This window comes from Cupressus sempervirens, chromosome 7 (genome assembly GCF_028749045.1).
Source record: "Cupressus sempervirens isolate cs-2001-9-10 chromosome 7, ASM2874904v1, whole genome shotgun sequence".
NCBI lineage: Eukaryota > Viridiplantae > Streptophyta > Pinopsida > Cupressales > Cupressaceae > Cupressus > Cupressus sempervirens.
This window is the reverse complement of record NC_143124.1, coordinates 676,475,178-676,543,446: the sequence shown is the minus strand read 5'-3', so window position 1 is coordinate 676,543,446 and position 68,269 is coordinate 676,475,178. Positions and strand designations below refer to the sequence as shown.

The following is a 68,269-nucleotide window of genomic DNA, read 5'->3' as shown; positions in this document are numbered from 1 at the left end:
GACATTTGTTGTAATAAAATATGTTGAAGGGGGTCATAGGTAATCCTATGGCCCCTTTCAACTCATATAAATGATTCTAATATGTCCCTAAGAGTCCTAGGACCCCTAGAGACATATGTCATCATGGGATGTGTCGAAAGGTGTCATAGGTCATCATATGGCTCTTTTCAACCCATATAAATGATTATAATATATCCTTAGGCATCCTAGGACCTATAGCGACATATGTTGTAATAAAATATTTTGAATGAGATCATAGGTTATCTTATAGCCCTTTTCGACCCATATAAACGATTGTAATATGTCCCTAGGGGTTCTAAGACCCCTAGAGACATGTCATCATAGAATGTGTTGAAAGGTGTCATAGGTCATCCTATGGCACTTTTTGAGTCATATAAATGATTCTAAGATGTACTTAGCAGTCATTGGACCTCTAGAGGCATATGTATTCATGGAATGTATCGAAAAGGGTGATAGGTTATCTTATGGCCCCTTTCGACCCATATAAACGATTCTAATATGTACAAAAGGGTCTTAAGACCCTTAGAGACATATGTCATCATGGAATGTGTTGAAAGGGGTCATAGGTCATCCTATGGCCTCTTTTGACCCATATAAATGATTCTAATATGTCCTTAGGGGTCTTAGGACCCCTAGCGACATATGTTGTAATAAAATGTGTCGAAAGGGGTCATAGGTAATCCTATGACCATTTCATTCCATATAAACAATTGTAATATGTCCCTAGAGGTCGTAGGACCCCTAGAGACATATGTCATCATGAAACATGTCAAAAGGGGCATAGGTCATCCTATGGCCCCTTTCGACCCATATGAATGATAATAATATGTCCCTAGGGGTCCTAAGATCCCTAGAGACATATTTCATCTTGAAATGTGTTGAAAGGTGTCATAGGTCATCTTATGGCCCCTTTCGACTCATATAAATGATTCTAATATGTCCCTAGGGGTCCTAGGACCCCTAAAGACATATGTCATCATGGAATGTGTTGAAAGGGGTCATAGGTCATCTTATGGCCCCTTTCGACCTATATAAATGATTATAATATGTCTTTAAGGACATATGTTGTAATAAAATGTGTTGAAAGGGGTCATAGGTCCTCTTATGGCCCCTTTCGACCCATATAAATGATTCTCATATGTACATAAGGGTTCTAAGAGCCCTAGAGATATATGTTGTAATAAAATGTGTCAAAAGGGGTCATAGGTCATCCTATGCCTGCTTTTGACTCATATAAACAATTGTAATATGTCATAGGACCCCTAGCGACATATGTTGCAATAAAATGTGTTGAAAGGGGTCATAGCTCATCTTATGGCCCCTTTCGACCCATATAAATAATACTAATATGTCCCTGGGAGTTCTAAGACCCATAGAGACATATGTCATAATGAAATGTATCAAAAATGGGTCATAGCTCATCCTATGGTCCCTTTTGACCCATATAAATGTTAATAATATGTCCCTATAGGTCCTAGGACCCCTAGAGACATATGTTGTAATAAAATGTGTCGAAAAGAGTTATAGGTCATCCTATGGCCCCTTTCGTCCCATATAAACGATTCTAATATTTTTTTAAAGGTCCTAGGACCCCTAGAGACATATGTCGTTATGGAATGTGTCGAAAGGCGTCATAAGTCATGCTATGGCCTCTTTCGACCAATATAAATGATTCTAATATGTCCCTAGGGGTCCTAAGACCCCAGAGACATATGTAGTAATAAAATGTGTCGAAAGAGGTCATAGGTCATCCTATAGTCACTTTCAATCCATATAAACTATTGTAATATGTTCTTAAGGTTCCTAGGACCCTTAGGGACATATGTTGCAATAAAATTTTTCGAAATGGGTGATAAGTCATCCTATGACCCCTTTCAACCCATATAAACGATTGTAATACATCCTAAGGGTCCTAAGACCCCTAGAGACATATGTTGTAATAAAATGTGTCGAAAGGTGTCATAAGTAATCCTATGGCCCTTTTAAACTCATATAAATGATTCTAATATGTCCTTAGAGGTCCTAGGACCCCTAGAGATAAATGTCATCATAGAATGTGTCAAAAGGGGTCATGGGTCATTCTAAGGCCTCTTTTGACCCATATGAATAATTATAATGTCACTAGGGGTCCTAGGACCCCTAGAGACATGTCATCATGAAATGTGTCAAAAAGGGTCATAGGTCATCCTATGGCCCCTTTCGATCCATATAAATGATTATAATGTCCTTAGGGATCCTAAGACCCCTAAAGAGATATCTTGTAATAAAATGTGTCGAAAGGGGTCATAAGTCATCCTATGGACCCTTTTGACTGATATAAATTATTGTAAAATGTCCCTAGAGTTCCTAGGACCCCTAAGGACATATGTTGTAATAAAATTTGTTGAAGGGGTCATAGGTCATCCTATGGCCCATTTTGATCAATATAAATGATTGTAATACGTCTCTCTGGGTCCTAAGACCCCTAGTGACATATCTTGTAATAAAATGTGTCGAAAGGGATCATAAGTAATCCTATGGCCCCTTTCGACCCATATAAATGATTCTAATATGTCCCTAGGGGTCCTAGGACTCTTAGAGACATATGTCATCATAGAATGTGTTGAAAGAGGTCATAGGTCATCCTATGGTCCCTTTCGATCCATATGAACAATTACAATATGTCTCTAGGGGTTTTAGGACCCTAGCGACATATGTCATCATGGAATTTGTTTAAAGGGGTCATAGGTGATCCGATGGCCCCTTTCAACCCATATAAATGATTCTAATATGTCCTTAAGTGTCTTAAGACCCCTATAAACATATGTTGTAATAGAATGTTTCAAAAGGGGCCATAGGTCATCCTACGGCCCCTTTTGACCCATATAAATGATTGTAATATGTCCCTTAAGACCCTTAGGGATATATGTTGTAATTAAATGTGTCGAAAGGGGTCATAAGTAATCCCATGGCCCTTTTCGACCCATATAAATGATTCTAATATGTCCCTAGGGGTCCTAGGATCCCTATAGACATATGTCGTCATGGAATGTGTCGAAAGAGGTCATAGGTTATCTTATGGCCTCTTTCAACCCATATAAACAATTATAAAATGTCCCTCGGGGTTTTTGGACCCCTAGAGACATATGTCGTCATGGAATGTTTCAAAAGGGATCATAGGTCATCCTATGACACCTTTAGACCCATATAAATGATTATAATATGTCGTTAGTAGTACTAGGACCCCTAAAGACATATGTCATCATAGAATGTATCGAAATGGGTGAGGTTATTCTATGGCCTTTTTGGACTCATATAAATGATTCTAATATATCCCTACGGGTCTTAAGACCACTAGAAACAAATGTTGTAATAAAATGTGTCGTAAGGTGTCATAGGTCATCCTATAGCCCTTTTCGACCAATATAAATGATTCTAATATGTCCTTAGGGGACCTAGGACCCCTAGAGACATGTTGTCATGGAATATGTCAAAAAGGGTCATAGGTCATCCTATGGCCCCTTTCAACCCATATAAATGATTGTAATATGTCTCTAGGGTTTTTAAGACCCCTATGGATATGTTTTAATAAAATGTGTCAAAAGGGCTAATAACTAATTTTATGACCTCTTTCGACCTTTTTAAGGGTCTTAGGACTCCTAGCAACATATGTTGTAATAAAATGTGTCGAAAAGGGTCATAAGTAATCTTATGGTCCTTTTCAAACCATATAAATGATTTTAATATGTTCTTAGGGGTCATAGGACCCCTCGAGACATATGTCATCATGCGATGTGTCAAAAGGGTTCATAGGTCATCCTATGGCCCCTTTTGACCCATATGAATGATTATAATATGTCCCTAGGAGTCCTAGGACCCCTAGTAACATATGTCATCATGAAATATGTTGAAAGAAGTCATAGGTCATCTTATGACCCCTTTCGACCCATATAAATGATTCTAATATGTCCCAAGGGGTCCAAATACTCTTAGAGACATATATTGTGATAAAATGTGTCGAAAGGGGTCATAGATCATCCTATGGCCCCTTTTGACTCATATAAATGATTGTAATATGTTGCTAGGGTTCCTAAAACCTTTAGGGACATATGTTGTAATAAAATGTGTCAAAAGAGGTCATAGGTCATCCTATCACACCTTTCGACTCATATAAACGATTGTAATATGTCCCTAGAAGTTTTAGGACCCCTAACGACATACGTTGTAATACAATATTTTGAAACTGGTCATAAGTAATCCTATGACCCCTTTCGATCCATATAAATAATTATAATATGTCCCTAAAGGTTCTAGGACCCATAGAGACATATGTCATTATGACATGTGTTGAAAGGGGTTATAGGTCATCCTATGGCCCCTTTCAACCCATATGACCGATAATATTGTCTGTAGTGGTCTTAGGACCCATAGAGACATATGTCATCATGAAATGTGTCCACAAGGGTCATAAGTCATCTTATGACCCCTTTCGACCGATATAAATGGTTCTAATATGTCTCTAGGGGTCTTATGACCCCTAAGACCCTTAGAGGCATATGCTATAAATAAGTGTATTAAAAGGGGTTACAGGTCATCTTTTGGCCTATATAAATGATTTTAATCTGTCCCTAAGGGTCTATATGTTGTAATAAAATATGTCGAAATGGGTCATAGGTCATCGTATGACCCTTTTTGACCCATATAAATAATTCTAATATGTCCCTAGGGTTCCTAGGACCCCTAGCGACATGTTGTAATAAAATATGTTGAATAGTGTCATAGGTTATCCCATGGCCTGTTTTGACCCATATAAACGATTATAATATGTCCTTAGGAGTTCTATGACCATTAGAGACATATGTCATCATGGAATGTGTCAAAAGGGGTCATAGGTTATCCTATAGCACCTTTCAACCCATATAAATGATTCTAATATGCCCCTAACGGTCCTAGGACCCCTAGAGGCATAGGTCTTCATGGAATGTATCAAAAGGGGTGATACGTTATCCTATGGCCCCTTTCAACCCATATAAAGGATTCTAATATGTCCAAAGGGGTCATAGGACTCTTAGAGAAATATGTCATTATGAAATGTGTCAAAAGGGGTCATAGGTCATCTTATGGCCCCTTTTGACCCATATATACAATTCTAATATGTCTCTACGACCCCTAACAACATATGTTGTAATAAAATATGTCGAAAGGGGTCATAGGTAATCCTATGACCCCTTCGATCCATATAAACAATTGTAATATGTTCTTAGGGACATATGTCATCTTGGAATGTGTCAAAAGGGGTCATAGGTCATCCTATGGCTCTTTTCAACCCATATGAATGATTATAATATGTCCCTAGATGTCTTAGGAACTCTAGTGACATATTTCTTTTTGAAATGTGTCAAAAGGGGTCATAGGTCATCCTATGACACCTTTCAACACATATAAATGATTCTAATATGTCCCTAAGGGTCCTAGGACCCCTAGTGACATATGTCATCATGAAATGTGTTGATTGGGGTCATAGGTCATCCTATGACCCCTTTCAACCCATATAAATGATTATAATATGTCTCTAGGGGTCCTAGAGAAAAAATTAATAAAATGTGTCGAAAGGAGTCATAAGTGATTCTATGGCCCCTTTTGACCCATATAAATGATTCTCATATGTCCATAGGCGTCCTATGACCCTTAGAGAAATATGTTATAATAAAATGTGTCGAAAGGGGTCATAGGTCATCCTATGGCCCCTTTCGACCCATATAACCAATTGTAATACATCCTCTAGGGGTCTTAGGACCCTTAGTGACATATGTTGCAATAAAATGTGTCGAATGGGTAATAGGTAATCCTATGGCCCCTTTGAACTTATATAAACTATTATAATATGTCTCTTAGTGTCTTAGGATCCCTAGAGACATATGTCTTAATAGAATATGTCAAAAGGGGTCATAGCTCATCCTATGGCCCCTTTCAACCCATATAAACATTAATAATATGTCTCTAGGGGTCCTAGGACCTGTAGGGACATATGTTGTAATAAAATATGTTGAAAGGGGTCATAAGTCATTTTATAGCCCCTTTCGACCCATATAAATGATTCTAATATGTCCCTAGGGGTCCTAGGACCCCTAGCAACATTTGTCATCATGGAATGTGTTGAAAGGGGTCATAGGTCATCCTATGGCCCCTTTCGACCCATATAAACGATTCTAATATGTCCCTAGGGGTCCTATGTCCTCTAGAGACATATGTTGTAATTAAATGTGTCGAAAGGGGTCATATGTCATCCTATGTCCCCTTTCGACCCATATAAACTATTGTAATATTTTTTTAGAGTTCTTAGAACCCCTAGGGACATATGTTGTAATAAAATGTGTCAAAAAGGGTGATAGGTCATCTTATGGCCCCTTTTGACTCATATAAATGATTGCAATATGTTTTAGGGGTCCTAGGACCCCTAAAGACATATGTTGTAATAAAATGTGTCGAAAGGGGTCATAAGTAATGCTATTGCCCTTTTCAACCCATATAAATGATTCTAATATGTCCCTAGGGGTCCTAGGACCCCTAGAGATAAATATTGTCATAGAATTTGTCAAAAGGTGTCATAGGTCATTCTATAGTCCCTTTGACTCATATGAATGATTATAATATGTCATTAGGGGTCCTAGGAGCCCTAGAAAAATATCATCATGGAATGTGTCAAAAGGGGTCATAGATCATTCTATGGTCCCTTTCGACCCATATAAATGATTCTAATATGTCCCTAGTGGTCTGAAGACCCCTAAAGAGATATGTTGTAATAAAATGTGTTGAAAGGGGGCCCATTTCGACTGATATAAATAATTGTAATATGTCTCTAGGGTTCCTAGGACCCCTAGGGACATATGTTGTAATAAAATATGTCGAAAGACCTATGGCCCCTTTCAATCCATATAAATGATTGTAATACATCCCTAGGGGTCCTAGGACCCCTAGTGACATATGTTGTAATAAAATGTGTTGAAAAGGGTCATAAGTAATCCTATGGCTCCTTTCGACCCATATAAATGATTCTAATATGTCCCTAGGTATCTTAGGACCCCTAGAGACATATGTCATCATGAAATGTGTTGGAAGGGGTCATAGGTCATCCTATAGCCCCTCTTGACCCATATGAATAATTATAATATATCCCAAGGGGTCTTAGGACCCTTAGAGACATATGTCATCATGGAATGTGTTTAAAGGGGTCATAGGTCATCTGATGGCCCCTTTCGACCCATATAAATGATTTTAATATGTCCTTAGGTGTCCTAAGACCCTTAGAGATATATGTTCTAATAAAATGTGTTGAAAGGGGTCACAGGTTATCCTATGACCCATTTTGACTCATATAAATGATTGTAATATGTCCCTAGGGTTCTTAGGACCTCTAGGAACATATGTTGTAATAAAATGTGTCAAAATGGGTCATAGGTCATGTTATAGCCCCTTTCCACCCATATAAATAATTGTAATATGTCCCTAGGGGTCCTAGGACCCCTAGAGACATATATCATCATAAAATGTGTCGAAATAGGTCATAGGTGATCCCATGGCCCCTTTCGACCCATATAAATGTTTATAATATGTCTCTAGGGGTCCTTGGACCCCTAGAGACATATGTTGTAGTAAAATGTGTCAAAAGAGGTCATGGGTCATCCTATGGCCTCTTTTGACTCATATAAACAATTCTAATATGTCCCTAGGGGTCCTAAGACCCCTAGAGACATATGTTGTAATAAAATGTGTCAAAAGGGGTCATAGTTCATCCTATGGCCCCTTTCGACCCATATAAATGATTATAATACGTCCCTAGGGGTCCTAGGACCCCTAGCGACATATGTTGTAATAAAATGTGTCAAAAGAGGTCATATGTAATCCTATGGCCCCTTCCAACCCATATAAATGATTTTAATATGTCCCTAGGGGTCCTAGGACCCCTAGAGAAATATGTCATCATGGAATGTGTCAAAAGAGGTCATAGTTCATCCTATGGCCCCTTTCGACCCATATAAATGATTATAATATGTCCCAAGTGGTCCTAAGACCTCTAGAGACATATGTTATAATAAAATGTGTTGAAAGTGGTCATAGGTTTTCCTATGGCCCCTTTCGACCCATATAAATGATTCTAATATGTCCGTAGGGGTCCCAAGACCCCTAGAGACATATGTTTTAATAAAATGTGTTGAAAGGGGCGATAGATCATCCTATGGCCCCTTTCAACCCATATAAACGATTGTAATATGTCCCTTGGGTTTTGAGTATCCCTAGCAACATATGTTGTAATAAAATGTGTCGAAACGGGTCGTAGGTAATCCTATGGCCCCTTTTGACCCATATAACCAATTGTAATATGTCCCTAGGGGTCTGAGGACCCCTAGCAACATATGTTGTAATAAAATGTGTCAAAAGGGGTCATAGGTAATCCTATGGCCCCATTCAACTGATATAAATGATTTTAATATGTCCATAAGGTTCTAAGACCCCTAGAGACATATGTCATCATGGAATTTGTCGAAAGGGGTTAGAGGTCATCCTATGACCCCTTTCAACCTATATAAATGATTATAATATGTCCCTAGGGGTCTTAGGACTCCTAGAGACATATGTCATCATGGAATATGTTGAAAGAGGGCATAGGTCATCCTATAGCCCCTTTCGACCCATATAAATGATTGTAATATGTCCCTAAGGGACTTAGGACTCTTAGAGACATATGTCATCATGGAATGTGTCGAAAGGGGCATAGGTCATGCTATGGCCCCTTTCGACCGATATAAACGATTTTAATATGTCTTTAGGGGTCCTAGGACCCCTAGCGACATATGTCATCATGAAATGTTTTGAAAGGGGTCATAGGTCATCCTATGGCCCCATTCAACCCATATAAATGATTATAATATGTCCCTAAGGGTCCTAGGAACCCTAGTGACATATGTCATTATGGAATGTGTTGAAAGGGGTCATAGGTCATCCTATGGCCCCTTTTGACCCATAGAGACAATTATAATTTGTCCTTAAGGGGTCTTGGGACTCCTAGTGACATATGTCGTCATAGAATGTGTCGAAAGGTGTCATAAGTCATCCTAGGGCCCCTTTCGACATATATAAACAATTATTATATGTTGTTATAGTAACAAATACAAATAATATAGTAATAATAATAATAATATAGCATTATATATATATATATATATATATATATATATATATATGTTATATTTATGGATAATAATAATAATAATAACATAATATATTATTATATATTAGTAACATAGGTCATAATAATAATAATAAATATTAATAACATATATATAATATATTACGTTATTATATTTAATAATAATGTAGTAAAATAATAATAATATAGTATAATAATATATATTATATTTATAGATAATAATAATAATAACAACATAATATATTATTATATATTAATAGTTATGTTATTATATTAAATAATACTAATAATAATAATATAATTTAATTTAATTTCATATATATATATATGTTATATATTATATATTATATATTTATATATTTCATAACTCATAAATTTGTTTTTCTCTCCAATATTTTGTGCCAGCCTATATCGGATATCCGATTTGAAATTGAGTATCCGATCTAAAATTGGATACTCGATATTTACTGTCATTATTTTCTCAAAATATTCCTTGTCACTACAAACCAGACAACATTGCTTTTGGTGGGCCTTTTTCATGTGTTTTAGGAAAAGTCACGTTTTGGGACCCAAACAATCAAAAAATGTTTGAAAATATATGCCTAGGTGTCCAATATTGTCATCTAAATGGCGAGTAGCAGTCATCGAAAGGTTGGACACAAAAGAAAGGTATCCAATGAAGACATTGCGGCATATAGGAAAATGGACAAAATAGAACCTCGAAGGAAAAGACAAGGTATGTTAAATGTTAGTCAAGTTGACGATGAATTAGTCGAAGGTGAAATCATAGAGTTAGTTAATGAATATGTGCAGTTGGGGAATGAAAATGTACCAATTGAAAATGATAATGTGGGAATTGAAAATTTAGAGAATGAAAATCTCGAGGAAATACTACTAGGTCATAATGAAAATTGAACAATTACCATGCCAAATATGACAATTCACAAGAACCTAATGCACAAGAATCTTACATATTTCCTAATTATAATCGACATGAAGGTTCTAGAACACAAAAATCAATAGTTAAAATTGATGAAACAATTATTACCAATTTGGAACGGAAAAAATCAAAAAGAACTATTCAGTTATTGGCTTCAAGATTATATAAGATGTTTTTCAGCAATCAGGTAGTGGTAGAGCAATGTTAGCTTTTTGTGCACTTATTAAAAATGCAAAAGATGAGACATATGCTTTCCAAATTGAAGAATTGTGTTAGTAAAAATTTGAAAAGAAATGCCATTATTGTGAAGAATCTTTTCAGTGATCTCAATAGCATTGGAAAAAATAGCACGGAGAAGGATAACAGAGCTTCTCGAAGGGTTATTACAACCTCTTTGGTAAGTCATCATCTGAGAAATGGTAGATATATGGGACAAACTTGTATTGATTTGAACCTAAATCATACTATTTTGAGAAGAGCACTTAGTTGATGAGAGAGAATTGATGATCCTTTTCAAAATGAAACATGGGCATTTGGTGGGAGACTTTCATGTTTTCATAAGAAGCTATTTGATGATGTGAAGGAAGAAATTACACAATTTTGGTACTCTAGCTCACGAGTATCACCCAATGCTAAAGATATGTTAAAGTTGAGAATTGGCATCAGATACTGTACACCACATCCTAAACACTATTTGGAGGTAAGTCAAACTATGTCGTTCAAACAATTTAGAGAGTGTCATCCAAGTCTTCATATATCACAAAGGGCTTTTGAATCTTTGAAGCCATTTTATTGTGTGCCACTTAATTTGAAATACATGTTGTTGGAAATATCATGTCGAGTTTTCTATGCACCATGAACTATTACGCTCCATCCATTCTACTTTTCATAGTAAAGAAATGTTGGAGAATTATGGTGCTATTGGGCTTCCAAAATCATCAAGAGACTTGCCAAATCAATTTTTATGTCATAGAGTTGATGGTTGTTTCTTTTATAGAAATGCTTGCTTAAATGAAAAGTGTTCAAAATGTGGTGGCTTATCCAAGTTTGAAACATGTTTCCATGCAGGGTGCGAACAAGATCTTGGAAAGACAATAGTAAAAAAAAAGGTATATGAAACAGTGAAATACACATTGAAGAGTGGGAGTGAGGGCTCTAGATGTGAATTGATTGGAAAAGAAATTAGTATGGCTAGTTTTATTTCAGATTTTAAGGCAAATCTTTTCTACAAGTATGCAAGACATAGTCACAGGTCTCAGTGGTTGGATCAACAATTTAGAATGTGTAAGGAGACTTTCCCATTGGCACTATTATATCAGTTGTTGATTTTTCTGAAAACTACACATTGCAACCTCAAAATGAGACACAATCTCAGTATTACAACTCCATTCAGATTGCTATTTTCGTCCACATAACATATAGACATGCCCCTAATATTATGGAAGATAATTGAAAGATTATTAGAGAGTATCATTTTTATATGAGTGATGATAGATCTCACTCTCACGAGTTTGTGCAACATTGTTTCGAGAATTATTTTGATTTTTTATAGGAGCATGCAATTGCTATGGATAGACATATAATTTGGTCAGATAACTGTATATGTCAATTCAAGAATGCTCACATGTTTTATTGGTTGTGTAAGATGCACGTAGAGAGGGGGATGTCTCATATTTGGAGTTTTTTTGAGTTTGGCCATGGGAAAGGGGAACATGATGGAGTAAGGGCATGTGCGAAGAGAGCTCTAGTTAAGGAGCAATTGAAGATTTTAGCGACAGAGCTTCTTGATGCTTGTAGCATTGTTGATTGATGTAGTTTAGCATTATCACAGGGGGGGACTCTTGATTCATTGGTATGCAGGTTCTTTTGGTTGGTTGAGGAAGGGTCCATAGGTGATAGATCAGATTGTACTACACTGAGAGACTCATAAAAAATGCATTCATTTTGAAGCTCTGATTCTTGTACATGGACCATTTGGACATGACAACTAGCTTGCTTTTGTCCTAGTTAGTTTCAATGTGATTGGGTTCATTGTGAGTCAAGTGAGTGGGTGGACACATGGGCTCCACATTATCTTACTCCATTGTTTATCATACCCTCTATCAAAAATGATGACATGGAAAGTTCACTTGAGCATAACCATCTATTAGATCTTGTTCAACTAGGACATGTCTTTGCATTGGTTGCACCACAAGGGAATGATGAGAAATCTGATTATTGGTTAGCACGTTGTGTTAGAGGTAAAACAAAAGCTTGCACAATTGATCATAGATGATGATGGATTCACATATTCTATTGGTTCAGTGGTTGTCACTGGAACATGGCTACGAACATACATGCTTAGAAGGAATGGAATTCCTACATTTGAAGACTATTAGAAGCACAAAATAATTCTCATATATTCACATCTTATTATAGCAACAAATGTAAAGTTGTTGAAGCATCAAAGAAGACCAAAAGTAAAAGAACTTTTTACTATTACTAATTCTGATCATGAAGCCATGTTGGAGACCCTAAAACAGAGAGAGGACCCTATTGGAACACTCGACTAGGTATATTTACTTCTTATGTTATTTTCTTCATAATGATTCAGTGAACTAATGATTATCTTGTTTAATACAATAAGTTAGTAATATTTTTTATGATATTGGAATGTAGGTACATCATGAAGAGTGGGGGGTGGGAGGGGGGTGGGTGTTGGGGAGAATTCCTAAGATTTATGATGTAAAATGTGAAGTTTTTTTGTATATTGTTTTTGTAATAATGAAAAAGACAGGTTAAATTAGTTACACATTCGAATTTATATTTTGGTAGGTTCTTTGTAAGGAATTATAAGAGGAAGGTATTGAACAAGTTCTTGCAAATCATATTTGCATGTGATACAAGGCTATAAGGAAAATTTTAAGAGCATTTAAACAAGAAGTGATTTTATGATGCTAATATTGTGTAATCCTATTACTACAAGTCTTATCAATGCATTTCATTCTTTTTTATGGCGTGAGATTTCCATCTCTAGGTTATTATAGACAAAGACTCATGGTGCAAGAAGAGTGATGGGTGGAAGAAATAGTTGATTTGGATAATGTTTTTCTATATCTTGGGAATGCTAGGGTGGTTCTGTTACACTTTATTAAAGTTGGTTGTTATAATTCAAGTCAAATTTTGGGTTCTATATATTATATAAGCTCTAATTGTATGACAACAACCACATAAACTTATTGAAACACTTGCGTGCTTTGCTACATTTATCTAATCTATTTGTATAAACTCAAAGTATTGTTTTCCATATATATCCATTGTATAATTTACTCATTATTTTATTCTAATAATGTGATCTTGTATATTGTCAAAGTTAAACCCTTGTCTTTTTTTCTCTTTACCTAACTGTGACAAGTTCTTGCATACATGTGTTCTTCAGGGTTTCATAAATTTATATTGCTCAAATTCTACAATGGCAAAAAACAAAGAAAGCCTACATGGTGCAAAGCACCTAATCAAAATGTTCATTTTGTTCAATGTAATAAAGCCTTAGGATTGATTAAGAAATCTCCTTAAGGCCATCCACCCATGTAATGGATACAAGACCCCAAGGTGTTAATATGAACTTGGGCATCGTTTGGTCCAAAAGGTGGAATTTTGGTTTATTTTATGTTTGTTAGGATAGTTTAGGTGTTTTGAGTCGTAGAATAAAATTTAGGAATGGTTAGAATTGAATTAGGAAGAAGTTTTATCAAAATAGCAAAAATTGGAAGATTGATTCCATGAACCCATTCTTGGCCATTACCTTGTAGACCACACCTAAAGTTGCTAATTAGGCTTGAGTTCATGGTTGGGGTTAAGGCATGCTAGAGTGGAGTGAAGTTTTCAAACTTTGGAGTCTTTTAATCCTTGCAAAAGAGTATCTAAAACTATACTTTGTTGGCCAAGTCCATTGGAAGAGTTTTGAGTTATTGCTGAAAAATTGAACTAGGAGGCCTAATTGCCTAGTAGGTCAAATGCTGCATTCTATTTTGTAGGTTATCAGCAGTAGGTTTGATTAGTGATTTGCCTTTTTTGGGTCAAGTTAATTGTTGCCTCAAGCCATCATTGGTGTTAGAAAGGTTGGGAACACCATAAACCCACTTTTGCCAAGTTGGGGGGTAGTAGTCCATTGTTGATCCAAGTAGGAAGAAGTTGGATCCTGATGGAAAGTTGTAATATCAGATTAGTATCCATTTGGAAGTGAGTCATAGCCTTTGCCTAGCCCTTGTGGAGTTTGGAGGTTTAGGGGTAGAAGGTTGATTGTTTGGTGCTTCCTTGTGCTTACTCTGTATCACTACAAGTCACCCAAATTCCAAATTTACAACTCTAAGAAAAAAATTGCACTGGGACCCAAAGTCCCTAGGGAATAAGTCAACCTGGGTTAGGTCATTCTATTTTGGAATAGTTAGACCTAGGTTAACCTATTCTAGACTCATTCAACCTAGGTTAACATATCCCAAAAAGAGAAGACAATGAATTATGATTAATAACATTTAAAAATTAATCCTTATTGGTTATTATGACTCTAGTAAAGCCTATTGGTTGTATGATCCTAAGGGGGGTGAATTAACATCTCTAAAGATATGTCAAATTAAAATAAGTGTTTCACCTTTCAACCTTTTTCCATGTTGGTTTATTAAAAGAGAGACATGGTAGTGACACATCATCATACTTACCCAAAAATATTGAGCTATAATTCAAAATTCCTATTGCATCTATGTACAAGAAAGGAAAGATATTAACGAGCCAAATTTAGGGTTAATGTACACTCCACAATTGACAAGTATTATCCAAAGGTAACAATTGTAGCAAGCTTGAAAACTAACCTACATTACCCTAACCAGTAACAAGACAAATGTTAAATAAATTCATTCATTGGTTGGCTAAAATAGTTGACTTCATTCTTAAAAGTGTCATGATTAACATGCTTAAAGGCAAATACCAAAATATGGATAAATGAACAATATTGAATCATTTGATGCAACATCTATTGAGGAATGAAAATGGTGTGACTTAATTCACATTGTTGATTGAAAGTATCAATGTTTGGAATTGAATCAACATGTTGCATTTGATCCTCTCCATAATCATCTTCATGTTCAAGTGCTAGTTTGAATGGTGACTCCTCCCTTGACTTGAGCTGGGAAAAATACCCAATTGCACAACCTCTTGAAAGCACAAACTTTAAGCTTGATTTGCTGGTTTTATAGTGTTTCTCCTTTTTGCCAGTTCATCATGGTTAGCATGCATTATTACAACCATGCCAACTCTTCCTCCATGGTGAAGGAGTCCCCTCCTTTTGTTAAGGTAGCTTAAAGTTCATAACAACTATCAACCTATTGAATGCTCTTTAGAAATGGATCCATCTTGCATTCATGCTTAGAATAATTAGAAAAAATACATATACTCTAAATTTTCAGTGGCAAGGTTCTCACAAAATACTTTTACAATACTCTAAAAATAATCTTCTAAGCTTTGGTTAGCTACCATCTCATTCATATATTTTATCTTGGCATTGAATCATCAGCACCATTAGCTCCGAGTGGGTGGGTGAACCCTAGTGACACCCTTGTTCCGGCCACAGAGATCATCCATCATCCGTGGCCACCCCATACTGAGTAGTCTTCAAGGTTCTCTAAGTGCATTTTGAGGTCGATCTTCTGAGGGTTGTAACTCAGAGCTTGTGAGGGCTATTGATGAAATGTCAAATTCTACAGGATGGTGATGTTGAGGCCTAAAATAACCTATCTCATTTTTGAGAGATCACATTCTATTTGTCTTTGGCACAACGATCATGCTCGATGCCAAAACTCGCAATGTGCCTCAGTTCATAGGTGCACCACAACATAACTTTGAAACCACTGATCTTGGCATCGAATCGTCAATGCCATTAGCTCCAGATGGGTGGGTGAACCCTAGTGACACCCTTTTTCCAACCATGGAGACCCTCCATCATCTACGGGCAACCCATACTGAGGAGTCTCCAAGGTGCTCTAAGTGCATTTTGAGGTTGATCTTTCGAGGGTCGTAACTCATAGCTCGTGAGGGCTATTGATGAAATGTTGAATTCTACAGGATGATGATGTCAAGGCCTAAAATAACCTATCTTATTTTTGAGAGATCACATTTTGTTTGGATTCGACACAATGATCTCACTCGATGCCAAAACTCACAGTGTGACTTAGTTCATAGGTGCACCATAGCGTAACTTTGAAATTGTTGATCTTGGCATCGAATCGTTGGTTCCATTAGCTCCATATGGGTGGGTGAACCCTAGTGATGCCATTGTTCTAGCCATAGAGACCCTTCGTCATTCATGGGAAACTCGTACCAAGTAGTCTCCAAGGTGCTCTAAGTGCATTTCGAGGTCGATCTTTCGAGGGTCATAACTCGAAGCTCGTAAGGGCTATCGATGAAATGTTGAATTCTATAGGATGGTGATGCTGAAGCCTAAAATAACCTATCTCATTTTTGAGAGATCATATTTATTTTAGATTCAGCACAGAGATCTCGCTTGGTTCCAAAACTTGTAGTGCGCATCAGTTCATAGGTGCACCATAGTGTAACTTTGAAACCGTTGATCTTGGCATCAAATAGTTAGTGTCATTAGCTCTAGATGGGTGGGTGAACCCTAGTGAGACCCTTTTTTTGGCCATGGAGACCATCATCCGTGGGCAACCCGTACCGAGTAGTCTCCAAGGTGCTCTAAGTGCATTTCGAGGTTGATCTTCTAAGGGCAATAACTCAGAGCTCATGAGGGCTATCGACGAAACATGAAATTCTACAAGACGAGATGCTAAGGCCTAAAATAACCTATGTCATTTTTGAGAGATCACATTTCGTTTGGATTTGGCACAACAATCTCGCTCGATGCTAAAACTCGCAGTGTGCCTCAATTCATAGGTGCACCATAGCGTAACTTTGAAACTGCTAATCTTGGCATCAAATCATCAGTGCCATTAGCTTTGGATGGGTGGGTGAACCCTAGTGACACCCTTGTTCTAGCCACAAAGACCCCCCATCCTCTGCGGGCAGCCCGTACCAAGTAGTCTCCAAGATGCTCTAAGTGCATTTTGAGGTCGATCTTTAGAGGGTCGTAACTCAGAGCTCGTGAGGGATATTGATGAAATTTTAAATTGTACAAGACAATGATGTCGAGGTCTAAAATAGCTTATCTCATTTTTGAGAGATCACATTCCATTTGAATTCAACACAATGATCTCGCTCAATGCCAAAACTCGCAATGTGCCTCAGTTCATAGGTGCACCACAACGTAACATTGAAACTGCTGATCTTGGCATCAAATCATCAGGGCCATTAGCTCTATATGGGTGACTGAACCCTAGTGACACCCTTGTTCTAGCCATGGAGACCCTCCATCATCCGTGGCCACCTCATACTGAGGAGTCTCCAAGGTGCTCTAAGTGCATTTCAAGGTAGATCTTTCAAGGGTCATAACTCGGAGCTCGTGAGGGCTATCAATAACCGCTTACGAAGTTTGGTGAACTTATCTAATTAGAAATTTAAAGTTATATAAAAAATTGTTCAAAATTGCAAAAGTTGTTAAATTGCAAAATTGCAAATATGCAACTTTTTCTTGCAAAGTGAAAATGAGTGCAAAGAGTTAGTTAGGGGTTTGAGCATGACCATATAAGGTTGGAAACATGTATATAAGGTGTAAAATTATAGCATGCATTAATGAAGCCAGTTTTGTTAAGTGGATCAGTATGGGTTATGTGAACCTTGTGTACGAGGTTAACAAGTGTCTTTATGTCATGATAGCACTTCAAATTAAACATTGCATCCAAACTTATAATAAAAGTTGTTAAAATTTTATTCACAAAATATTGCATTTGAATCGAATATAACGAACATGATCAAAATTAGTGATATTCCATAAACATGAACGATACACATGATCCATGATAAATTAAACAATACTAGATAATAAATTAATATGTATATCATTGTGCACATAAATGACAAAAATATATATCAAAATACATGTATTCATAGAAAAATTACACAAATATATATCAAAGATCGTGTATCCATAGACAAAGTACACAAATATGTATCAAAATACATAGATCCATATATAAAATGTGGCTGATCATGCCATTAGAATGTGTATAATATCAATATTTCTGTAAAAATGTGGCATATGCCATCTCAAAATATCTCATGATGCATCCTATGAAAACTATACTATCCTAGGGTGCTGGTGGATCATCAAAATGCAACCTCTTCACTACACTAGGTGGATCGGATGCCTCCTACATAAACAAAAAAGGAAAATGTCATGCCCAAACTACGGGGCAAAAACACAAAACTTTTTTTTTTTTAAATTTATAATTAAGATGCTCTAAGTACGATAAGGTTAAGATCACATTGCATGAAAAGATTCTCTTCATTACATCATAAGTTGATAACTCTTGTGGAGGAATACATTTGTTAAGATCAGAACTTTCGTTATAAGATTGATATCGATAATTGGTTACGTTCTTGCATTCTAATTGAATAATAAAATAAAACAGAAATGCCACCGAATACTTAAAGCAAAACAATTTTAGTCATTCTCATGGGTCTCACGTAAAATTTATCATTAATATTAATTTGTAACATTTAAACTAATAAATCAATCAATCCATTCTTTTAATAAAAAGTTACCTTAATAACATTAATAAACCTAACATTTAACCTAACTAAAATTAACTCGATAATACATTTAGACTAGTGAAAAAAAACATATTAGTATAGAACTAAAGTTACACTAATTTAAAAGATGATGGAACCTATAAATTAATATTAATTAATTATGATACCTAATTCATAACAAAACTAAACTTTTTAATATAATGCTAATACAATCATAAATCAAATACCAAAATTTAAAGATCACTAAATTAAAAACTATATATAAAAATACTAACTAATTTAAAATCCAACTATATTATATTTTAAAATAATTTAATACTAAACTAACTTAATTTACAACTAACTTGCTAAAACTGTTAACAAATAATACAAAGTAACTAGCAAGAAAAATAACTTATACTAAACTAAATTTAAAATGATCTAACTATCATAAAACTAGAAATGACTTCTAACAAAATCTAAACTAAACTAATTAAATCCCAATAAAAAAACTCAACTAGACATAGAAACTATCATCATTAAAACCTAAACTAAACAATAGAATTAACCTACATATAACTTTAATAAAATAAAGTTAACATCAAATAAATCCTAACTATCTTAACAATTACTATCCTAAACTAACATATCATAACATAATTTAAACTAAACACTAACCTATCCAAACTAACCTATACTAACCCTACATCCCCCTATGCTAACATTACCCTTCAAGCATGGGTAGCGCTTCCCAAGGAGCGCTTCCCAAGCGCTGTCCTTGGGACAACGCTCTGCCCAATCATCATGAGCGTTGACCAAGCCTTAGTCATGCACATACCCACCTTTAAAGGAAAAAGTAGCCAATAAAAAAAATGGCAATGAAAACAAAGGTTTATATCAAACCATACCAAAAGCAATTTAGCCAAGATAAGACAAGGCTAGCGCAAACCAAGAATAGGGTGGAGGTACGATGATGTCACCAAGTGGCAGTAAAATTTGACTTTGCAAGATTTAACACATTTTTAAAACCTCCATCCAAAGTGACGTCCACCAAGCTGAGGGAAACATTAATGACATAAAGTTTATATGGTAGGAAAATATATTAGTAGCTAGGATATTTAGATTTTTATAAAGTATTGGTTTTATATCATTGAGGGTCTATTATTTTATTAGTCTGTAATAGTATGAACTCATTTTTTTTTGCCATACAATTTCCAAAATGATATAAGTGCTACTACAGGCTTCTTTTTTTTTTCATGCATTTTGAAACTTACTTGTAGGTTTAAGTCTTACTATGGAGTGTTTTAGTTCTTAATGATATTAACTTATCATCTTATTAAACATCATGCTCAACAAAAAAACTATTGCAAGATCATCAAAATCTACGTAGATCTCTTATGAATTCCTGGTTAATAATTTCCATGATCCCTAAATGCTATGCATTTCAATGATACCCACATTACATGGAATAATCATCTACATATTCATTTAACTATCTATTATAACTGATGGAGCACAAATTGAATAACATAATGACTAAACTAATCTTAGGACAATTGAGAAAATAAAGAGATCAAAATGATAATGCTCTATTCATTTTGAAGGGAGTATCAAAACACACCGAGTTCTTTCCTCTATTGTGTTTTAAATTTAAGTTTGGAAATCATGACATAATACTTTCCTACATGTTCTAGCAAATTTACTTTCAACACAATCAATCATGAACTAGATCATATCAACTCAAAGGAGATACCATATATTTACAAATTGAAACTTGCATAATTGAACATCCTTGTTTCATCTTATCTTTGATATACATTCATATGACGAAATAAAATACGAAAACTTCAAAAGAGACATAAATTACTCAATCATTTATTTTATTAACAACCTGATTCAAGGGCTCAGCCGAGAAAGAACCAGGAAGAAAACCTGGCGTCGTGGCCACTACAACAAAATTAAAATACAATATACATATGATTCCAATCTCCAAAATTTCAACAATCCAATATAAGTTTCCTTTATGGCCCTTATCAAGTGGTATTTATCTTTTTCTGCATCACATTTCTAAGAACCATAAAGGGAACAGAATTCTGATCAAGTGACAACAAGCATGACCAAGCACAATTCAAGCATGCATATTCACACAAGGTTATCACTATATGATTCACAATGAATCAACACTAGGGAAAGGTGGATTCTTCCAATAGGAGAAGTCAAGCACAACACCAAACAGATGCCCAATCGGGGCTATAAACCAAGAACTTCCGTTCTTCCATTTCAACATACCATAATCATACAAGGTTTGTGATGACAGGTAGGGGCCCATAACACCCTAACCTTTCTCCCTCTTCTCATCCTGAGAAGAGACTCTACACTAGTTGGAGTCCGACTAAAAAGACCTTTCCCAAAATTGGTCACTTCTGCCCTCTCCAAGGGTGAGTAATACCAAAACACCCATGCAAGAAAAATCTCAAAATTGCAAACATAAACATGAAAGGAAATCATCCAAAAATAACATGGTTTGCAAAGCTTCCCAACATACCCACAAACATACAAACATTGAAAAAATCAACAAGGTAGCATAAACATGAAACAAACATGGAAATTGAATAAGGGAGATGAGAATTTCCTACCTTCACAAGAGGTAATGGCAAATGAACAAATTTCAGTAGAGTTTCCCCTTCCTTGCTTCAATCTTCAAGAACTCCTCTCTAAATGTAGAGATTGGGCAACAACCCCAACTAGACCAAGAAAGGCCTCTAAATAAGCCTCAAACTCAACCACCCAAGGGATCAATAACTTCTCCCACCCACTTTCCATTCTATAAACTCCTAACTCTATCCTCACTATGGTTACAAACTAAGTGGCGATGAGGTGAGGTAACTCAAGATAACCATGGTCAATTTTCGCACAAAGGCAAAAAGAGACTTTTTGAGTGACCTCAAAAGTCAAAAAAAGGGGCTTAGGGGTTGGAAAAGACCCCTAACCCATACCCATACCTTTTGGGTAAAAATTTTTTCATGTTTTAAGCTTTAGGAAAGAGGTTTAGAGCTAAACAAAAGCTAGAAAATAATTAGGACCAACTAACAACTCTAAAAAGTAGATTAAGCACTAATCCGGATTAAGGATGACTAAACTCAATTAACAAACTAAAACTAACTTAATTCGACTTAGGTCCATGGGTTACACAACTAACCCTAACTAGCATGCTAAAGGGCACAAACAATTCACGAGTGTCAAACAACACTAACAGAACATAATTACGAGACATTCACATTTACTGAACACGAAAAGATAAATTCATACATCTCTCAATACAATACTTGAATTACGAACAACAAGGTTTCCACAAATGGCACATAGGGATCAGTGTTGTTCCTCCGTCGGTTTCCTCGGCTAAAAATATCTGTACACTCAGTGAACAAATTAGTAGTCCCGAAAATCACATGTACATATATACATATCATAAATTCACATAAATTGAAACATACATCAATCAGGATTTTTTGCATCCTACTTATATCCTTTATCATAAAGATTCCAAAAATTAATGTGTTAATCCTACATTTTACCAAATTCATCCACATACATATACATAAAGCATTAAATGACAGATATCAAATATCTAAAAATAACATCACACAACATGAAATAATATGATATGTTCAAGTATCTGATAATGTCTTGACATCTTGAGTCGTGAGTAACAAAAAGGTAAAGTAACAACTAAGGCCATAAAGGGTCAGGGTGAGGCCTCACAGAAAACTCAAAGTTAGACTACTAAATTTATATGATTTCTTTTATCTAACATTGAATTACTCAAATGCATAATGATCTTTTTTTAATGAAGATTTATACTATTAAACTTTCATAATAGATACCTCTCTCATCGACCTCCTACGCCGATCAAGAGTCCTCTCGTATGCCCTAGGAAATGCTCATCCCTTGCTAATTGTGGGCTGTGTATGTTCAAATATGTTTGTTAGATGAATCTACAACTTAAACTATGACATTATAATTCATAGTATGCTAAATTTATAACATATTTAATCATGAATTCAAACTGCAACTTACTAGTGTAGGATCCTCCTCAGAATATAGTGGTTGCATCATCAAATCTACATAACTCTCCTGTCGAACCTCATGTTCACTAGGAGTCTCCTATGAGATACAAAATAGTAGTTGTTAATATCATGGAAATCCGTTTTGAATTTATTTAGGAAGATAAAGAAAATAAAAAATAAATGATACTTATACATACAATGGAGCTTTCGATGCGAATAGAAATGCCCGAGCGTCTACGACGCAAAATTTGTATGGACTCATCACCAGTAGCCACACCCTATATACAATAAAGAATGTAATTAAGTTTCATTAACACAAACATTTTACAAGAATGCATTGATATTTAATCAGATAGAAAGCACCTAATTACCTTTCATTTGTCAATAAGTGTTGGCTCATCCCCCACACTTTGTCCCTCCGAGACAGATGGTACCTGCAAGATAAAAGAAAGATTAGCAACCATATATGCTACAATATCAAATAGAAAAAACAATGAGAACACAACATAATGTACCGTAGATGTCTCAAGGCCAAATGAATTGGCTGAGAGCATGGAATCATCAATCTATTTGAGCTCCTCCTCGATCATCAACTAAACATGAATGAAGATCACATAGATGTCTTAGTCAGTATGACTTAAAAATTAAAATTACTCTATTATAAAAATTAACTTTAAATCACACATGTCATAAAAAAAAAATGTATACACGTACTGACACCAAAGGAGTCCATGCCTCTGCATTCCCTTCCTCTCTCGCATCAAGGTCTATAGCCTCTGCACATGTGTCTAGTGTATTCTTGTCTAATACAAAATGATACTCAAGAAGATCACCTATGGGACCTAGAAAAATATACTTGCATGTAATGCAAGTATGAGGCACACAAATGTGTGATTAGCTAGTTGATGATGAATTGGCACCAACATCATCAACACTAAGAGGCAGGACTGACCTAGCCTAAGATATCAATAGGCTACTCACCCTATGAATGACTCTGATGGTCTAAGAGCTAGCCTCTACCATAATATCAGGATGTTGCACTAGAGGAGTGGGGGAAATATCAGTAGGGGGGACAAAAGTGCCAACTTTCTTCTACTGGGAAGAGGGTCTATCCTAAGGAGCTCCTAGTCCTACAACCATGTTGGGCTTCATGCTCCAATAGTTCACTTTGACTTTCAACACAAATTCTACATATAATTTTCTAAGGAAATAAATTGGCACCTCTAAATTTCTATGTGGAGGGATATCAAAAACCATCCACCAATGATCCCAAAAGTTTGCACGTATGGCATCATTTGTGTACCATTTAATTGATAGTTTGAGTTTTTTTTGTCAAATGGTATCCCATTTTTGGGTTCACAAAAAGGCTAGCCAAATCCTCTTTGGTTATATTGAGGGCCACAACCTCATTATAGTCCAAGCCATCATCAAACATCTCATGCATTTCATCATGCCAATGAAGAGCAACATTTTGTTGGTTGGTAAGGGTTTGAATGTTATCCACTATGGTGTTTAACGTGGATAACATAAGAGGCAATGCTGGTACATTATTATATGTTCTTTGCAAAGTCCTCAATTAGGTGAGATTTTCACTTATCAAATCCTCGATTCAAGGAGGGTTTTGAGGGGGTAAAGGATCAATTAGTGGATGGTTTTCTGAGGACATTGGATCATTTGGTGGGGGGTTATGAGGAATATTATTCCTTGCCTCAGTGTCATCATTTTGATCAGCCATTCCTATTAATTTGCAAAACATAGTATATATTAAAAAACCCTTAATTTTAACAATTTCTATCAAAAAAACCCTAAATTTAACTAAAACTAACAAATTCATGATAAATTTAGGGTGTTTGATGTAGAGATTATGGGGGGAAAGCAAAAATGGGTCAAACTACCTAGTTGTGCAGAATGGAAGAATAAACTAGAGGTTTGGGATATCCTCAGGCATGACAATTTTACTAGCTACATGGAGAGACTTAAAGGAAATAATCCTACTATCACGCACTAGTTTGTAAAATCTTGGAAGGATGGCTTGATTTTGGTTAGGAATCAGAGGATGGAGGTTATGGTTGAGACCATTGCAGAGGCTACTGGGTTGGATTTGGACAGAATGAATTTCTATAGGGAAAGGAAGATATCAGACAAGGCAATTGATGATTTTGTTGAGACCGAATAGGAAAGAAACCATTTGGTTAAGATAGGTACTTCTTACTTTAACCCAGCTTCTGTGTCTCATCTGTGGAGGTTTATTTTTTTTGTCATTATGTGATATTTAACTTTGGATGGTAGATATACCAAATTGTATGGTTATCACTTTGTACTTGCAAACCATTTTCGACATAATATTAGGGTGAATTTTCCTTCCTACCTATTGCAATCTCTTTCCATTTCTACTCAAGCCATTCAGTGTGACCCAACTAGGGAACATGTATGCCATGAAGGGCTTATGGTTTTGATCATGAATGTGCTCAAATCTAAAAAAATCTAGAAACCAAGGAATTTTAAAGTGGAAGATCAAGATACTAAAGGGAGTATTCAAGAAAAAGGCTATGACTCTGATACACAAGATGAGGTTGAAGGAGGTCTGGCTAGTCCTATAATTGGTTTCAGTGGCAACAATAAGAAAAAGAAGAAGAATACTGAGAAGATGGATTCTGACTGGGAGAGCGAAAGTGATTTTGTTGAAGAAATTGTTCACAAGCACATCAAAAATAGGGGAGGCAATAAAGGTAAAGGTAAGGGTTGTCTAGATGAGACAGTGTCTGTGCATTTTGATGATGAGTCTTTGGCTCAATGCCTAGAGAGGAAAAGGAAGCCTGTGCGGTATTAGGTCAATAAAAATGCTAAGAAAGTTAAAGATGATTCTGATGCTGATTTTGATGAGCAGGGATCTAAAATTGAAGGGGGTGATAGTGGGTTAGGGTTTTCTAAAGGTATTTTTGGCAACCCAGGCTTTATTCAGAAGGACATTGGCATCTTAAATCATAAAATGTTTCTGCTAAACAAGGAAATGGAACAATTTTCCAAAATGGCGAGAGGGGAAAGAACCCTAGGATAGCATATTGAGAAGCTCTCGAAGGTCATAGGAAAGGTTGAAGAAGTTAAAAATTTGATGCCTAAGATTCCTATGTTGGAAGCTAAACAGATGGTTATGGACAAGGATATTAGTAGTGTCTAGGGTAAGGTGTCAAAACTTGAATCCAGACTAGACAACATGGACAAACAGCTTAAGCGGATGGTGGAAAATGTTTCTACCTTCCTAAAGAAGAATAAGGTAGGTAAAGAATAGGATTCTCCCTTGGGGGCTAATTCTCAAGGACCAAGTATGTGTAACCAGGCCCATTCGAAGAAGATTGAGGAAACCAATAGGAAAGACAAGGTCAAAGTTGCTATTGAAACCATGCATTATCTGGTGGACCAAGCTATGAATCTGATCAATACTCCTTAGCTGGTCAGTTACTATTCCTTTTGTAGACTTTTTCCTATTTTTTCTAGCACTGTCCTCTGTGACCTCTTTTTGTTGTCTGAGGTCTGCTTCTTGCTTGCTCTTGGTTTCTTTTCTCTGTAGTTCTTTTCTCTTGCTTATTTCCAGAAGTCTGCTATTGTATAGGTTTCAAGTCCTTTAAAACCTGCTTTTACTTAATAAAAAAAAATTCCTGATAAAATCTATTAAATTTATATTAAAATTAATAAAAAAAAAAAAAGAACCTGATATCGTATATCCGATGTCGTATCCTATATTGGAGCACAAACACAATAAAACACTGTGACAATGAGCCCGCGGCTTTGTGTTTTTTTTATGACTGGCAGATTTTCGATATTCGATATTGCCACATCACCCTATGGTTTGAAACACCCACGAGTCAAGTAGTATATTACAATATATTATATTTTATATTATAATATATTACTATTATATTATTATATTATCTTATATTATATTATATTATTATATTATATTATATTAAACTATTATAATATAATAATAATATTATGTTATAGTATAATAATAATTATTATACTATTATAATAATATAATATTATTATATTATAGTATAATATATTATACTATTATATTATATAATGTCTTATACTATACTATTATATTTTACTCGTATTAATATTTGTGAATGATTTTCAAAATATAAAAAAATTAATCTTCGCAAATCATATAATATATATTTATTATTTTATAATTATTTATTGTAATAACTAATTAATTATTTCATATATATTTCTATATATTTGTGCATGTTATCGGGTATCTGATCTTATATCGAATATCCGATAAGGGTTGGGACTTACTTTCCAGGTTTGGTACCTGGATAGGTGAAAAAATGTGAGCGAATTTTGAAGCGCTTTTAGAAATCTTCAAACTCTATTTTTTTCACATTGCCACTTTTTGGCACACCATGATCCTGCACATACCCTTCCATTAGATTTAATTTCTAGGTTTACTTCAACTTGCTTCTTCACATTTTTCTCATTCACCAGATTGCATCCTTCACTACTTAGGCTAGTGAGCTTGTGGATCAAATTGTTACCAATCATTATAGGAATGTCTCCTACCCATAACATATCTTCATGAATTTTGGTTAGAATTAAGTTGTTCCATTTATGGTTGTCAAGATCAGTGTAAAACATCTAGTTGATAATGTTCATGTCTTTCAAGTGTTGATACCCTTGTTTCATTGATAAGTCGTTGTTTCAAACTACATTCAACTCCTTGTGGATATCACTATGACTAATACTTTCAAATTTATAGTGAATGCATGCTCTAATATCTTCTACGTGCAAAACATTAGGTAGAACTATGAAAACACTCCTAGAGGGTCATCTTCCAAAGATACATTGAGATGCTTCTTAAATTTATACCTAGATATCTCTCTTGCATAACAGACTGTGGGATTTTCCATCTTAACTAATTCAAAGCTTCAAAAATGCAATTGCAAATTTGTAAAATACCTAAAATTAGTGTAAATAGGGATCCATTCAGTTTGCACTTGAAAATACTTTAATTTTCCTTCAACTCACCGTCACTTCTCTCTTTATTGCTCTTAACTTCTTTACACGATCAAATGGTATAGAAGATCTTGTTCTCATCACTTAAATCCTTTCAAATTGAACTTTGTATTGATTGTGCAACTACTTAGTTCATAAAAGTTGTTTGTGATTACCAATAAACTTGATTCTTTTTGTATGACTTCTTGTGATCTCCAAATTGCTTACACACTTAACAATAGCTTACTCACGATTTGTTCTTCCTTCTGCTAACTTTGCAACTCTCAATTTGATCTCTAACTCTTGTTTCATCTCTCTGGTACTCTATCTTCAACAAATGAGTGTTTGATTAAAATAGGATGAATCACATATAATTTTTGACTTCAATCTTTCATCAGGTACATAAAAATACATGCTTTTGAACTTGATGGAAATTTTGCCTTCACAAATACTTCTTTGAATTCTTCAACATGTTCTCTTAGTTCATGTTTTTGAATATTTTTGCTACTATCATTCCTCATGAAATTTCTATTATTGTTCTTTTTGAATTTTGGGTTGTTGATGTTCCTTATATCCATTCTAACATACATGTGTACTTCTCTGATTAGGTCCATTTTTATTAACTAGTATTCTGCAATTCCTAGCAATGTGTCCAAAGTTGTTACACTTGTAGCACATAATGTTGGTCATTTTTATTTCTCCTTCATTAGATCTTCTTGAGTATCTCCTTCTTTCATTACCTACAAAGTTAGTATCCCTAAACATTATACTATTTCTATTATTACTATCAAGCTTAGGTTTCCTACAATCAATTGCTTTATGACCAAAACCATCAGAATTATAACAATAGAAATTAGTGATAGGTTTGAATGACTTACCTATACAATATCTCTTCATATTACCATCTTCATTACATAGGAAGCATCTACCTTTGAATTCATACCTTACCTCTATAGGTGGTTCAAATTGCTTTGTTTCTTAGTTTCATAACATTTTTTAGGTTGATTCACATGTTCAACTTATTTAGCTTCATCTTTAGATTGACTTGGTTTAGACTCATTCTAATCATTCTCCCTAGGGTCTCAATAACTAGATCTAGTTCCTTTCTCGCTTTAGATTTCTTTGCTGATTTTTCTCTAAGGGTCAAAGCACAAACATGTGTCACCTTTTATAAAGGAAAGTGATATTAGAATTTAAACTCTTCAACTTTAACGACATAAAAGTGGCATTTATGTTTAGAATTTGAAGATGATGTAAACTAATGAAATGTGCAAAATTGGATGACATTTATGTCTAAAATTTTTTTAAAAAATTTGAGTGAAAATTTAATCTATTTTTGGATTTTTAACGTCTATTTTTTAATTTTTTGTAAATGTTGAAAATATAAAATTTTTTTCCTGTGAAACAAATATATGCAAATGATCATATTTTAGTCTAATTATGGAATATGTTAGAGTTGACATGTATCCCGAGTGCACCAAAAAAGAAAAATTGAAATTTGGGTAATATTTTTCAAGTTATAATTGGTCAAAGTCAAAGTTATCAAAAATTGATAGTTTTTTTCTCCCATCAGACTTTTTCCATTAAATCTACATATTTTTTAAAAAAAATTACATATTCTTGAAGAAGACTCCTCTAGTGCAGCATTAAAAAATAATAAATTTTGAACATTATCTACTATTTTTTTCTATTTTTGAATAGACATCTTCTTGAATCTTAAAATACCTACTTGTAATATTTTCAAATTATAATATATTATCCACAATCAAAATAATAAAAAATTGATATGATCATAATCTTGACTCAGAGACCTACAAAAGTATATTTTTAGTTTTTAAAAAAACTTTATTTTAGTAGGTCAAATTGGCCTTCAAAGTGAAATGTTTATAGAAGTTCTTATTTTCTTGTGTGTGGCTATCACTTAGGATGCCACATAGACAATTATGGCCAAAACTGTTTCAGCCATAAACCTTTCAACCGAAAGGGTTTTAGTTGTAACCTTAGTCAGTTGATCAAACTACCGGCGGTTAATTTGGTGGTTTCATATAAAATAAAATTTGTTTTTTCTTCTTTTTTTCAATAAATATAGAAAATAGAGAAAAATAAAAGAGCATTTTCGGAAGACAATAATTTTTGAAGCCATTTTCAGCAATTATTTCATGGATTTAATCAAAACTGCAAAGGATCGAATATTTTTAAAGTATTTTTTCCCATCTACTTATTTTTATGTATTCTATATTGAAGCATTAGCTAGTATTTAGTGAAATCTAAGTTAAAGTTTTTGTTTCTATAGATTAAAGTATTCAATGGGCAGTGAAAGGAAAAGATCAAGAAAATATGATAGAATAAGAGATGCCAAAATGAAAGGTCATACAAAATATAACCAAAACCAACCTACTAAAATTCTTGAAGAGGATCAGACTCATGAAGAGAATGAAAGTAATGAAAGGGAAGAAATTTGCACTTCTAATGATAGAAAAAAAATTAGAAGGCATAACAAATTTGATGGATTTGGATGAGGAACTACTTTTTAACCAAATTCCATCTAAAGATATGATAAATGATAACACTATAAGAAAGCATTGGCAAAACATGTGGGATGAATATTTAAAAAATAAAAGCATATTTGGATAGGCACAATTATTTGTCAAGTTATTTAGGAAAAAAGAATTGAGACTTATTTTTGGAGTTTTTGGGTGTTGATAATAGGAAAAACCATGCACATAATATTAATAAAACAATAGTTGAAAACTTGCAAAATGCTTATAACAAAATTGACAACACAACTAAATGAGGTGATTTGAGTAATGCACGTAGAGCATTGATGACTACTATATCTAGTAGAAAATTGACACATAGAAAATACATACATGCAATTTTTGATGTACTACATATATCTAGAAGAACTATTCAGAGATACATCAAGAGGAGAAATATGTTAGATGATAAAATTGAGAATAACTGGGTGAATATTTGTAGAGTTTTTCGAAAAGACAAAATTCTAAAGATGTAAAAAGACAAGTTATTGAATTTGGACCACACGTTCTCCTATTTCTTCCAACAGACATGATACTATACAAATTAAAGATCAAGAGGCAAGGGCTAAAATTGAACATCCAAAACATTTCATAGATATAAACTCAAAGTGAATTATTTCAAACATTCAAGCAAGAATTTTGAAATGTCAAAATATGTTAGAGAATGTTTAAGAGTTTGAGTCCTTCCTTTGTACGCATAAATAAGATGCATTAAACTTGTTGTTGCCAAAATCATGTTGAATTTGGTCTACACTTGCAATCATTAAAAAAAGTTATGGTAGCACTTGATCCTAAAAGTTATTACAATCATATAAAAAAGTTATGGCAGTACTATAGATGCTGATGAACAATCATATCCAATTGAATCATTTGTTATTGAAAGAACATATTATCAACAAACAAGGGTAATTGATAGTGGTATTGAATTTATTGAATATAAGCCTAGAGGAAAAGTTTTACATTACAATAACCATGTTATAGCAACAAAGTTACAATTTGAAGCAATAAAAAGAAGAGGACATTGTGGAAATCAAAAGTGGAAACTGTCTATTGAAGAACATGAAAAACTTTTAGAGATAATAAAAGCTAGAGAGGATCCTAACAATACAATATTTATGGAGCTCTAGTTTACCTATGTACTTATTGTGGAGCTCTAGTTTAGCTATGTCTATATAGCTCTTATACTTTCAGATTTAATGTTGACAAGATATTTGTTTTATAAATTTGTATACATTGGATCATTTATCTTGGATATGTGAAATTAAACATGTTTCAATTTTTTTTATTTAAATTAGACATGGATATCTCATTTAAGAAAACCTCTTAGGACCTCCCCTTAGGATTAGCTATTACCTAACTTCCCCTTAAGACTACCTATTAGGACATCCCCTTAGTACCACCTTTTAGGACCTCTCCTTAAGACAACCACTTTAGTATTTGTATGTATTTATATACTTTGTTTATGTTTTCTTATGATTGTTAATGCTCTTATGTATTTATGTATATAATCTTTATGTTCTTATATGTATTAACTTTTATTAATTAAATGTTGTAACATGCATTCTTTAAGTCATACACTTTATATGTTCTTATGTACATGTATATGTTGTATTCTTAACTGTGCATTAATCTACATTCTTATATATGTATAATTTAGGATCTCCCCTTAAGACATGTCATTAAATATAGTTGATTATACTTAGATTAAGACATTAAAAAAAATAACATATACATAAACATGAATATTGAAAACATACATGTCTACTTTTAACATGAACATATATACATGCATCTATAAAATAAAAAATATGTTTTAATCTACATTCTTATGTATAATTTAGGATCTCCTCTCAAGACATGTCATTAAATATAGTTAATTACACTTAGATTAAGGCATTAAGATGAATAACATACACAGAAACATGAATAACACATACATAAACATAAAATATTAAGACATTCAAAGATCAATTTAACATGTACATAAGACATTAACTAGTACTCTTTATGTTCTTAAATATGAATCAAATTTATTGATTAAATATTGTAACACATACATTATAAAATAATACATGATCTATGAAATAAAAATATGAATATTAAAAACATACATACATTCAACATGAACATAAGACATGAACATAATATGTACATCTATGTAAAATAACACATCTATGAAATAATGTATGTACCCATGTAAAATGTATCCAAAATACCATATAAAATGTCTCCAAAATACCACATCAAATGTCTCTAAAATGCCACATGTATCAAATGTATCGGAAATAACATGTGCATGCATATAAAAGTATCTGATATGACGTGTGTGTGTGTGTGTGTGTGTGTGTGTGTGTGTATAATAGACATGTGTAAAATAAGATCAATCACATCTCCCTCCTGATCCATGACCCCAAAAGGCTCTACGATCTAGATCTGAACCCTATGTCAAAAGAAAGAAATTTGTAAAATTATAAAATTATACATGTATACGTGCATGTATTATATCATATGTATAATATATATCTATCAAATATATAATAAAAAATACATAACATACCTATGACTCATGTTGTGCAAGATCTGTCAAGGTCTGAAGATCTCCAAAATGCAACAGACTATCACTAAGACCCTATAGAACACACATGTACATGTACACAAGTTAAATTGAATCACTCAAGAATATGTATGTATGGACCTAAGTACATACATATAAAAGATCTTGAGTACGCTGAACAAATTGTATACTTGTGTAAATTATAGTACTAAATAAGTATAAACATATATAAATTTACAATAATTACCATAGCATCATGTAATGCTTTGCCAATCTGACTAATATTTGAATCATGTAGTGATAGAGCAATATTTGAATTATGGAATGCAGGTGCTCTAAGGCCAGGTTGTGCAGGAGTAGGAGCTAGATGATCCTGAGTAGGTGTGGGGATAGGTGCTATGGGGACAGGTGTTGTATGGTCCTCTATAGGAGCAGGTGTTGTAGAATGTATAGGGATATCCTCCTATCTCTATGAGGATTGTGATCCCACTATGTGTGACAAAATATGGCTAATGTGTCCACCAATGTCACGAAGAGGAATCCTCGATACTATTGACAAGGCCTGATATGAAACAAGAAGATCATATGCTACATAAAATGTCGTACAACACAATGCATCCAAATTTGATATAGCCAAAACCTCTAGTGGTGATGGTATATCTGCTATCTCATACAGATCATCAACTCATGTGCTAGAGGATGCACCTATCAAAATGGGACCACGAGATCGTAACATATATTTACCACATCTATCTAAAGATATCTCCTGTAAGTGTGTGGCAATTGTGGCAATGCTAGAAAATATTTGACTCCTGACTATATCATCAAGAATAGTCGAACCCGTAGTAGTCATCTATGGACCTCTCGACATGACGAAAAGGTTTGGACCCACCATTGCCCATTTATTAACGGGCACAAGGATGTTTGCAAGTCTAAATCTCTTTAACAATCGGTCAAGGCCCTATCTAGCATGACTTGGAAAATATGTATAATCGACAACATGATGTAAATGAAATTCTACAAATAATTATTTGTAGAAATAAAGAGGAAACTCATCCTTCTGTGGCCACCTGTGATGCACAGCTAACCACCAAGGATATATAAATGGAGCAATGAATTGATTCATAGAGTTCATTGCTGAATAACCTCTGACCCTAGCCCTATCTATGTAAAAGGGAACATAGTCTTCACCATAGTGGTGGAGACCTCACCATCAATCTATGTATACTTCACAGTGCCAATGACACTATGAGAAAGGGAAGAGTAAAATGTCTCAATACTAATATCATCAAATGGGTTGTACATAGAGATCATCTCGATCATCTCGCATAACTCATCTCTAATAGAAATAATCTTCTCCCTATTAGGGAGAGTGGTAGAAGCCAACAATGTAGAATCAAGATAGTCGAGAGCACGAGATAACCTAGTAATAGTATCTGCAAACAAATGTTGTCTCTCCTCAGAGGATGATGTTGGTCTACGTGTTGTGCCTAACTTAGCATTACAACCCCCTCCCTAAACACTAGCCTCTCTTGAGGACCTAGGAGCTCCACCAATAGCAGATGCCATAATGATAAATGCAAAGATCTCTATCTATAAATGCAAGGTTAAGACATGCATACATAAGTACATATAAAACTGAAAGTTAAATTTAATTGAAAACATGCATGTATATAAATATATGTACAAATTTGAATGAAACTAAAAATATGCACATGTTATTTAGTACATCTAGGTCATGTATGTGAACATCTAGCTCAAATATACACATCTAGCTCATGTATGTGAACAAAAAATATGCATGTATATTATTTAGTACATATAGGTTTACTATGTTAATGTTTTCTAAAATGTAACTAATTTTTAGCTATCTTGAGGTCTTAACAAGTTTTCAAAGTTTCATGTCCATGTTATTATAGTTTCCAAGTTTTCTAAGTTTGAAGTTGGTTAAATTTTAAGTTTTCAAGTTTGAATAACTAGAACTTATTATAGCTTAGTTCTACCTAATGTTTCAAGTTACATGTTAGTTATCTAAGACTCAACTTAAATTTTCTACATTTATGATCAAATGTACATATTTAATTAAAAAATACTATATAATTTTAAATCTTTAACATATCAAGATCTAACTATATAAAGAAAATTAACTAGTCTAAATAATCAACTACTAAAAAAACACTTAAAATATAATTAATTTAATTACTAAAACACTTACAAATAATTAATTTAATTAATGCTAACATGTAATAACTAAAAAATATTTAAAAATAAAATAAACTAAAATAAAAAATGCACTTACCTATTACGGCCGAAAGTCTCTAACCACTTGAAAACCACAGTAGTGAAATGACTACCGGCAAGTGATTTTTCAGTTTTTATAAGTCCACCGGGGTTATGGCCAAAACCCTTTTAGTCGACCCCCCTGCCACATTGGCATATAAAAGCACCACGTCCGGATGACCGTACGTGTTTTGGCCAAAACCATTACAGCCATAACCCTGTTGAATATCACAAACAGTGACACAAGTTTGTGCTTTCACCCCTAATGAAATATCCAAAACCAATCTTATCATAGGAAGGTCTCTAATAATATAGTTGCTCATTAATTTTCTCACTATTGAAATATAGATTTTCTAACTATTTCTTAGCTTGTGTTAACTCTCCTTTCACAATAGTATTATATTTCTCAAGTCCTACATGCTCAATTTTGATGGAATCAAGTTCAAATGTCACTTTTGTAAGGTGGGTTCTTAGATCTACATTTTTAGATTTAAGATCTAACTCAACCTTGTTGTCATCTTTCTTCAAGCTGAGCTTTAGTTCAAGAACCTTCAATTCATGCTTCAAAGTCTCATTTTCTTTCTTTAAGGTTACTATCTCACCATTATCATTTGTTTACTCCCTAGGTTCCTTTATGGATTTAAGATGATCAAATATTATCTTTCAATTTCCCTATGTAGTCATTTGCATCTTCATACCTTTCTTTTAGGTTATCTCTTTCTTTCGTAAGAAGATCAATTTTCTCAAGGGCTTTTCCAAGATTCCTATTTAACTATTCCATATTCATAGGGATCTTACTCAAGTTGTTAAGCCTCTTTAGAGTAACTGTGCTCTGATACCAATTGTTGGAAATAGGTGATACTGAGAGGGGGGTGGGAGTGAATCGATATTCTACAATATTTTTCCCATAACTAAATATTATTAATTACTTTGTAACATGTATAAAAGTAAACTAACAATGTTGAATAGTAATAATAACCTGTGAGGCCTCGCCCCGACCCATCCTAGCATCGATGATACATTATTATTTTGATACTCATGACTTGATATGTCAGAACATTATTTGATGCACTAAACATTATTATGCTATTTTATGATGTGTGATGCTTTACTTTAGTTATTTGATTTCATCATTTAATACTTTATGAACATGTATAATCATGAAGTAAATGAATGCAAAACTAACACTTTGATTATGCAATTCTAATGGTCAAAAATATGAGTAGAATTAGATAAACAATTGATTATTAGAAAATGGATGCTTTAATTTATGTGATTTTTTTGATACGTAATTTACATAATGCATGTGATTTCTTGATCTACTAATGTGTGCAATGAGTGTTCAGGAAATTTAGCCGGGAAAACTCAATGGAAAAATGAAACTAAACCACTTGTTAATTTTGTGCTATCTTGCATTGTCTTCTTTGGAAGGTTGTTAATGGGTCTTAAAATTCTCCTAGCTTTTGTTGGGTTCTATTAAGTCTTTAAGGCCTTAAAACATTAAATTTAAGTACCCTAGGGGTAAGGATATGGGTGGGGAGCACTTTCCAACCTCTTAGTCTCTTTGGTTGACTTTTAGGGTCACTCAAAAACTCTACTTTTGGTTGATTGCAAAAATTGATTGTATCCTACATGAATTGGTGACTCAAACTCCATCTTGAGTTTACTTGAAGTCTAGTTGAGTTAAGTATCATACTTAGAGGCATTTTAGAGTAGTTTTGGGGTTGTTACCCAATCTCTAGTTTTGGAGAAAGTTTGAAGATTGAAGGAGGAAAAGGAAAAGCTCTTCTCAACCTACCATTGTGCCATAACTCTTTTTGTGAAGGTAGGAGTTCTTCACTCATTTGAATTGTTTCTTTATGTTGTTCATGCCTAAATCTTACTTGAATCATGCATAAGGCATTGTGTTATTTTTATATTGCTTGCTTGTGTGTTTGGGGTTGATTGAGAGGGATCTTAACTTGTTTTTCTTTTGATGTTATTCTTATGCTTGCTTTGATGTTTTGTGTTTTGAGGGGATTTCATGGGGATGGTTTTGGCATCCTCACCCTTGGATAGGGAAGAAGCGGACATGTATGGGGGAAGCGCCTTAATTGGATCTCAATAGTGTAGAGTCTTCTCTCATGGTGAGAGGAGGGAAGAGGGTAGGGTGTATGGGCCCATACTTGTCATTCCATACCTTGTATAAAAATTTAAATTCTTGAAGAAGGGAAGGAATGAATACCCTTGTTATATTGGCCCTGAAAGGGCATTGTAGAAGAATGAAAATTCTTGAATTTTAGTCCTGAAAAGGCTATGTTATGATATGGTGATTGACATCTCCTATTGAGACAATCCACCTCCCCCCTATTTTGGTTCAATGTTGAACCTATTGTGCAAAACCGGGTTGGGAATGCATGCTTGAATGGTTCATCTTATTATGTTGTTTTGCCTCCATGTTGGTTCTTGTCTTTCCCATGGTTCCCTTGATGCATTGAAGACTTTGGTAAAGATTTCTTGTGAAAGCCCTAGAAGAGAATTCAATTGAATTGTAACATTATGTAAAATTTTATTTTAAATTTTGATGTATTTGCCAAAGACGTCGGGTTTTCTTCCTAGTTCTTTCCTGATGGAGCCTTGAACCAGGATGAATAATAGAGAAAGAAAAAGATTGTAGAAACCTCCTTGCATTTTTCTTATGTGATTTCAAATTATGAATATGTATGGGAGAAAATAGATTAATAGATAATGTCTTTGAATTATGAATTCTCAAGCTTTCATTCATGTTAAGAAAAAGTAATTGAATATGTTGAAGTTTCCAATTCAATGTTTTATGTATTAAGAGAAAATGAATAATCCTACGTTGTGGACAAAAAATTTAGCTCTCTCCTTGTTAAATTATATAATTGACAAAGCAAATTTGATTAAGAATTATGCATCTCCTTGTATTCTAATGAAATGTTTATATACCCTTGTTGTATGATGAATTATAAAACATAAGTTATAAAAAGAATAACCTTATACACATCTTTGTAATAGTATGCTTGAGAAAGGGAATCAATGTTGTCAATAAGATAGAAATCATTCCTTGGATATCAATATACACACACACACACACACACACACACACACACACACACACACACACACACATCAACACTTAGAAAATAGACTTCAAAAAAAAAATTTCATCTCCAGGTTTAAAAACCTCTCTGAAAAATGTATGGGGAAAAACTTAATCCCCCCAAGTCAAAAAAAATATTCTCTGAGTTATTCCCTTTGAATTTCAACAAAAAGAAAATCATATGCTAATACGTAAAACAATATAAATTAAATAAATTCAAAATTAAAACATATAAATGTATATCCTATTACCTTCTCTCAACAACAAAACTTTTAGCATTTACACCTAGAGCTATCTAGCTATCACTAAATCTAGCTTCAAATCACTTCCTACCAAATTTGGGTGTAGGTTAAATGCATTAGCATTAAACTCCTTGTGGCAAAAGAGGCAAGGTACTTGCCTAGGTCTTCATGTCAATTCTTATTTTAAATTTAAAAAAAATGATATCACACCCACTTAAATTTTCCTTCCCCCCCTCCCATCTAATACTTTTTTTCAGTTTCCAAAGGCTAGGCATGGACTTTACCCAACCACCTATCAGTATAAGTACTGTTAACACTGATGACCTTGTCTTGTCAGCGCGCAGTTCATGGGGGAGCATGAGTAATATTGAAGGGGAAGCCAAGTGGTGGCTAGGCCACTTGGCTAGTAGGTGGGTCTAGGATAGCTAGTTTAGTTAGTTTATTATGTTATTAAGTTAGTATGTTAGTTATTGTTTAGTTAGTAGATTATATTGTTAAGTTAGTATTATATTTATTTTGTGGTGTAGTTTGATAGTAATAATTAGTAGGTAGTCTAGGTTAGTATAGTTTGTTTGGTTAGTTTTAGATTTGTTAATATTTCATATTAAGAGTAGCATTAAATTTATAATTAGATTAGTGGTTGTTTGATGTTATTAGGAAGTAATATAATATTTATATGTTAGTGTAGATGTTAGTATAGAATAGTGACTTAGTTGTTAGATTGTTAATTAGTTCTAATTTAAAAAGTTTTAAATTCGAAATTTGTATATTTTAATTAAAATAATTTTAGTGTTTTATTAACCAGTTTTATACTATTGTGAGATAGTTAGATTAACTTAATATTGGCATTATTATTGTGAAGTTAAATTTATACTAATTGTAAATAAAGTTTAGATTAACTTGTAGATTTATTAAATTAATTCTAGCCATCAATTTTAATTGTAAACGATAAATTAATAAATTAGATTGTTATAAGTATGTTAGAGAAAATTTTAAGTTTAAATGTAGGTAGTACAATTGATGATAACGTTTACCTCTATCGTATGTGTATATCCAAGGTGAATTAGATTTTTGGATTAAAGTTTTAATACATAGATAGCATGCATTGAATAGTTAGATTTAATTGATCTCTAGAGTTTTAAATCTTCTTAATGTTAAATGATTTAATTTGTAATGTCGATCAAGTTATTAAGTAAACAAAAGGGACTAGTTAATTAGCTCATTATAAGGTTAGTGGTATATTGATCATAATTGAATTGATGCTAAACAAATTATGTAATTAAGAGATAGATGTCATTTTAGTTAGTAGGTCATATTGACATATTGAATAAGTCGTTGTGTTAATCTATGGTCATCCCTTCAACGAAATGTTCAAACTGAGTTGTAACCTTTTTATATCATTGAGAACTTGCATCTAGCTTCCAAGTACCTATGGTTATCTGAATTTTAAACTACCCGAACAATTAGTTCCATTATAGTTAATCATCTGAACCTTTTTCGACCTTATTATCTTAATTAATTCTTATAAAAAAAAATAAAAAATTGTGTGTGCTTTGCCTATATATTTTGGGCATGACATAACCATACACAAAGAGAACTCATAACACCATATTTTGTTAACTAGGGAAATCCAAGCCAAGGGAAAACCCTAGTGGAGATGGTACCCACAAAATGATCCACTAAACAAAAGTATCATGTTAAGGATGTTGGCTCTGTTAGGAGTCTATTAAGTATATATAGTGTATATGTCCTTGTTAGAGGACTAGGACTTATTAAAAGCCTCAACCCTATTAGGAGTTGGTATTACAATTATAATGTATGCAAGATGAGCCCATTACCCAAACATGCAATATACAATATAGTTCTGTGATACAAAAATAGATAGATACAAAAACCTCTTTCACTATTGATATCTTCAATATCTTATCTTTCTTCTACTACTCTTCTCACACCTCTTATCATACATCAGATTTTGTAATGCCCAAAATATTAGGGCAAAAACACACCAATTTTTTTTAAAGATACGATTGTGTTGTGTCACACAAATTTTTAATGAGGTATAGTTATGTTAATGATTAGATGATGTTTAAAAGTTTTGAGGTTGCCTGACTAGGCTATAATGTGTTTAGGTTAAAGGTTTCCAATTAACACATTTCAATCTAGGTGATCATTTGATGATGAAGCTAATGCACACTGGGGGTTTCATTTTCAATATCTAGGTTTAAACATTTCATCAAATTTAATTTAACATTTCACTATAATTCACATGTCATTTGTGAAGACATTCTTTAGTAAGATTGATAAGACACAAATATATCAGGTTAAAAATGATTCATTGTTTAATGTTTTAACTAATACAAATAGTATGACTGTGATAAGATACACACATAATGAGTTCACAATGTTCCTGCATAACTATAATAAGTTGGAATATATAAAATGATATATTGTATGTAATTCAAATTATATATTAAAAAACATATATTAAATAACATAAAGTATCTTATGGATCATATAATACTTTATATTACTCAACATCTTATTTAATTAATAAATATAAAATAATATATATACTACTTTATTTATTAATGATAGAAGCTAAATTAAAATAATCAATAATAACTAACCTACACTCCCAAAGAAAAATCAAATAATTTAACAATTAACTAACCCTACACTTACCAACATAGTTCACTAAGTCAATTAATTCACTTTGTTTACTAACTAGATAATTACTCTTACTATCCAATAAAATAAATCTACTTATAAAATTAACTACATGCATTAACTTACTAATATACTAACTAAATTTCTATATAATTTAAATAAACCAATTTACTAATCAACTATTATCTTATTTCATCTTTACTTTTTTTTAAAAATTTGCATGCTAACTAATTTTCATTTATGCTTACAAGCGATGTAAAACTATAACAAGATAATCTAGCTTATTATGTTTACTAAGTTATTAACCATACATGCAAACCAAATTACTTTACTTAACAACCAAATAATTTATTAACAACTAATCTAATTTAAAATTACTTCACTAATTTAATCCACACATTATCTAATTTAACTACATCTAATTTAAATATCTACTATCAATTAGAAATTTTCTACTAGCAATATGTATTAACTAATATCTACACCACCTCTACTCTAATCACTTATCTTTGTACCATCCTATTTACTTTCTAATTACCTTTACCTCTTACTAATAAAAATAATTTAAAACACTTTAAAAATTAATTTAACACAAGTACATTACCTTTTTCAAACTACCTACCATTTTCTATCCATATCCTACTCCCTATCTTCAAGCTCCCTTAAAAGCCACGTACAAAAGCCACCTACAAAGTGGCTGCAAAAATAAGTGGACTGCATTTATTAAAATTACTTCACTAGATAAAGTTCCATGCATAGTTTTAATGCATTTTCTCCCTCAACCAAGGTGTGCACCCATTTTTGGAGAAGAAAAAGAGTTATGAGATGGGGGGTGGGGACCATGTGTTGACCTATCCCCCCTTTCTCTCTCACATATCGATGCAGGGACAACACTCATTTCCCCTTTGTAGATTTTATTTGCTTTTTTTAAAAATATTTATTTATTGACTTTGCTTCATATTGTGCCGGCCTACATCAACCTTTGGAGGGAGGGAAATGTGAGTGGGGTGAGAAATTAAAGGTAAAGTTTATTAGGTAGGGACTTTTGTGGGGAGGACAAATTAGAATAGGAGACTTGCATTTATATTTATATTTATTTTATTATTTCTCCTTTTTCTAATTTTAAATTGGTATTTCAAAAGAGTTAAAGGGAGTATCTTTTTTAGAATATTCCTTGTTATCTTTTTCTTTGGATGCATTAAATTTTGTTCCATGTATTTTCTAAGAGCATTATTGGCTCTATAAAAATGATGTGATTTCTTTTCTCTTCCAAGTACTAAGTTTCTCATAGAACTTTTAACATGGCACAGTGAAATAATGTTTTGAAATACTAATCAAGATAATACTATTACCTAGGAACTATGTTCCTAATGTTTTACATGGGTTTACAAAACTAATAGCATATCCATTGAATCTATTAAATCAATAAGGTAAGATACTATGAAATTTATTATATCCAATGTAGGTTAATCCAAGGACTATGTTCTCAATTAGATTTATACTTGAACTAATATTGAAAATTCACAAAATATACTTAAAATCAAATCCTTTAATTCTTCCATCACTTATACAAGTTACAAGGGAATATTTTTTTCCCATAATGTAAATCAACATTTAAACAACCATGTCTTTTATTTTCATTTAAAGACCAAAATTACAATGGAAGAACTATTGAAACATTATAATAGCTCAATGAAACTTTTCTCATATAAGGAACTATCATTTTATTAAAAACCTAATTCAAAGACTCAATCGAGAAAGAATTAGGGAAGAAAATTCGATATTGTTGTTGTTACAAATATAAAGTTAACAGTGAATTGTGAAACACTACATTTCTACATTCATCCTAACCAACCTATTTTCAAGGAATTTACTATGAAATCTATTTAATAAGTTCTCATTTCTACTATCAAATTTTATACATCAGGATCATATTTCCCGAGGAGAAGTCTCCATAACAATGGACTCAAGAACACCAAAAAAACTTTGAATCTAGTTTTTCTCCATATCAAGGTATCAACTAAGCAATTTGCAAATTTACATAAAGGTAACCATGGAGAACCGAAATTGACCAAGTAACAATCAAATTCAATCACATTGACACACTTAACAACTAATCCCATCCAAGGCTTGCACAACAGGTTCCATATTGAACCACGACTAGGGAGAAGGTGGATTTTTCTAGGGTAGGAGATGTTAATCACAACACCAAACATATGCCTCTTCTAAGGCTAATAATCATAGAGAACTTTTGTTCTTTCACTCCTTATCTCCCCAATCAAAAATCAGTTTGTATTGACAAGTAAGGGCCCATAACACCTTACTTTCTCCCTCTCTTCATTATGAGGAGAGACTCTGCACTAACCCAGAGACCAACTATGGCTCTTCTCCTATATATGGCCACTTCTACCCTATCCAAGGGTGAGTAATGTCATGGCCCTAACCATCTACATATGACACTTTGGAACTTGTGATTAGTTGTTTTTCTGATTGGTTTGGTACTAGTTAAGTTACTTTAAATATGGTTTTATTATGTTAAACTCTTCAAGAATTCAGAGGTTATTCAAAATCTGATTCTTAGAAACAGATTTTTTTTTTATATTTCCAATTTTATGTTATATTCAGAATGTTGTCATCTGAATTAATCAGGATTCAAGAATCAAATTTTATTAAATCAATGTTAGTATGGTTTCAATTTTTCTTTTGACTGATTCGTATTTTCAGATTTATACTTTGGTAGCATTAAATTTTATCAGTACCTTGTATCTGTTATAGCTGGATTTAAGTGTGTGTGTGTGTGTGTGTGTGTGTGTATATGTATATATATAGATATATGTATATATATATATATATATATATATATATATATATATATATATATATATATATATATATATATATATATATATATATGTATATACTTATCTATTGGTAATGTTTAATATGTTAATGTTAATATTGATGTTAGCTATTAATGTTAATACCGATGTTAGCCTGAATTGATGTTAAAATTTATTCATATCAATTGCTAACTATGTTAGTAAGGGGTTAGTACCTAGACTAACCTATCGAATGATACTCAACTATGTCTTAACCTATACTTATGCAAAGCTAAGATATCAATGCCTAACTTCGATGGACATTGCAAAGGTTTTGGGTTTTGGTGAAGGTAGCAATGCATATACAGTTAATGTGTTGCAGGTCGTATTGGGTACTATGGTTGCCAAGTGTCGTAGTAGCTTTTGAGTGAGATATTTTTTAGGGTTTGTTTCATTGAATTCGCACGATGCCTGAGCTCAGACCGCCATTGTGGGTTTTCAGTTAGGAATTGTGGATGCTCTGTTGAGTGGGTTTCTCTGCATTTTTCATGGAGATTTTGAAGGCCATAATGGAGAATCTTGTTTCTTATCAGCATTTTAGAGATTCATGTTTTTGTTTCATTGATGATTCGGTTGTCTTTTCGTGGGTTTTCTCAGTTGCCATTATTAAGAAGGTTTCTCTAGTAGATTTGTGTTTAGTTTTGTGGATTTGGAAGCGTGGGGTCGTGAGTGTGAGAAGAGGACTTTTCGACAATTTGCTTGTGTTGCTTTTCACCTATAAAAAGGTAGGGGGCTTTATTCTATAACTCTATTCTCTTTTGCATATTATATTCAGTGATTAATGGTGAATATCGATTATTAATTTGATGTTGTGTTTGGTATTCGTACCCAATTCCGGGTGTATGCTAAATTTGGGGTTTCATAGTCAAATTTAGTTTAAACCCATTAACGGGTGTAAGAATATACATGTTTTGTATTTTTCCTATTTTTATTGCATTCAAAAAAGTTTGAAAATTTATAAGTACATATAGTTTTCTTCAGTTTTAATGGTTTGTATTATACTCTAGCATGGGTTAATGCAGAGTATGGTTTGTGTGCAAATTTGTTTAGTTTTTGCACATACCCATATTTGAATATGGGTATGGAGATATCATTTTGGAAATAATATTTTAGATGGGTATTGTGTTTTATCTTTGTGTATGTTATAATTGTAGTTTGTGTGTGTGATTCTGAGATATAATAAGGTACCGTTTGTTAGATGAGCCGAGCTCTGTGGTTACCTTGCTTCGTGTTTAATACTTTGCTCACTGTTCTGACTCGGCCTTGAATAGGAGAGTGTGGTAACATTAACTTTTGGTCGTGAATTTGCAATGTTTAGCGGATTATGACTGTGGACCGAGGGTATAAACTTGGAAACAGAGAATGTTTATTTTGTCATACAGTTGTTGTTTAAACATTTTGCAATATCATAAATTTAGTTTGGGGGTCAATTTTTAGATAGCAATTAGGAAACTAAATGATTGCATGAATTGTTTTCGATTGTTGTCTTTCATCTATAATAATGTGTAACCAGGGATTAATGATATAAACTCATAATTTTTACACTGTTTGTGATGATGGGTTTTGAAGTTCTATGTGATGATAAAACCATAGCATAGGGATATTCTCTGCGACTGTTAACATATGTTTAGTCTGAAACATTGATATGCTAATAAGATTATTTTATAGATTGTGTCAGTTTTGAGGATTCGAAAACAAAAAAAACACTATGATATCGATACAATGTCAATAATTACTAATTTAAGTAGAAGAATTGTATTAACCGGTAGCGAATTAGTTATTAGTTGTACAATGGAAAGAGGATATTATCTATTTTAAAATTGACTTTAAATTAATAAGGTTGTATCTATATTTTGGTATATGAAAGGAAGTGCGTGTATGTATATGTATTAATACTGTGCATATATATATGTAAATGTATTTGTTTGCATGTATCAATGTGTAAGTATATCCTTATGAATTGTATTATTAGTTTTACCATAGATATATAATCTGGAAATTAATTATGATTACTGGTTTTGGAAATGGTAGTAGAATAATTTTATAATTTGATGGAACTATATGTGTGTGGATCATTTTATTAATGCATTTTTTTTATGAAATATAGTTATAGTGAATTTTAGTAAAGTCAATTTCTTATTATTTATTTTGAATATAGCTGACATGTAGTGGAATTAGCGTGGATTCAAATATGGTTTTATCTGGTACTTTGAAAGATTGAAAATGGTTTCAAGTGATATTTCTGTTTGCTGGTGCAATTGTTATATTGAAGCAAATGGAATAAATGTATTAGTTGGAATTGGAAAATTAATCTAAGTTTTTCTATCAATTAGTATATTTAGTATTTTGTGTATGTTAGATTATGCAAGTGTGATCCTTTAGATTGGGTGGCTGTCATAAAGTGAGTAACTTGTGGTGATAGAATTATGTTACCGGATGCCCTCCGACATAGTCTAGATCCTTGTGGGAAAGTTTATGACAGTTAGTTAATCAAGTAGTAACTTTTTAAAATTTCATGGGTTGGGAATCATATAATAAGATAAGAACATTATGGTTTCACCTGACATAATGAGATCTACGAGTGGCTAAACGTAGATTCTTATGTTGACAGCCATGGACTATTGGATCATTACCTTGTCATATTCTATGCGAGTTTATTTCTGCATATCTGTGTGTAAGAAATTTATGTACTTGCTTTACAATTTTATGTGAAAATAAAATTGTATTCTCAGTACTTTTGTTAATTGGATTTAATAATGATAGTTTTTGTTATTAAATCTAACATGCAGGTTTTGGAGGTTATTTCGATTTGATTTGTACTAAGCCCTGTTTGGTGTGTTGTATTTGTGATGATCTGATTTCAGGTTCAAGATATGTTTGATTACGGGCTTAGAAGATTTGGTTGTTTAGCATTTAAATCAGAGATTTATTTGATTGTATTTTAAAATCTGTTGTACTTTTAATAAGAGTATCGATATGTTGTATACTTTGATGTAACAATTTGGAAAATATTACATTGCAGATTATGAGTACTTTACTGAACTTGTAGTAACAGGGTTAATTTGTAATGAATATTGTTTTTTTTAATAATTTAAAAAAAAAATATTTGGGTTATAATCTTCTTGGTGTGTTTTGGTTTATTGTTTATGGTTTTCTTTAGTTTGTGTTGGTTGAGGGTATTACATTTGGTATCAAAGCGTAGTTGGTTTAAACACTCGGGACTCGATTGGTTTAATTAGGGGTTTTTTTATGCTTCCTACAAGATTTTTATTAAATCTCTTTTATAGGAATTCTAGTATGCCTCATGTTACATGAGGAGCACAGGGATGAGTTATCCCTAATGCTGATGCCAAAACAGGCAGAGGCAGAGGTGGTCGTAGAGGCCATGGTCATGGCCAGGGTAGAGGTCGTGACCTCGGTAGGGGTCAAGATCGTCAAGAAAGGCTTGATGATGAAATTCCTCATGATGAAGAGCAAGGGGAATTTCAAGCTGGAATTCTTCAGCAGATTCTTGGTCGATTGGATGGGATTGAAGCTAGGAATAACATTCCTGGTGGGGGAGCAAATGTTCAGAATTTGCAGATTCCTAATGCCAATCAGGCTATTATAGAAGATCCTGTTATTAGGACTCAGCTGAAGGACATATCTAAGCTCAAAGGTCCATATTTTAATGGAACTAAAGCTGGTAATGAAGCTGAAGCTTGGATTCTAAATATTGAAAGATGTTTTATTCTACATGAATATCACACTAATGTGAAAGTATGTTGGACTGCAATGCAGTTAAGGTCTTTTGCATCAATTTGGTGGAACATGGAACTAGAGCAGCTTGGACTTCACATTTCTCAAGTTACTTGGGAATTGTTCATTGAAAGATTTCGAGAAAGGTTCATGTCTGAGTATTGGCAGCAAGCCAGATTTGAGGAATTCTTCAACATTTCTCAAGGAAATTCAACCGTGGAAATGTACGAAAGAAAATTCTTCCATCTTAAGAAGTATTCTGGTTGGAATGAGGGTGATAAACCTTTGGTGCAGCACTTTATTTGAGGTTTAAATCCTAGGGTTGGTGAGGAAGTGAGAACTTTCAAACCTAAATCTGTTAAGAAGCTGCTAATCAGGCTAAGCTTGCTGAAATGAAATTTGGTTTTTCAACCAAGAATGTTGATAACCCATCTGTTCCTAGTAGTAGTAAAAATAAAAAATGCTTCAAGGATGATTCTAAGGTGGAAACTAGTGGCTATGGTAGTAAATCTCAAAAGTGGAAATTCAACAAATTTACCAAATCAGACAAGGGGTTTAAGGTCCCTGAACTACCTAAATTCATTAAGCCTACTGAAAGTGTGAAACAGAGTTTTGCACCGCCACAAGAAAATTCCTCACAAGATAGGAGTACCAAAAGAGGAGCAGAATGTTGGCATTGTGGGCAGTTGGGTCATTTGCAATGGAATTGTCCTCTTAAAGGAAATAATCAGGGAAGGCCAAGAGCATCGGGTTCTAAAGCTACTGTTGGTGATTCTGGAAAGAATCACCGTATTTTTGCTACTATGGATCATAATCAAGCAGAACATCAGAACACGGTGATCGAGGCTAAAGGTAATTTTCAAGGTACGAAGATTTCCATTTTATTTGACTTAGGTGCCACTGATTCTTTCATTTCTGCCAATTTGGTTAAACATTTTAAAATTCTTGTGAGAAAGGTTGAGATGGCATGGCAAGTTCAGTTAGCTTCTGGATCTAAGGTAGAAAGTGGGCTGATTGCGGTAGATTGTGAAATTCATCTTAAGTCATTTACCACTATAGCAAACCTCAGAGTTATTCCTTTAGGAACCTATGATGTAATTTTGGGAATGGACTGGTTGGATCAGCACCAAGCTACAATTGATTGCAACAAAAAGACTATTGAATGCATCGATTATGTTGGGGCAAGTAATTTCATATCTAGTATTAAGAGGCCTATTTCTATTAGAACTTTATCCGCTAAACAACTTCAAAGGTGTTTATGGAAAGACTGCAAGCTATTTGTCATTTCTGTTAATGATTTTTTTGAACACATGGCGAAGCAAACAAGTTTAGACCATCCCTTGCTAAAGGAATTCTCTGATATGTTTGTAACAAAAATTCTAGGTATTCCACCCAAGAGAGAAATAGACTTTAGGATTGATCTTGTGCCTGGAACTGAACCTATTTCTAAAACTCCTTATCGTATGACAACACAAGAGTTAGTGGAACTCAAGGTTCAACTGGAAGAACTTCTTGAGAAAGGGCTGATCAGACCAAGTGTCTCTCCTTGGGGTGCACCTGTTATCTTCGATAAGAAGAAGGATGGATCTCTTAGACTGTGTATCAATTATAGACAATTGAACAAAGTTACTATCAAGAATAGGTATCCATTTCCTAGGATTGATGACTTATTTGATCAAGTGAAGGGTGCAAAGATATTTTATAAAATTGATCTTAAATCTGGGTACCATCAGCTTAGATTTCAAGAAGTCAATATCCATAAAACAACATTTTGAACTAGGTATGGGCATTACGAATTCACTGTTGTACCTTTTAGTTTAACAAATGTGCCATCAGTATTTATGAGTTTGATGCAGGGAGTTTTTAGAACTTTCCTTGATAAGTTTGTAGTTGTCTTTCTGGATGATATTCTGATTTATTCTAACTCCTTGGAGGAGCATGAACAACATTTGAGACAAGTTTTTGAATTTCTCCAAAGGAATAAGATGTATGTTGATCCTGATAAGTGTGAATTTTTCAAATCTGAAATAGGTTACCTTGGACACACATTATTACAAGAGATGGAATAGTCGTAGATCCAGCTAAGATTAGAGCTATTGTAGAATGGCCAACACCTACAAACGTGTCTGAAGTGAGAAGTTTTATGGGTCTAGCTAGTTATTACCGAAGGTTTGTGGCTAATTTCTCAAAAATAGCACAACCTATCACTTCTCTTAAGAGAAAAGGTAAGAAATTTGTCTGGTCAGATAAGTGTGAAGAGGCTTTTCAGCATCTTAAAGAACATCTGACTAGCACACCTATTTTGGCTATACCTGATCCTTGTAAAGAATTTGAAGTTTGCACAAATGCTTCTTTGGATGGATTAGGAGTAGTTTTAATGAAAGATGGTAGGGTGATTGCTTACGAATCTAGGAAACTCAAGGATCATGAGTTAAACTATCCCACTCATGATTTGGAGCTTGGTGCAGTAATGCATGCGTTGACCAAATGGTGACATTTTCTCCTTGGACAGCATTTTGAGTTGCGTAGTGATCATAGAAGTCTTCAATATATTTTCACACAGCCAAATTTGAATGCATGGCAACACAGATGGATGGAATTTTTGTGTGAATATAACTTTGAAGTTAAATATGTGCAAGGTAAAGAGAACAAAATGGCTAATGCTCTTAGCAGAAGATTTCATGAGCTCTCTTCTTTAACTCTCACAGTGGACTTGAAGGAGAAAATATTGCGAAGTTTGGTTTTTGATCCATGGTTTTTGGATGTCAAGGCTATTTTAGATCGTGGCAGCACGTTAGAAGGAAGATTTGAGGGGTATTCTATCAACACTGATGGGTTGCTGATCTATAGAGGTAGTATATATGTTTTCAAGGTTAGAGAGCTACAAAATTTGGTTATGTCTGAAGCTCATAAAGTGCCTTATTCAGCTTATCCTGGTGTTAAGAAAATGTATGCTGATCTAAAACAACATTACTATTGGCTAGGTATGAAAAGAGACATTGCAGATTTTGTGGCTAGATGTTTAGAATGTCAAAGGGTGAAAGCTGAACATCAGCATCCTGCTGGTTTACTTCAATCTCACAGTGTGCCTGGATGGAAATGGGATACCATCTCCATTGATTTCATAGTGGGATTACCTTTGTCAGTTAGGAGGCATGATTCTATCATGGTTGTAGTGGACAAGTTAACCAAAGTTGCACATTTTATTGCAGTAAGATCTTCTTTTAATGTTGCATCTGTAGCACGTATTTTTTTGGAACAAATAGTAAGACTTCATGGGATTTCGAAGAAGATCATCTCAGATAGGGACCCCGTTTTCACATCTTCACTTTGGAGGTCTATGCAACATGAACTTGGTAATCGGCTGAATTTTAGTTCTGCATATCATCCTAAGACTGATGGGCAAACTAAGCATGTAAATCGGATTTTGGATGACATGCTCAGAATGTACGTCATGGATAGGTAGAACAAGTGGGAAGAATTCTTGCATTTAGTTGAATTTTCATATAATAACGGTTATCACAGCTCTATAGGTATGGCTCCATTTCAAGCTTTGTATGGACGACCATGTAGAACACCTTTGAGCTAGGATAATTTGGAAGATAGAATTCTCCTAGGTCCGAAAATGCTCCAAGATATGAAACAGCAAGTGAAAAGAATCAGGGAACACCTTGTTACAGCACAGGATAGACAAAAAAAGTATACGAATTTGCATAGGATTGAGCATTAGTTTGTGGTTGGGGACAAAGTATTTTTGTGGGTCAGACCTAGAAAAAGTCCTATTAGATATGGTAAAGGTTCCAAATTATCTCCATGTTTTGTGGGACCATTTGAAATTCTGGAACGTGTTGGTCTAGTTTCCTATAGACTTGCTTCGCCTCCCAGTCTATCTCGAATCCATGATGTCTTTCATGTGTCTATTTTGAGAAAATACATACCCAATATCACTCATGTTCTAAATTGGAATGCATTACAGGTAGTGGATGGCCAGTTGATGCTGGAACCTGTGCAAATCATTCAGCAAAGAGAGCTAAATCTTAGAGGTCACAAGGTGGAATAGGTAAAGGTATTATGAGATCATAACGATGATACCTCAGCAACTTGGGAAGATACCGGGGCAATGAAAGCTTCTCATCCTCATTTGTTTTTAGGCTTCCAGGAGTAAGCCTAAGCTAGTGGGGGAGGGTGTCATGGCCCTGACCATCTACATCTGACACTTTGGAACCTATGATTAGTTGTTTTTCTGATTGGTTTGGTACTAGTTAAGTTACTTTAATCTGGTTTTATTATGTTAAACTCTTCGAGAATTCAGAGGTTATTCAAAATTTGATTCTTAGAAACAGATTTTTTTTTTTATATATCCAATTTTATGTTATATTCAGAATGTTGTCATTTGAATTAATCTAGATTCAGGAATCAAATTTTATTAAATCAATGTTAGTATGGCTTCAGTTTTGCTTTTGACTGATTCGTATTTTCAGATTTATACTTTGGTAGCATTAAATTTTATCAGTACCTTGTATCTATTATAGCTAGATTTAAGTCTATATATATAATTATAGCATTGTATAAATAAACATATATGTATATATAAATATAAGTGTTTAGATATATATATTAGTTATATTTATATACATGTACGTATATGTAGTTGTTTGTATGTTAGTGTGCTTGTATTTGTATGTGTGTATATATATATATATATATAGATATACGTATATTTATATATATAAATACTTATCTATTGGTAATGTTTAGTATGTTAATGTTAATATTGATGTTAGCTGTTAATGTTAATATCGATGTTAGCCTGAATTGATGTTAAAATTTATTCATATCGATTGCTAACTATGTTAGTAAGGGGTTAGTACCTAGACTAACCTATCGAATGATACTCAACTATGTCTTAACCTATACTTATGCAAAGCTAAGATATTGATGCCTAACTTCGATGGACATTGCAAAGGGTTTGGGTTTTGGTGAAGGCCGCAATGCATATACAGTTAATCTGTTGCAGGTCATATCAGGTACTATGGTGGCCAAGTGTCGTAGTAGCTTTTGAGTGAGATTTTTTTTAGGGTTTGTTTCATTGAATTCGCACGATGTCTGAGCTCAAACCACCATTGTGGGTTTTCAATTAGGAATTGTGGATGCTCTGTTGAGCGGGTTTCTCTGCATTTTTCATGGAGATTTTGAAGGCCATAATGGAGAATGTTGTTTCTTATCAGCATTTTAGAGGTTCATGTTTTCATTTCATTGATGATTCGGTTGTCTTTTCGTGGGTTTTTTTAGTTGCCATTATTAAGAAGGTTTCTCTAGTAGATTTGTGTTTAGTTTTGTGGATTTGGAAGCATGGGGTCGTGAGTGTGAGAAGAGGATTCTCTGACAGTTTGCTTGTGTTGCTTTTCACGTATAAACAGGCAAGGGGCTTTATTCTATAACTCTATTCTCTTTTGCATATTATATTCAGTGATTAATGGTGAATATCGATTATTAAGTTGATGTTGTGTTTGGTATTCGTACCCAATTCTGGGTGTATGCTGAATTTGGGGTTTCATAGTCAAATTTAGTTTAAACCCATTAACGGGTGTAAGAATATACATGTTTTTTATTTTTCCTATTTTTATTGCATTCGAAAAAGTTTGAAAATTTATAAGTATATATAGTTTTCTTTAGTTTTAATGGTTTATATTATACTCTAGCATGGGTTAATGCAGAGTATGGTTTGTGTGCGAATTTGTTTATTTCTGCACATACCCATATTTGAATATGGGTATGGAGATATCGCTTTGGTAACAATACCAAATAAGGGTATGGAGATATTGTTTTGGAAATAATATTGTATATGGGTATTGTGTTTTATCTTTATGTGTATGTTATAATTGTAGTTTGTGTGTGTGATTCTGAGATATAATAAGGTAACAGTTGTTAGATGAGCCAAAATCTGTGGTTACCTTGCTTCGTGTTTAATACTTTGCTCACTGTTGTGACTCAGCCTTGAATAGAAGAGTGTGGTAACATTAACTTTTGGTCATGAATTTGCAATGTTTAGCGGATTATGACTATAGACCGAGGGTATAAACTTGGAAACAGAGAATGTTTATTTTGTCATACAGTTGTTGTTTAAACATTTTGCAGTATCATAAATTTAGTTTGGGGGTCAGTTTTTAGATAGCAATTAGGAAACTAAATGATTGCATGAATTGTTTTCGATTGTTGTCTTTCATCTATAATAATGTGTAACTAGGGTTTAATGATATAAACTCATAATTTTTACACTGTTTGTGATGATGGGTTTCGAAGTTCTGTGTGATGATAAAACCATAGCATAGGGATATTCTCTGTGACTGTTAACATATGTTTAGTTTGAAACATCGATATGCTAATAAGATTATTTTATAGATTGTGTCAGTTTTGAGAATTCGAAAAAAAAACAAACACTATGATATCGATACAATGTCAACAGTTACTAATTTAAGTAGAAGAATTATATTAACTAGTAGCGAATTAGTTATTAGTTGTATAGTGGAAAGAGGATATTATCTATTTTAAAATTGACTTTAAATTAATAAGGTTGTATCTATATTTTGGTATATGAAAGGAAGTGCGTGTATGTATATGTATTAATGTTGTGCATATATATATGTACATGTATTTGTTTACATGTATCAATGTGTAAGTATATCCTTATGAATTGTACTATTAGTTTTACCATAGATATATAATCTGGAAATTAATTATGATTACTGGTTTTGGAAATGGTAGTAGAATAATTTTATAATTTGATGGAACTATATGTGTGTGGATCATTTTATTAATGCATTTTTTTAATGAAATATAATTATAGTGAATTTTAGTAAAGTCAATTTCTCATTATTTATTTTGAATATAGCTGACATGTAGTGGAATTAGTGTGGATTCAAATATGGTTTTATCTGGTACATTGAAAGATTGAAAATGGTTTAAGTGATATTTCTGTTTGCTAGTGCAATTGTTATATTGAAGCAAATGGAATAAATGTATTAGTTGGAATTGGAAAATTAATCTAAGTTTTTCTACCAATTAGTATATTTAGCATTTTGTGTATGTTAGATTATGCAAGTGTGATCCTTTAGATTGGGCGGCTGTCATAAAGTGAGTAACTTGTGGTGATAGAATTATGTTTCCAGATGCCCTTCGACACTAGTCTAGATCCTTATGGGAAAGTTTATGACAGTTAGTTAATCAAGTGGTAACTTTTTAAAATTTCATGGGTTGGGAATCATATAATAAGATAAGAACATTATGGTTTCACCTAACATAATGAGATCTACGAGTGGCTAAATGTAGATGTTGACACCCATGGACTACTGGATCATTACCTTGTCATATTCTATGCGAGTTTATTTTTGCATATCTGTGTGTAAGAAATTTATGTACTTGCTTTACAATTTTATGTGAAAAGAAAATTGTATTCTCAGTACTTTTGTTAATTGGATTTAATAATGATAGTTTTTGTTATTAAATCTAACGTGCATGTTTTGGAGGTTATTTTGATTTGATTTGTACTAAGCCCTATTTGGTGTGTTGTGTTTGTGATGATCTGATTTTAGGTTCAAGATATGTTTGATTACGGGCTTAGAAGATTTGGTTGTTTAGCATTTAAATCAGAGATTTATTTGATTGTATTTTAAAAGCTGTTGTACTTTTAATAAGAGTATCGATATGTTGTATATTCTGATGTAACAATTTGGAAAATATTACATTGCAGATTATGAGTACTTTACTGAACCTGTAGTAATAGGGTTAATTTGTAATGAATATTGTTTTTTTTTAATAATTTAAAAAAAAAAATATTCGGGTTATAATCTTCTTGATGTATTTTGGTTTATTGTTTATGGTTTTCTTTAGTTTGTGTTGGTTGAGGGTATTACATTTGGTATCAGAGCGTAGTTGGTTTAAACACTCGGGACTCGATTGGTTTAATTAGGGGTTTTATTATGCTTCCTATGAGATTTTAATTAAATCTCTTTTATAGGAATTCTAATATGCCTCCTGTTACACGAGGAACATAGGGACGAGTTATCCCTAATGCTGATGCCAAAGTAGGCAGAGGCAGAGGTGGTCGTAGAGGCTATTGTCATGGCCAGGGTAGAGGTCGTGACCTCGGTAGGGGTCAAGATCGTCAAGAAAGGCTTGATGATGAAATTCCTCATGATGAAGAGCAAGGGGAATTTCAAGCTGGAATTCTTCAGCAGATTCTTGGTCGGTTGGATGGGATTGAAGCTAGGAATAACATTCCTGGTGGGGGAGCAAATGTTTAGAATTTGCAAATTCCTAATGCCAATCAGGCTATTATAGAAGATCCTGTTATCAGGACTCAGCTAAAGGACATATCTAAGCTCAAAGGTCCATATTTTAATGGAACTAAAGCTGGTAATGAAGCTAAAGCTTGGATTCTAAATATTGAAAGATGTTTTATTCTACATGAATATCACACTAATGTGAAAGTACGTTGGACTAGTTAAGGTCATTTGCATCAATTTGGTGGAACATGGAACTAGAGCACCTTGGACTTCACATTTCTCAAGTTACTTGGGAATTTTTCATTGAAAGATTTCGGGAAAGGTTCATGTCTGAGTATTGGTAGCAAGCCAGATCTGAGGAATTCTTCAACATTTCTCAAGGAAATTCAACCGTGGAAATGTATGAAAGAAAATTCTTCCAGCTTAAGAAGTATTCTGGTTGGAATGAGGGTGATAAACCTTTGGTGCAGCACTTTATCTAGGGTTTAAATCCTAGGATTGGTGAGGAAGTGAGAACTTTCAATTCTAAATCTATTAAGGAAGTTGCTGATTAGGCTAAGCTTGCTGAAATGAAATCTGGTTTTTCAACCAAGAATGTTGATAACCCATCTGTTCCTAGCAGTAGTAAAAATCAAAAATCCTTCAAGGATGATTCTAAGGCGGCACCTAGTGGCTATGGTAGTAAATCTCAAAAGTGGAAATTCAACAAATTTACCAAATTAGACAAGGGGTTTAAGGTCCCTGAACTACCTAAATCCATTAAGCCTGCTGAAAGTGTGAAATAGTGTTTTGCACTGCCACAAGAAAATTCCTCACTGGATAGGAGTACCAAAAGAGGAGCAGAATGTTGGCATTGTGGGTAGTTGGGTCATTTGCAATGGAATTGTCCTCTTAAAGGAAATAATCATGGAAGGCCAAGAGCATCATGTTTTGAAGCTACTGTTGGTGATTCTGGAAAGAACCACTGTATTTTTGCTACTATGGATCATAATCAAGTAGAACATCAGAACACGGTGATCGAGGCTAAAGGTACTTTTCAAGGTACGAAAAATTTCCATTTTATTTGACTTAGGTGCCACTAATTCTTTCATTTCTGCCAATTTGTTTAAACATTGCAAAATTCCTGTGAGAAAGGCTGAGATGGCATGGCAAGTTGAGTTAGCTTTTGGATCTAAGGTAGAAAGTGGGCTGATTGCGGTAGATTTTGAAATTCATCTTAAGTCATTTACCACTATAGCAAACCTTAGAGTTATTCCTTTAGGAACCTATGATGTAATTTTGGGAATGGACTAGTTGGATCAGCACCAAGCTGTAATTGATTGCAACGAAAAAACTATTGAATGCATTGATGATGTTGGGGCAAGTAATTTCATATCTGGTATTAAGAGGCCTATTTCTATTAGAACTTTATCCGCTAAACAACTTCAAAGGTGTTTATGGAAAGGCTGCAAGTTGTTTTTCATTTCTATTAATGATTTTTCTGAACACATGGCGAAGCAAACAAGTTTAGACCATCCCTTGCTAAAGGAATTTTCTAATATGTTTGTAACAAAATTTTTGGGTATTCCACCCAAGAGAGAAATAGACTTTAGGATTGATCTTGTTCCTGGAACTAAACTTATTTCTAAAACTCCTTATCATATGACAGCACAAGAGTTAGTGGAACTCAAGGTTCAACTGGAAGAACTTCTTGAGAAAGGGTTGATCAGACCAAGTGTCTCTCCTTGGGGTGCACCTGTTATCTTCATTATCTTTGGCACTTGGATTACTATAAATTTGGCCTCTAGGATCATTTTAGGACCTATATAATTGCCTTTGAAATATTTGCACTTTTTAAAACCCTAGGAATGCAAACTTTCCACTAAACCCTAATTAGGGTAATTAATCTAGGTTACCAACTAATTAGTCTTAGATTACTAACTTAATCAATCTTTGGGTAGCAAGTTACTCTACTAACTCTAATTAACATGTTGATAACCTTTATCTCATTTTTATACACATATTTAATCATTACAAATTGCATAATTAAAGTATTTAACATATTCATAATCTTAAATTCATTTACTATAATACACTATAATCAACATCGCCATCATAAGGTGAAAGACCTTGTATCATGGTTAGTGCAAATTAATGCTTAAATAGTCAAGATAATATAGTAAGACTCGAATCATGGAGTATTAAAATATGAATGTATCAACTAATCTCAATTTCCATTAGGATACCTACAACATTAAACATTAATTCAAATTTAAATAAGTACATAAAAGGAGGGGTCTTATAGATTTCACATCACATCTAGTTTGCATAACATGTATATAGTCTGCATATAAGTTTTCATATTACATACAACACTTTTCTGACTTCACATATGATGATCTTTCCTTTATACCTTATATTTTTAACAAAACTTCCTTGTTGGCCTTCAAGATTTTACATGCTTGGAAAAATACAAAATTAACTCTTGCTAACTTAGGGTTAACATCTAGGATGTTATCCCTAATTAGCTAAATAATTATTTCATACATGAAATAATTCTTTAACCTGTAATTCATATTTCTCTATCATTCTTTGTTCTTTCACGTACATTGTTTGTCTGGTAAATTAACCATAACTCTTGTTGTATTGTCTGTACTAACTCACACACTTAGCCACATCATCATGACACTCTATACTTTGTTGTTCTAATTGCACATGTGCTAATGTTTAACCAATGAAGCTTGCTAATCAAAATTATATTTGCGCTACTAGATAAACTCCATGATAGTTATACAACTTTCAAAGTACAACTACCTTGACTTTATTTTCATGATTTTCCCTATTCATATTGAAATCATGTTGCCATAAATGACAACATCAATTGATTGTCATAGTCAAATTGTCAACAATTAAACCCAGAGATGGGATCAAAGATTCAAAATAATGCAGAATAGCTCAAGATAGATTGATAATGATTTGTAAGAAAATTCGATTGAGGTTTTGTGTCTCGATTGACCAAGATTGACCAAGTTTAACTAAATTTGACCTTATTTGACCATAGTTGACTTTTGTTGAAAAATGTTAAAAACATTGATATGAGGAGACTCTAGTATGAATATTGCACCAGAAAGATAGACTGCACAAGCATTTGATCATATTAGTCCCAAAATTTTAAATCATAATTTTGAGCTATTTAAGAGTATAAAATTTTGATTTTGATCCCAACAATGGATCTAGGTCTATTAAATTAGATAAGGAGGTGATTTTTGTGCCAATTGCAGCACTTTTGAAAATTAGGTAAGGGGGTGATTTTTGCGCCAATTACAACACTTTTCAAAATTAGGTAAGGGGGTAATTTTCATGCTAATTATAACACATTTGAAAATAAAGTGAGGGGGTGATTTTCATGCCAATTGTAGCACTTTTGAAAATTAGGTTGAGGGGGTGATTTTTGCACCAATTAAAACACTTTCAAAAATTAGGTCAAAACATATATGAGGGTGCAAAAAGGTCATGCTTGATCGATAGACTACCCACCACTTGTAAATCAACAAATACCTCTTTTTTTATTCAAGTTCTACAATTTTTTGTTGAATTTTTTTAATTTTTTGCATGTTTTTAGTTAATTTATAGAATTTTCTCATATGTAGCTTATTTCAAGCTCGTACGAGTCTTCACAATAGTATATTTTTTTTCATCTTTACTTGTATGGATCAGTAGGAGAACTCATGCAAGAAGCACCCATCTTTCGTATGGTGAGGCCCTAGTTTGGTTGTCCCTTGTACTAGCATATGGGAATCATTGCACGGAGGTCATCAATTGTACAACATTAGGTTATAGCTTGCATGAGCGTAGGAGATAGTGTTTTTGTCTCTATTTTCTTGTACAAAAACATAAGGCTCTTTTTGCATGTTAAGGTTTGGAGTTTTGGTGTTTTGATTTATTTAAAGGATTTGTCATCTTGTTTAGCACTTGTAGATAGGTTCATTTCACATTTTTTTGATATGTTTAGCATTTTGTTATGACTGAGTACTGATGTGTGATTTTTATGTGTTGTTTTTCGTAGGTTAATTTTTCTATTGTTGAGTTTCACTCTACATATCTACCCACCCAAGGTTTGGTTAGACATTTATCATAGATTGAGGTAGCACATCTTGGTGTATTGCACCTTTCTACATCTCTATGAGTTCCTTGACATTGGGTGAACAATAGACTCTTGATAGCATTGGTAGAGAGTTTCTATAGTGAAACAAATATATTTCACTATCCTACAGGGGGGATGTTTGCTACCTTGAAAGACATTTACAAGATCTTGCAGATTCAAGTGCTCGGGACTATAGTATTATATGATTCACAAGTATGGCCTAGAGTTAAGGTGATGCATCAAATATTTATAGATAGAGATATACTAGGCATATTTATCCCATTGAATGAGTTGGTGCAAAGATATAATGCCACTCACTATTTAGCATGTATGTTGGCACATTTCATTTGTTACTTTTTGATGCTTGACAAAGGTTAGTAGGACTTCTAGTGTGGTCAGGGTAAGCAGTTGAAGGACTTATTAAAGAGGTCAACTAACTTTGGCTAGGGTTAGGCATGTTGGCCCACATGTATGATGAGATGGATGAGGTGGTCTATCTTATGGAAAAAATTATGGTTGCAAGTGTCATTGTATGACAAATTTGGGCCTAGGAGAATCTCCCTATAGCTAGGCCAGTATTTGAGGATCAACAAAAGGAGGGAGAGGCATACACTATGAGGTACAATGGAGAGATTACCCACCCTTGGTTGGTAAGCTAGGTCACTAGAGATGAGCACTGGACAATCTTGCATCAGTGATATGGAGACTATGGAGATGGAGAAAGGCATGGGGAGAAGGGAGATTGTAGGTTGACTACATGATGGTATCACACCCCTTGATAGATAGATCTCCACAACACTTGGAGAGGTTCCCAATTGCATGGGTATGGTGCAAGTTTGTTTGAATGTAGGATATCTCAGAGGAGTGTACAAGATATGCCCACTTTATAAATTAGGTGAAGAAAGGCTATTTATGTGACTTGACACCACTCTTCTAGATGATGAGATGAGTAGTATGGTGACTAGATGAGGGTAACACCTCCCAAAGGTTGAGGATGCAAGGACCATACCAAGGTATAGAGACTAGCTTCTAAGCCATCAATATCCTCAATATATATATCCAATTAGGATGAGAGCGTAGGTACATGCAATTCTTGCAATACAACCATAGGAGGCCCCAATAGCATAGTTAGTGCAATAGGAGGGAGTTACACACAGGGTCACTCAGGTTCTAATATCTTCACATGTCATGAAAGTAGAATTGAGAGTGGGTGATGGTGGTGATACAATGAGGCAACCATAACAAAGGCCTTAGGCAAAGAGTGGATCTTTAGGAGGATTTGGGGGAGAGGATCTTGATAGTAAATTCACTCTAAATAATTAGGTCACTTGCCATTGACACAAATGAGTGCAACTACCACCTAAGAAATAGGCATAAGCCAAGGATTGACCTCAACTAGATATCAGAGGGGGAGGTGATGAGGAGATGCAGGAGAAGCTAGTGCAAGGACCTCTCCTAGGGAACTTTCTAGCACAGACCCAGGAGGCTTTGAGGCAAGCACATGAGAGGTCAAGGAATGACCATAGATAAATTGTGGATTTGTAGTGCTAGAAGGTAGTTATGGATGTCAGGTTGTCCAAGTGAGATGTGTGGATAGTGGTGAAAAATCAAGATATCATCCAAATGAGCAAAGAGATCATTAAGGTTTAGAGGCATCTTGAGGAGTTGCAAGAGGAGGTGCACCATTAGGAATCATGAGCAACCTACTACTATGAGAAATATATAGTTGTAATGTCTATGGAGAGGCATGTAGCTAGATATTCAAATTATGTCAAAGCCTCTAATAGAGTGGTCCATCAACAATGGGAAAATGCACCGCCTCCTCCTCCATCTCTAGGAGATGAGGGGGAGAGATGCAATTATACTCTCTTGATTTATTCTTATTTTGTTGTATTAATTAATCAGATGTTGTAGCATCATATTTTGTACCATTATGACATTAACATTGCTTGAGTGGAATAGATTTTTGTATCATCACCATTTTTTATATCTTTATGTTTTTCTCCATGTGTCCATGATGTTTACATGAGATGTATCCTAGATGTTATATTTACTTTCCTATGTGATATGAAAATGTGATTAATGTATGGACTTATAGCTTATATGAATTTGAGATATAGATGTATGTAGTAGATCAGATGAATATGTATGATTTATTTTTCTCTTGTATATGAGATGTATGAATGATGAAATGTTTTACTTTTTCATATGCACATGTATGATGTGAGATGTAGATGTATAAGCAGATGTTTCTATTATGGACATATCTATATGTATGGATGAATATGCAAAATCAATGTTTCTAAAACCTCCTAAATGTTTTTCAATTTTTTTTCATGACATGTGTTTGATCAAATTCCTTAGATTTTGGCATGTGATCAATCACTTGTGCAGTCAAGATAAAGATGTGAGGGATAGAGGGAGCCTTTCGTTTCTCATTTTATCAAATAAAAATGAGTGAGAAATTGAAACCATGAAAAAATGAAAACCTCAAAAATATAATGCAAACCTATTTGAATTCAACCCTAGGATGTAGTTGTTAGACCATTATGATATAATTTTCATCATTGGGAATATTTTTGTTAAGGCCACAAAACATCATACAACCCTCACTAATATTATGACCATGGGTATATGAATATGATAGGAGTCAAAGTTTTTATTGAAATTAGATGTAAGAATTAAGGCACAAGAATCTAGAATGACCATAACATCTTCTCCTCTTTATTTAGAAAGAAAAAATAAGCATTGAGATATAAGCATCGAGATGACTAGACTATTTCTTGTGTATAAGCACACTACATACAAAAGAGTTCCATATTATACTAAGTAACAATAAGTATTATGTCTATAATGACCCTTTATCATTTGTTACCTAGGACAGAAGTTCACTCAATATACCCATAGTGATTCTTGCATTCACTTCATAGGATGATTATTCGTAGTTACAATAGCATAGAGAGTTCACTCAAATAGACAAGGAAAATATCTAACCTTGCCAAAGCGGTCGATATAAAATAATTTGAGGTACACATGGCCATCCAACACAAGATAGATGCTCTTATAGTGGACACCTCTTCTATTTGGACCTTTTAGATCATTGGAAGTAAACCAATAGACTAAAACAAACAAAATATCATGCCTCCAGCCCCTACGACTTTAGTCAAGATAGACATCCTAGAGTTGTTTGAAGGGGGTTGACAAATAAAAAGAAAATCACACAAAGAAAAGGATCCACATAGCTCAAATAGTTTTAGTTTTCAATTTTATTTTTTGTGGATTGTTTTCATGTTCGATGTTCAAAGTGTTTGTGAGGAATCTTTTTAGTAGTAGGGAAATAGTAGGAAAGATTTAGATAGGACAACTAGTGATTGATGAATAAGAGACTCTTTAAAAGTATAGGACATTTTCCCTTAGTATATATAGGTTACCCCTAGACTTATGACTAATTTCAAATCCATGATGGTACAAGTAGTATCTAAAAGTGATCTGGATCTTATGCACAAGAAAGAGAAACAAACTCAAGCAAGAAATTGTGAAAAGTAAAGCACTCAAAGAAGAAAAGTGAAAGGAAATTACAAATGTACAAGAGCCAGGAGGTGCACTAATAGATGGAGAATTTTGAACAAGAGGCCCTTGTTTACTAGGTTCACATCATCTTGGAAGAGTTCTATTTTTGCTACCATGATGCCTCATCAATGACACTTTTTCTTCTAATTTATTTGTTCTTTTTTTTTCAAATAAAAATTCTATTATCAAGGCACCTTTTGCTAGGTTTTCACTGGGATAATAAATTTAATAAGGACTTTTTTCAATTTCAAATATATTTTTTAGGACATTTAGTTATGTAAAAATAGCTTCAATAGGATATTAGTTGTAGAATATTTCAAAGTGAAGGCTATTGATCGACTCCTTTAGCAATTCACCTTTAATAGTGGAGAGTTGATACATGGACCAAGATAGTTTGCATAAAACTTATCTTTTATACCCAACATTGTTGATTCTTTAGGTTTCCCTCAGGACAAGATCACCCACTTGGAAGTCATGTGGTTTTACTTTCTTGTTATAGCTCTTAGACATCCTCATTTGGAAAGCTCTTAAGTGATTGAATTCCACCCATCAACATTCATTTAGTAGTTCTAGCTCTTGTAGCTAAGATATATGATAATCATCATCAGAAATGAGGCCTCTCACAGAAACCCATAGAATGGGACTATTTACCTCAATAGGAAGCACAACATCTTCTCTTTATACCAAAGAAATGGGTGTAGACCTAGTAGGTGTTCTACTACTAGTATGGTAAGCCCATGGAGTAGGATTGATTTGAAGGTGGCAATCCCTTCCATATTTGTTTATTGTGTTGTGTAGGATGTTTAAGATAACCTTATTGGATAATTTTCATTGTCTGTTACCCTAGGGTAGTAGATGGATGACTAATGTTGCATGATTTTGAATTTAGCATAGAGCTCTTTCATATCCTTATTTTTTAATTGCCTTCTATTATCAATAATTATTTAAGAGGTTAAACCATACCTACAACTGATGTAATTTAGAATGAATATAGCTACTATTTTTAAAGTGGCTTTAGTAAGAGGTACTACCTAGATACCCATTTCATTAAATAACCTGTAGCTACAATGATGAATTTATGTCCATTTGAAGAAGAAGGGTGATTATTTCCTACTAGATTGAGGGCCCATTGTTGGAATGACTAGAGTATGCTAGAGTGTGGATCCAATTACTATGAAGCTGGCATTGTTTGCAAGATTTGGCATACCAAATAGCTTCTTTGTTTTTTTTGGTCAATAGTAAACAACTCTAATAATTTTATGAGTTAGTGCTAGGCCATTCAAGTGTGATCCACAAATGCCCTTATGTACCTTAGCTAGCACATGCTTGGACTCATTGAGTTCTAGACATCTAAGAAGGGTATTGTCTAAACCCCTTCTATATAATTTGTTTTCTATAATGATGTGCTAAAAAGTATTGCAAATAGGTGACATTTTTCATTCCGAGTGTCATGTCCCCATTTTCACAAGATTTTTAATAATTATTATAACAAATATTAATAAGTAATATCAATAACAAAACTAAATATTAAACTATAACATGAAATATTATTATAATTATAATCAGTTATAGATAATTAATATAAACTATTCTATATAAGTCTGATAATACATATGACAATAAATATAATAATGATAAGTTAATAAGTAATCATAATTCAAATTAACATATTAATAAATAATCTATTATTATCATATATATATATATATATATATATATATATATATATATATATCTCATTAGTGTAATCAATACTAAGCATAATAATATAATATAAGTATTTTATATTATATTTTAACTAAACTATAAATATATTACCAAAAATTACTAAATGAATAGTCATGAACCTTCACCCACTCACATATATTAGAGGGAAACAATGTTTCCAAGAAGGCATGGGATAATTTTCTTCTTCATCTGGAATGATTGGAATTGGGTCATTACAATTGGCATCAGAGCTTTGATCTTTCCAACCTGTGCAATTTGTACATTTATAGGAATCCTTCTACTTTGATAGTTTTATGAAGAAACAAAAAGATATAATGAAGACCTAAAATATTTAGATTGAATGTGTTGGAAATAGAGATGGAGTAACTGAGAGGGGAGGGGTGAATCAGTTACCACAAAAATAAATCCACAAATCCTTGGATGTCTTAAAATAAAGTTGTTGCTGACACTTGGTAACCACAAAAATAAATGCTAAAACTTGATAGATGTTTTGTTAACTTATTAAGAATTTAAATTGGTTAACATGCATGCATAAAGAAATTGAACACAAGAGACACCAGATTTAATGTGAAAACCCAATTTGGGAAAAACTACCAAGTAACTAGTTACCAATTTTCACTCTTCTGAAGTGAGCCCTATTAGGAGCCAACCCTGTTAAAGGTTACAAAAAACACTGTTAGGTGTGACCCTATTAGAAGTGGCCTTGTCAGAGGTCTTTAAAACAATTCAACTAAATTGTCACCTTGTTAGAGGATTTACAAAATGGTTGTCAAACCAAGTTTGTTAAGAGGTTTTGAATCACTGTTACAATGATTAGAAAGCAGTAATGAAGTGATTTGAAATATATGCAACTTATCTTTGCTAACTATAGATATCTATTCTGCTTCACTAGATCCTCACTGATCAAACACAACTTTGCAGCTTCATAAGGATATCTAATCCTTCCTCAACATTCGCTCATATATCCACTCATTCATACATTCGCACTCTTATGCATCCACACTCTTACATCTTATGAATTCACAACTTGACCTTTCATATATACCTTTCAGATTGTCAAGTCAACTCAATTACAAGTTACAACAACTAAAAAACATTAAATCAATCGGCTCCACAAGATAATTAAATTTAATTCTTTAGAACAATAAATTATTTTGCTGCCCAACCCAGCTTGGTGACCATTGCTCCAGAATGGTATCCCCTGTGTTAACCAAGTGAAGCTCGGTAAACATTGCAAACCTTGCAAATTTCTTCAGAGATTGAGTTAACTCGGTAAACACTGACCTTCCTTCATTTACCAAGTGAGCTCGATAAAAGCTAACCTTCCTTCGCTTACTGAGTGAGCTCGGTAAAAGCTAATTTTCTCTTTGATGACCAAATGAACTCAGTAGACATTGAATTGGGTAAACATTAACTTTCCCTTTGTTAATCTTGGGAGCTCGGTTAACATTAACTTTTTGCTACAAGATCCTTTGATGTCCGAGTGAGCTTGGTAATAGCTAACTTACTGTGTAATGTTCAGGAACATTCGGTAGACACTATAGATTGCTTTATCGACCATTTGAGCTCAGTAGACTCTGTCTGATGGCTGATATGACATTTGTGTAACACCAAAGACAATACACAATTAACAATTGTATCCAACAATCTCCCTCTTTAGCATTGATGGCAACACAACATGTCATAGTAGAAATGAAATTTGAAGACAAGTCTTTCTCTTATATGGCAACACAACATGTCAACATAACAATTCTCCCTCTAAGATAGAAAACTCTCTTCTTATAGTAATCTCCCTCTGTAAAGGAATTACATAACAAATTCTTTATATTTTGAACAAATTTCAGAGAGATATGATAGTAAAACTCTCCCTCTTTGACAACATATGCCAAAGATAACTCCAAATGAATTTTAGTGTACCTTTAGTACTGATACATATGTAGTATTTTTAGGTTATGTTGCATCAACTGATAGATTTTCAAACTGGTATGAGTTGATGCATCACTAAAACTTTATTTTAGTGAACTTTAGATAGGGGAGTGACCCCTAACTTACCTTTTAGATATAGGAATGCATCCTTAGGTAATGGTTTAGTGAATATGTCAGTAATTTGTTCCTTTTTATGAACATATTCCAATCTGATCTCCTTATCTTGCACCAATTCTCTAACAAAATGATATTTTATTGCAATGTGCTTGGTTTTGGAATGCATCACTGGATTCTTAGATATGTTGATTGCACTTGTATTATCACATAACATAACAACTGGTTCTTTGATTTCTATCTCCATACCTTCCAACAACTATTTAAACCAAACAATCTTAGAACAGTTTACTACTGCAGCAACATACTTTGCCTCTGTTGTAGATTGAGATGCACAATTCTGCTTTGTGGTTGTCCAAGAAACCAACCTCTTTCCAAGAAAGAATGCACCTCCACTTGTACTTTTTCTATCATCAAGGTTTCCTGTCTAATCAGCATCAGTAAATACTTTCAAATCCAAATTTCCTCCAAACTTATACCATAAACTATACTCTTCAGTTCTTTTCAAATATCTCATTATTCTTTTGATTACCATCATGTGATTTTCTCTTGGTTTTGCTGAAAATCTTGCTACAATACCAACTGCAAGGGCAATATTTGGCCTAGTATGAACTACATACTGCAACTTTCCAATCATAGATCTATACAC

General features: G+C 33.5%; 1 protein-coding gene across 1 annotated transcript; it reads left to right on the top strand.

The window, feature by feature from the left end:
- The first annotated feature begins 9,835 nt into the window (after positions 1-9,835).
- Positions 9,836-49,943, top strand: LOC149548469 (uncharacterized). Its single transcript, XM_089794263.1, has 4 exons — positions 9,836-9,944; positions 47,495-48,162; positions 48,252-49,516; positions 49,655-49,943. Exons 1-4 carry the CDS (start codon positions 9,836-9,838, stop codon positions 49,941-49,943), a joined length of 2,331 nt encoding a protein of 776 aa, XP_089650389.1.
- The last annotated feature ends 18,326 nt before the right edge of the window (positions 49,944-68,269 follow it).

What these genes read in the sequence shown, in the direction of transcription:
- LOC149548469 (XM_089794263.1), top strand. Translation starts at nt 9,836, where the DNA reads ATGGCGAGTAGCAGTCATCGAAAGGTTGGACACAAAAGAAAGGTATCC. An exon ending in ACCTCGAAGGAAAAGACAAG is followed by an intron (nt 9,945 to 47,494) that starts GTATGTTAAATG and finishes ATGCCAAAACAG; the next exon opens with GCAGAGGCAGAGGTGGTCGT. An exon ending in AAAGTTACTATCAAGAATAG is followed by an intron (nt 49,517 to 49,654) that starts GTATCCATTTCC and finishes ATTTTGAACTAG; the next exon opens with GTATGGGCATTACGAATTCA.